The sequence below is a fragment of the Vanellus vanellus genome (assembly GCF_965231255.1).
Source record: "Vanellus vanellus genome assembly, chromosome: 5".
NCBI lineage: Eukaryota > Metazoa > Chordata > Aves > Charadriiformes > Charadriidae > Vanellus > Vanellus vanellus.
In genome coordinates, this window is record NC_138910.1 from 71,907,210 (window position 1) to 71,976,015 (window position 68,806).

Genomic DNA, 68,806 nt, shown 5'->3' on the forward strand with positions numbered 1-68,806 from the left:
TTGGCCAAGTTTAAATTAGTAACAGTCACATTGTACTTACCAAATATAGATTCAGCAGAGCTTTGAAAATGCTAATTCACTGTTGTTTAGTTGCGGCATGGAGGGAAGCCCCAAGGTTTTCCTGAATTCAGACAGGAAATTTAGGCTTGAATGATAATCTGGAATTCTCAGCATCCTTACTGTCCAGAGCAATGGGGCGGGAGTTGTCTTTGGGCTTTGTGCAGCAGTAAGCACATGAGGCAAGCTGACAAACCGTTATCCTCTCTCCTAAGGTTTGTATCCTGCCCATCTATTTCAGGCAGTGTGTTAAGCTGCCGGTGGTCTCCTCAGTGGTGGTGGCTTCCTTGTGGAAAACTAGAAATTAGGTCAGGAGGGAGGTCTAGGGGTCACCTCCACCCAAAGCAGAAACCCAGCTGAAAGGTGTCTTACTTGCTCTTAAAAACTGCAAGAGCAGAATGCCATCCCTGTCCAGACAGGATTATTTTTCCCTTTGGCACAGTTTTCCTTAATTTCTAACCTATACCCTCTTGGGCTGCAACTGAAGCCTGCCACTTCCTTTCCTACCTGTTGTGATCACAGAGAAGACTCCCTTCTTCACAAGGACTTTTTGCAGATTTGCAGATTGCTCTCATATTTCCCTTTTCTGAGACTGAAACAACCACAGTCAGTCTTTTTCAGTCTCCTTCTCTCTCCTCGAGGGCTCTGATAATGCTGGTCACTCTTCTCACTTCCCGACACATTGAGACTGCGTACCCAAAACTGAGGACGGTGTTGCAGCTGTGTAGAGAGGAGGGATGTCTTGATGCATCCCACGGCTTATGCCTGATGATGCACCCCAGGATGGGATGTGGCAGAGCTCTTTAGCAGCTGCACAGGGGGTGGCTCCAGCAGCTGAGGACTAGAAGAAGCCCTGAGCACAACCTCCTTCCATGCCAGAAATCAACTCCTTGTTGCCACTTGCACACAAGCGCGCTTGAGCATTGCTCAGAGCAAACTGCCGTAAAGCAGAACAACTTATTTGGGAGACAGATGGGCTGAACCGGCGCAGCCCGTTTCCCATGGAGTTATTCCTGGAGGCCGAACTCTGCTTGGACTCCACGGTGCCCAATAAATGAGACATTTCATGCTCTGGTGTGACTGTCGACGAGAGGCATTTAGCGGAGTTTCTCTCTCCTCTCCCCAGCTGCCTGTTTATCCCAGACTTGTCAGAACTGCACGCCTGGTCCCCCTGTGAAAAATTTGGTGAAGGCAGCCAAAGGATTTAAAAGTTATTAGGGAAGAAAAAAAAAAAAAAAAGAGAACAGCAGCATAATTCTGCTTCCTTTGGAAATAAAGCTTAAAAAAGATGAAAGGTATTTTCCTCGACTCTCTGCAGGCTCTGCCTTGGCAGCCAGCTGGAGAGACTTTGGGAAAGCAATTCCAGGAGCCCGGAGCTCTTAGCGTCAGTAAAACCTGCTGCTGGGACAGCCGAGCCGCGTCACTGCAATCCACTCCTCCTCTGCTTCCTGGCAGTTTCAGGGGTCTTTTAGTGGGTTTTGGAGCTGAAAATCCCCTAGTAGCTTGATCCACTTCCCATGCAAGATGGCAAATGATTGCCCACAAATGGCAAGCAAATTCCTTGCCTGGCAGGCCAGGTTGTAGCATTGCAGTTCTTCCTTTTTGTTTTATTGCTGCAGAGATTCATGAATAAGCCCTGTGGCCCCAGAAATGCAATTACTAGCAGACTGAAAGGGGGAGAAAACAAACAAGGATGACAAACCAGGTATCACAGCTTTGGGGTACAGCTTGGAGGCTGCCTTGTGGTGGGGCTGAATGTCTAAGCATGGCTGGTTTGGATGAGGCTGGTTTGGAGAGCACCCGCACTCGATTACTCATGTCCCTACTGAAGGCTGTGGACAGAGCCTGAAGGTTTCAAAAACTTTTTGATGCTCTTTCCCCCGTGACTGTAGATGCCATTGTGTATGCCAGCCCTCCTGGATTTCTTCCATGACAATCCCAGGGCACTGAGGGGCATTAGGACATTTTTTCATCAGGGCACTGAACCTGGAGGCTGAAAACTTGGGTGCAATTTCTTTGTGACTGGGATGAAGGTGCTGGAATGTCCATCTTCAGAGATCTTCAAAGCTCAACCAGACAAGCCCAGAGCAAACTCATTTAATCTTTGAAGTTGGCCCTGCTTGGACCATGGGGTTGGACTGGATAACTCCAGCGGTCCCTCCTCACCTAAATAAGTCTGTGACTGCAGGCATGGTTTGAGATAAGACTCATCTTTCTGGTCCTTAGGTCTCCATCTCTGGGAGAAGGAAAAGTCACCTTCCTAATCCTGCATTATCCCAACAACCAAAATCATAAAGCAGAAAGTCAAAAATAAAATACCCAATCCCTTTTTTCAAGGCTGGGAAGATTGTTGTGCTTGTCAGACATTTCATTTTTTATGACATTTTCACTGAATTTTTTTTCTTGAAAATGTTATTGCTTTTTTGCTTGACTGAAAAGCTTGCTTTCAGAGAGGAGAAATTCTCAATAGCCATCTTGATAACGCTTTCTGGTTTGGGTTTGTTTTTTTTTTTTTTAAAAAAAAAAACCCAACTATTAAAAGCACTCATTACAAATGCTGAAAATCCCTCATGGTCTGTTTTGAACCCTGCAAAATGAGAACAACAGCTATTTCTGTATTTTTCACAAAATAGTTTTTCTCCTTTATTTTTTTAAGTCCTTCAATTCAGGCTGTAAGCTTTTCAGGGCAAAAATTGCCTCTTTAACAATGTCATTTTCCAGCTCCCACTTCACCACGGTTTTCAATTTGGATGGGAGCTCTAAGTCAGATAATCATTCAAGACCACAATGTCTCTGGTTGAAAGCAATGCTGACCATTTTAGGTTACAACTCCAAACTAAGACTTTCAATTTATTAAAGAGCTAAGTTTTTGAAGGTGGTTTATCATTTTTTTCCCCCAGTAGCTGAGTTGGCTGATGCCCTGCTTGTTTTGTAAATTATTATTAAAAAAAAATAATTATTTTTCCAGGAATACGCTGTAAGTTCTCTGCTTTTCATGAATTGCAGCTATCGGAAATGATTATCTTAGTGCCTAAGAGATCTGTCATGTCTGCCCCTTCCCTTAACACTTACAAACATGTATCATGTTGATGAATTTAGATGGTCATTTAAAGGCAAATTGCTTGTCCTACTTTTTGCTTCTTATTGATTGTCATGTAATTAACTGATTCATTTCGTTAATATAATCCAGAGTGTCTGCAACCCACTTAATCAGCAGAGCCTGATCAGAAGACTAGGGTTTAATTAGACTGCGCTAATTGCCCCAATGAAATGATGTTTCTTCTGTCCTGAGCCATTACTTATAGGAGCCAGATTATTATTTTTTTCTGTTGAGATTTAATCAGGTGCAGAGAGAATAACATTTTGCCTCCTGCCAGAGGAAGGTCCTCTCTAAGCAAAGACAAAGTGGTTGGGAAGAGCAGTCACGCACGGTTAGGGGTGACACATCCCTTATTAGCTGAGCAATATGATGGTCTGCCCACCCAGTGAAACCAGGTGTGTTTAAGGTTGTATGGTCCATGCTGTGAGCTTGCAAGCTGGCCCTGGAGCTCACTAGAGCCATACAGGACCTGGGGAAACTTGGTACCATAGTGGGCAGGTCTAGGAAGGACCGTGTGTTCCTGCAAAAATAGGTTTAAAACCCTGTTGCCTGTGTGTTATACTCAACCTCTGCCAGCCCCCCTTTAAATAGAGGAGCTGGTGTATTTGGGGACCGTGCACACTTCAGAAGATGTCTTCCAAGGGATGCACCTCCGCCACCCATCAAGACGGTTTCCTCAAACCCAGATGTCAGTATAGAGAGCACCTTGGCAGCCAGCCAGCCTCACTCCTACCCCTTGGAGGCTGTATAAATCACAAAAATCATATGCAGGGGCCAAGTAATTCTCCCAAGGGAGCCAGCGCTTGGTCTCTGCAGAGCTCAGACAGGAGGGAGGGAAGCAATTCCTCCTGCCCTGGAAAAAAAAAAAAAAAAACATTAGCAAAAAAGTCTTTCTTGGTCATGCAAGCTGATAAACAAAAATTTTTAAATATGGTGGAGGGTGTTTGGTAGATTAACTGCTTAGAAAGTCAGTGTGTGTGTATATATATTCATGTATATTCTGTCTTTCAGCTTTCATATCCAAAGTGACTATGGTGGGTGTCTCTCTGTAGATCATAAAAGTAACATGATGGAGGTAGCTGTTATGGGAAGATGGTTGCAATCCTATATATTTCAGTCCTGGTCCTGCAACTGAATTTGCATAAAGGCGTATTTGTACCCATGAGCAGCACCCCTGAATGCAGCCCCAAAGAATTCTGGTGGCAGTGCTGGGTGAGTGGTGAGGACACAGCAGGATCAAGGGCTGTCCCTGGTCCATGAGGCTGAGATTTGCCCTTGGATTTGTTCTGCAGCTCTGAGTGTGCTGTACATGTCTGAGCTTGGCAAGGAAAATTGCAACTGATTGTAAATTTCTTGCAAAAGTGGACCTTCAGCAGGGCTAAAACAATTTGCAAAATCAAGCTGAATTTGGGAAGTCATTTCGGCCTGCCCTCCTCCCCTTAAGAAATGAGGGATGTGTTTTTGGAAGTGCCAACACAGCTTGACTCTGACATTTCCTAAAACCAGGCTTTTTAATGTTTGCAGGCTGTGTTGTTGGCTTGCCTGTGCTTATAAAGGTGAGGGAGATAAAACTGGTTAATTAGCTTGTAAAAAAAATAGAACATTTTGAGTTGCATCAAATGAAATATTTTGGGTTGCTAAGTCAGACTCATGCATGTTTAAAAACATTTTGGCAAAAAAAATTAAATTAGAAGCAAAGGTAGCACAGGGGAAAATATCCTGTGGGGACAGCCTTCCTCTTGAATGGAGGGCTGGCTCTTGAAAGCAGTCCCACAGAGTGGGAACCAGCTGAAGCACTCCAGTTGCTGATGGTTTTCTCAGAACAGGGGGAATATGCCTTTGTAGGGGAGCGATGCCAAAGCCAGACTGGTGGGTGAGCCTCTGCTTCCAGATACTCTCTAGCCAGTGCCATGAGCCTGAAAAGGAATCAGCAGCTTAATGTCAAATTAGGAACAGAGAGACTGTGATTAGTACTGGATGCAGCAACAACTTTGAAGGAAAAAGCCCAGGGCGTAGTCCTGGAGGCAATTGTTGCATTACCTGGAGGCCACCCATCTTTCTGCTTCCCTGCCCATCCCACATCCTCCTCCTGTCTCTGTGCCACCGGTCCCTTCTCCACCTCACGGCTTTTAAGCCATGGCTCGTGGCTCAGCATGGTGCAGAGGTCTCTGGCTTCGAGGGGAAGTCATCTTGATTTCCAACACAGGGGCAAGGAGGTATTTGGAGAGGGAAGCACCAAACCTATGAGGAAGCAGGCGGGTGTGCAGCATTTCTGGGTCTCAAAACTCCCTGAAGTAGCAGCTGTGGAGATTTTTCACTGCTCCTTTTGCCTTTGCTGCTTTAAGGAAATAGGATTTTGTGGGTCTTTTTTTGTAAATAAACAAGATTAGCAAAGATTTATTTTTTCTCTCCCAACAGTAATAAGGATTAGGTACCACTGGGGCCAAAGGGACAGCAGTCATAAATGAATCAAAAGAAACTGTAAAATCTAATATGTAATGCATAATGGTGAAGAGCTCCAAGACCAAAGTGGGCAGCAGTTGCCCTGCTGTGCTACCCTGCTATGGGACACGAGAGCTGTGCTTTTGGGTGTGCTCACCACACGACGGGGTTCAGGCTGAAGTGGGTGCTGCATGGCTGCGATGGAGGGTACTGCAGGGATGGCCGGGTGGGATGTGGGACAGCCCCGTAGCCACAGCCCTTTGCCACTGTACACAGCTGTAAGAGTTTGAGCGCTGTAGCAGCTCAGCAGCCAGGCAGCTGGGGGTAAGAAGCATGTCAGCCACCCGACGCGAATCAGTCTGGGCTCATGACTCAGTTCTCTTTTGGGTGATATTCATGCAAACGTGGTGAAAGCAGCGGCAGTGCTGGGATCCTTGCTGCTGAAGCTCTGCCTCTGTCCAGTGTGCAGCCCGGCTGTCCCTTGGATGGCACCTGATGTCCAGAAAGGAAAAAGATTTTTCTCCCTTTAGTTAATATTTTTAAAGCACTTAATGTTTCCTCTCTCAATAAGTGGCTTTGGTGGAAGGGCAGTTGAGCTGTCTCTGGCAGTGATGAAATGGGATCACAATTCCAGCTGATAGCAACTTGATCATTCTCAGTTTCCCTCTCATGGTTTGCAAAGGAATTAACTGGAAGGATATTTAACTAATTACTTTCCCAGCTGAATATGGCCAAGCTATACTGGTGTGTGTGGGTCTTCATCCTGCAGTCCTGGTCCCTTCAGAGCTTCACCTGAGAAGATCCAGGTGGCACCGCCGAATTTTGTTAAAGCTGTAGCTCTGCCCTTCTGTGATTACAGATTTTCATCTCCACTTTTCATTGCAGAATGGCTGAAGCTGTTAGTCAAGGTCTGAGCTGTCCTTCCATCAGGAGACATTTTCTGGCATTATCTCTCCCTCATGCTGTTTTCTGCCTGCTACAAAGGTCACAAGCTCTCTTGGGCAGGACTTGTCCTTATTCCTGCCTGCGAAGAGCTGGATGTGAGGCCCCAATTCCTGCAATGCATTTCTTAAAAGTTTCTGTGGGGAACTGAGAAGGGTCTGCGCTCCACAGCAAAAGGAAGGAGCCTCAAAAAACCAAAAAGGGGTTGTAAAAGAACGGAGATCCCACAAATCAGGGAGGTCATTGGAGAGCCACTGCATCCACCAAGGTGTGGGTGCAATAGTGGTTCTACTGAGATGCGATGGTGGTTGACACTGAGGGAGTGCCACAAGTTCATACCATGGTGGTGACTGGAAGACAGGCTGTTTGATGATTTTTAATTGTTCTTTTTTTTTTTTACTTTTTTTTTGGCCTAATCCTGCAGAGTCCCTGAGGAAGATGTTTGGCATCCTCCCCTCTCCTTGCTGGTACTAGAGGGACTCTGCATCCTGCAGAGACAGCAAGGGAAATCACGGGATTATTCCCCATGGTGATTATCCTGTGATCTCTCAGGGCTGTATAAATGGGAGCTGATTACAGCTAGAAAAGGAGTAAATTGTGCAATTAGAAAGAGGGAAGAGGGGAGGACTTAACCTCTGCCTGAAGGTGCCAGTTTGAAGAGAAAAAAGAAAAGAGAACACCAAGCCAAGCGGCATCTGCACTGCGACCCACAGCACTGGAAAGGGCCATTGCTGACCTTGTCCCTGGCCGTTCCTGTGGCCTTGAGCAAGCCTTTCAGTCGTCCCCTCTGGCGAATGGACAAAATGCTTCTTTCTGCTGTATCTCTTACCCAGTTTCTTTGGGAAGAAAGGGGATCTCTCTCATTGCATGTCCACCTTGCCCCAGGCTTGCAATGTGGTTGGCTTACGAGCGGGTGGGCTGGCCACACTCAGGTGTTAGCATCACCCCAAATTTCCCTCTAGGACTTGTCATGAATGGTTAGAAGAGAAAAGCTGTTGCAGGATGGAGTCCTCAGCGGTTCTGTGTTGGGTGTAAGATGCCTAAGATCTTTCTTGTCGCTCTACACAGAGCAGGAAAGAGCATTTTGCCTCCCCTTCCTCTTATTATTGACCCAGCCTTGCCTGGCCAGAAAATGTGTCTGTTCCCATCGCAGGCAAAAAGCACACAGCAGAATTGCTCTCAAAGCCATGGTGAGGGACGCTATTAATGTGAATATTATTCATGCCAAGAAAAATAGCCAATTACCTTCCTACAGAACCACTCTCTGCCCAGTGAGCCAGTAATTGCAACATCTAACAGTCGTCACTGAGCTCTGAAGCACTTTGGGAATAAAATACTGACAAATGGATTTGGACTTAAAGGACAGGAAAAAAATAAAGTTAACGTACTAGATATTCAGGAGGTGTAAATGGCTGTAGGGAATCTATGCCCGCTTACACCTCACATCCTACAGATGCAAGAATCTGGCTTTGTCTTATACCTACTCTATTTGATGGTCCATGCTTTAAAGGTGCATAACGTATTAACATAGATGCTTAATAAACTGAACAGAAAAATAGTATGTAACTTGAGGGGGGATACTGCCAAAGGGGCTTTGTGTGTTTATAGATGTTTAAGAAGGTCAGCTGTGCAACTGGAAGTGACTGAAGTAAGTGTTTGCATTTATTTCCCAGATTTACCAGTGAAACAACCAACAAAAGGGGAAATCCATCCTTCCCTTTCTCCTTTTCCTCCTTGGAGGAGGAAGGAAAGACAAAGTCCTTTTAAGAGCTGCAGGGCATTGCACATTGACTTGTTTGCTCTCCTGGACTGCACTGAAGGCCACATTTCCCTCCCTGCCTGTCCCCAGGTGCTCCACGGATGGTATCTGGAGATTTAATGAGTTTTCCAAGATCTATTAATGCTGTCAGCCGCTGAGGACTCTGGAAACCCACAGAGGGTTCACAGAGGATGTGTTCTGAGGCCTGCGAGAGGCACATCCTGTATCACAAGGTATGTGGGAAACTCATCCTGAGGGTCCCTTCCCTGCCTGCTGAAGATGGAAGAGTTAACAGCATGGATCAGAAGACTTGGCTTATTTCACGGAGTTGTTTGGAGTTTCCCCTGTGGAGAATTTAGCTGGGTGTCTCCAAAATGCTGTGGTTTTGCAGTCTGTAAAAAGTCTGTCCTTTAAATTGCTTGGTGAGCACCAGTCCTCATTTATCATGTCAGTTGTGATCCATGGAAGAGGAACAGCCTCGCTCTTTCCTGAGAACTAGCCCGCCCGCCCTTCACTTTCAAGGAAAACAAATCTACACTCAAATTGCTGCTGCTCAGAGTTTGCTTTTCTCCCAGAACCCCCTCAAATACCCTTCAGGATGTACCAATGGGATCGTCTTTTTGATCTGTGAGTGCACAAACAGATGCTGGTCCACAATCAGGGCTTTAGGGGTCGGCCGTTCTCTGTAAGTATATAAAATAACATAAAATTGTGCAAAACCGTCAGTCTGTTTTGGAACACAATTGTGATGGGAAGGCACCTCCCTCTCCACAGCGCTCTCCCCTCAGCGCGAAGGGTCACCCGCCTGCTTTTGTCACCACACACCCCAAGTCCACGGGGCTCTGCCTTCAGAACCACCCGCACTTGCTTCATTTTAAAGCTCAAGCTCTCTTCCTCACACTTTTACGGCGCAGACGGCGCCCATCCTTCTGCCAGTGACAGAGCGTGAGCAGGGCCTGAGGGCCGCCGCCGGCCCCGGTAGCGGGGAGCTGTAGGGAGGCCTCTGCCCGCGGCCTGGCGGCTGCTCCGATGAAAACCCCGTCGGGTCACGACCCCTCTCCCCCGTCCCTCAGGGGAGCCCCGAGCGGGTCGATACGGGCTCGGCGCTCGCTTGGCCACGCCTGTTGCCTTGGAGAAGAGGCGGGGCGGAGCCCGCCCAGCGCGTTTCCCGCCTCCGGCCCGGCGCGCGACAGCGGCTTGGCGCGCGGGACGTTACCGGTGGTTCCCCCCCTCCCTCCCCGGTCCCTTTCCCCGTGAGGCGATGGTGAGTGCGGGGGGCGCCGGGCCGCGGGGCTGCGCCGCACCCTCCGGCCCCGCCGCCCCCTCAGAGCGTGTCCTGTGCCCCTCTTCCAGAGGAGGAGCCTGGCCCCCAGCCAGCTGGCCAAGAGGAAGGCGGGCGAGGAGGAGGAGGAGGAGGAGGAGGAAGAGGCCCGGCACCCCCCGACGGTGAGTGAGGGGGGTCCGGGATGTGGCGGGCTCGGCCCGGTGGGAGGCCCAGAGCCTCTCCAGCCATGGGCGGGGGGATGCCGTGCCTGGTCGGTGTCTGGGACCCGGTGGGAGGTTGTTACCACCCCCTTACTCCCCCCCGTGTGTGTGCTGGGGATTGAGGATCAGGCCCCAGGTTTATGCGGTTTTCACCAGTTGGGAGAAAAGTTGTGTCTGGGTATGCTGTTGGTACAAGAACTTTGTTGTGTACAGGTGATGCTTGGTGGTTATGGAAAAAGTATCCCTGGGAGGGCTTCCAAGTGTCCTGTGAGAGGGCTGCTCGCTAGGAATGGATGGATATTTAAGCCAAAACAGAGCGTTATGATGCTATGTTATATGCCATACAGAGAGTCAAGGAGTCTCGCATTGTGCTTTCTGTGTCAAATCCCTTTTTCTATGCCAGTAGGTGGTTAAAACCATACCTCAATCTGAAGAGGACAGTGTTAAATCAGGAAACAGGTCAATGACTTGCTTATTGTCATGCTTTGCCAAGTGTCTGAAATTTAGGTTTCAGTGTGAGGCCTTTCACCTGCATAGCAGTCCTCTGGGGACTTTCATGTAGTTTGTTCCATGCTGTTGACCCTTCCTTTTTCTTTTTTGGGGGGGTGCAAATCTTTAATAAGACAAGCCTGCACTTTTACAGGTTGGAAGGCAGTAGCTATTTTTGTAATTAGAAGAGTAAATTAAATTAGCCCTCATGCAGGTTAAACTTGAGGGCATGGTGACCTTGGTGGTGTTGTTGGCTCTGTCCTTTGGCAGTGGAGGTTGAATAACAATTTGGTCTGTTTAGAGATGCTGAGCTGGCTGGCTGGATTGTCTGTGTGGTTAGGTGCTTACTGAGTGTGACAGCGATGCATCTGTCTTCTGGTCTCACCAGATGCCTCCGAGTTGTTTTGTTTTGATTCTGTTTTTCAGGCTCGGAAGAGACAGAAGCCAGTTAACGAGACAGAGAGCAGAGAATGCTACAGGTCGCCTTTCCGGAAACCCTTGGCTCAGTTGACCAACAGACCTCACTGCCTTGATAGCAGTCAGCATGTAAGTGGGTGTCATTGCTGGCACAGCATAGCAGGGGGGTTACGTATGGAGCTCATTCATCAAGGGAGTCCAAATGCTTCCATGGACCCATTTAATCAGAGGTGTTATGGAAGTGCTGCACACACAGAGTCTTTAGGAGACACCTTTTGCTAGCTCCAGCCATTTAATGTTGAAGGAGGTGTGGTGGGGGAATTTTCTGTAATGGAAATCCTGAAGTTCTGTGGAGCCTTGGTGAAGGATGGTGCCCAAAGATGTGAGTAGCTTTCTGCACAGATGGCTCAAGTGTTGTCTGTTTGCCCAGTTCTCTCTGGGCTCCCACTGCTGGACTGTCTGGGAGCTCGCTGATCCGGCACGGGTGTTCCCACAATGGTAACTGAGCTCCTTTACAGGAAGTGAATTGCCTGACTGAATTACTGAAGCAAGGAGAAGCAATAGCATTTAAAGAAGTGAATAATGCCAGTGGATTTAGGGAGATGGGCGTTATGAAAAATCAATTTCACGCATTAGAAAACCCAAAGGAAAATAGTTTTGAAAAACAGAGTTGGTGGGGGGGAATAGTGCTGGTTTGTTACTTTCTTCCTTTTGGATATTCTTGAAAATAGTTGGAGTTGAAGCTTGAATAGATTGAATAGAGGGAGTCTGAGCACTTGGCAAAATTGAGTTCTCAAAAAAAATGTCTGGGGCTTGCCTTATTGAGCAATCTCCAATTTCAGACTTAAGTGTGTTTTCTTTCTGAATTCCTAGGAGGCTTTTATCCGCAGCATTTTGTCCAAACCCTTCAAAGTCCCCATTCCAAATTATAAAGGTAAGATGAGAAGGTTTAAGAATTGTCTGTGTTGACTGACTTGGGTAAAACAGATGATGCTCAGGCCTGTCAAATATATCTGTGGGGATTATTGTTATTTTTGCAGTGATGCATATGCTCCAGAAATCCTGACTTAATTCCGAAAGAAAAATACTGGCACATTAGCAAAGTCTTCATATTTCTTACTAGTGTTTAGTTTGGATAATCCTACACTTCAGAATTGGATTTTGTATTCTTACTGCTATGTATTTGATGTAGTGCCAGAAGATTTTGCACCATATCACAAATGCAAAAGCGAGATGAATTCCAAGCGATGAAGGTTTACCATCTAAATAATACCTTAATGGTACTAACAGACAGAAGGCTCTAGGTGAAAAAGACAGTATGTGCCAGTTTTCTTTCTGCTTGGCTTGGCGTGTTGAGTCTCAAGGTGATCTTCAAAGCAAGGTAGTTTTGAAGTTCAAAGCCTCAGCTGGTTTGAATCAGTGAAACACAAAGATCTCAGAAACAAATGGGCCTGTTCTTGTCCCCTTCTTCCCCTTCACCCTCCAGCTGAAAAATTCAAATGCAAGTCAGCCGGTTTCACTCAAACTTTAGTTATAAATCTGTTATCTGTAGGCAGATACTGACTATGAAATGACAAGCCCCAAAAGAGTTTGACAAAGTTAACTCATGGAAAAGCAGATTTGTCAGGAGGCTGAAACTGAACTGTAGCTGGCGAAGCTGCTTTCTGTGGCTGTTATCTTCCCCCTTTAATTGGGAGATGGGGCTGTTTCATCTGCTCTTTTCTTGGTGTGCATACACTGTTGCCTCAGTCTGTGATACACTGTCGTTTTGCAAGGCGCTTTAGCAAACAGTGGGCAAATTGACCCTCCTTGAATCCTTCCCAAGGAAAATCAATCCTGGGAGCACAGTTGCCCGAGTTTTCATGGGAAAAGGAATTTCTATGCAGGTTCTTTTTATATCCATCTCCATTCTAAAACTGTGATATCAAAATATAATACTAGGAAAAGGGGCTCATCCTTGGTTTCTGCTTTTCACAGAAATTGACTCCAAGGCCAAACATCTGCTATTGCTCAGCAGAGAAAAAAATAATACCCTGGAGTAGATAATGGCAGCATGGTGCTAACTATGATACTGTAAAACTTCATCAGTGTTAAAGATCACTTCCAGATTTTGCATAAAAGATACAACTCTGGCTAAGTCTGTTTTAGGTGATCCAAAAGAAGGATTTGACACAGTTAATACTATGTATGTGGGATTATATTTATTGAGCTGCTGAGGCATACATCCTAGAATCCTGCTTGTCTTTCCGAAAATGAGAACAACCACCTTTGGGTACTAGGAGTAGCTCCGATGCCTAGAGATAGCTGAGGGAGACATTGTGGCTGTTTATGGTTGAATGCCAGTGGCACAGGTCTGGGATGAAACAATCACCTTGCAAGACAGCTTATGCTGTTGTGGGACAGCATATATGGTATCTACTGCACCCAGTTGTGCCCATTTTGGTGCACCCAATGTGGTGGGCAGTGCCATTGCTTCATCTTTGCCTCTGCTCCTTCACCGTATTCTTTCTTTGCTGCAGAGCTACCCACTCTGTGCTGGCAGAGTGCTGCCAAACAACCGCCCCGTGCGGGTTTGCTGTCTGCACCAGCTGTGCCTGCATCTCCACTCCAGCACCCAATTAATTCACTGTTCCTAAATGTAACCAGACTCTTCTGCAAGGCTCTGCTTTCTTCCAGGAAGAAGTTGTTCTTTGAGTTGTGCCTTTGTTTGTTTTCAGGGCCACTGGGCTTGCGTGCGCTGGGTATCAAACGGGCAGGGCTGAGGAGTCCGCTCCATGACCCTTTTGAGGAGGGAGCTCTGGTTCTGTATGAGCCCCCGCTGCTGAGTGCCCACGACCAGCTGAAAATAGACAAGTGAGTCATCACCTGGCACAAATGCTTCAGCTCTGACCTCCTTGTACGTGTAGGTTTGTGTGCTTTCTTCCCAAATGTGTCTAAGTTGGGGTCTGAACATCATGGGAAGTTTGGTTCCAAGTATTCTGCCTCTGAATTGTTTCAGGTATGGTAGCAATCAAAGAAGGAATGTACCCATGCTGGATTGTTTGTGTTCTTCTACAGGCTGTTTCATCTCCCACTCATCAGTAACTTAAACCTGTTGCAGGGAATGAGGATGCACACATGGAGAAGCTGCTTAGAAATCTTATGGCTTAGTCATTAGTCAGGAAACATCAGCATCTAGGGTCAAGTAAAAGGAGATGACTGACAGTCAAATGTTAGGCTGCCTAATAGTTTTTATTCTGAAGTAATTCTTTTTGTGCTGTTGTTATAACTTAAAAGGGCTGTCAGCTGGATCTTCATGGGCAGAGAAGTGGGTTCCTCTCTCCAGTAATGCAGTTACAACACTGTTACTGAAACAAGGAAAATAATAATGACTTTTTAACTGTCTACGAACCATGTTCTGCCCTTGTTTTAACCACAGCCTGAATATGTGGTTTCACTGATGTTTTAGATTGTAGATCAGGCCCCTGTAACTTCATTCGCAAAACTGAATTAATCCATTTTTCACTTTCTTGTTGGCAGTTGCTTCCCTCATGCCACTGGGGAGTCCTCAGTATAGCGGTGAGACTTTAAAAAAACTAAACATATGCTGTGCCGAGTTCATTAATCACACTGTCTTCTTCCTTGACTGCCTCCTGCAGGGACAAAGCACCTGTCCATGTTGTGGTGGATCCTGTCCTCAGCCGTGTTTTACGGCCCCATCAGAGAGAAGTAAGTTTTCCATTGGGACCTGCGAGTGTGGCTGGAGGACTAGCAGCATTTCAAAAAGCTACAGTTCCTCTGCTGGAATTGTTACCCACCAGCTGTGAGGTCTACACAGACCTCACAGACTTAACAGTCTGTAACAGTCTAACAGACTCTAGTCCATTGCAAATGCAAAGTGAAACATTTGTGTTAATCATCCTCTTAGAGGCCTGAATGCTGCAAATATTCTCTGTCCCATGTTAAGCAAGAGGACATGCTGGGAGTATTACAACAGTCCTGTTTGTCCTTAAAAATGTGGAAATTTACTGCTTTCTTCTGAGTAAGAACTTTCTCTTCTCTTGCCTCTGATCTAGTAGGGTCAGAGCACTCACAGCCTAAACATGGTGCTGTCTAACACACAGGTGTGTTCTCTGCATTTGTAGGTCAGGTCAGCTGATAGTGGAAACTGGGGAGTTCTTGTGACCATTGTGGACTGGTTGCACAGGTCTAGGAAAGCACATTGGCTGACTTTTGTGTCACCAGTGATACCTTAGGAAAAGAGCAGATTCTGCAGGGAGATGGGACCTTGCAGAGTCAGGGCTGAAAGTCCAGCCTTTTCTTATCCTGAAGTCTGGAGATGTAGCTCTGCTGAATGGAACTCAGTGTGGAAGATGATGGTGTATAGTTTCAATAAATTACGTTGCAGCTGGTCATCAGAATTAATTTGATCTGAAGTCTTTGAGCCAGGCAACACTGAAGCTTTTCTTTCTGGTACCATGGTTCCCAACACAGTGTGGAGTAGATTCTTGCTTCATTTTGTTTTATTTGGAGGCTACCGTTTGTAGGTGTGAGCTGTCCATGACCTACGTAGACTTGGACTTTGCCAGTGGAGAGTGCTGAAAAACATTTCGTGTCATAAATATGTGCAACATCATAGTATTGAAACAGTGTGTACTAATGTCCAAAAATCTAACATATCTGGACAATTTGGGGTTCATCACAGATGCACTATATTATCATTTAAGGCTAGAGACAACACAGATAGAAGCTGTGATTGCTGGTCTTGCAGGCTAAGCAGGTCAAGCTGGATGTGTTCCTGCATGGGAGATCTTCAGATGGCTCTAAGAGTGCCACGGGCTGCTCATAGCTTGTACTTTTATCTCAGAGTTGGTGATGAACCTGTAACCCAGTGTAATGCTTGTCTCTGGCTACATAGCTGGAGGCACTCTGTTTTCGGGTAAGATACTGCCTGCTGGTGCTTTTGTCAAGTAATGATAGTTATGTTGGTGTCCTAGGCACACTGTGTGTTTTTTGACAGCTAGATATCTCTGATAAAGCAGTCTCTGTTCTAGTCTAACTAATAAGTCTTTGCCTGCAAAGGGTCCTGCGCTGCTTTATTCAGGTGATGCTCCCAGACTGTTGTACAGCTTCGCTCTGTCTGTTTTGTCTTTTTTGCCCAGTTACCCAACTGGATCCCCAGCCAAATGCACTCTTTTAGTCAGTAATGTATTTCATAATTGTTGAACTGGCTTAAATAAACTTGATTAACCTGTTGTTAAAGGCCTAAGAAAGAAAGAATAGTACTTGAAAGTGCAAGTGAAGGTGCTCCGTCTTCCAGTCCTAAATAGCGGAGAACAGAGGGTTGAATCTGTCCAGGCGTGTTTAGGTTGTGTCCGTCACTCCCTGCTCTGTTGACACAATGCAGGGACCTTGTACGTTCCCAGCACAATGGCCTGGTTTTCTCTGACTCTCTATCATCACATGATAGAGGAACATTTTGCAAAGCCTGTCTCTTTTTTTTTTTTTTTTTTCTTTTCCTTTTATCTGTCTTCATGGTGTGTCAAAGCCTAATGCAGGGCTGAGCTCTTCTCCCACCATGTGACGTGGGCTATAACCTCAGCCCTGTGTCTTCTCTGAAGCTAAATCTGCTTTGGACCTTGGGTCCCCAGGTGAGTCATTGCGCTTCTACACAGAAGTGATGAGGGCTCCTGAGGGTATTCTGGGAGTTAATCAGGCAGCAGGAATAATTCTTCTCGCTATATGATTCTGTGTTTTTTAAAACTACCTAATTGGGTGTTGTTAAGATGATTAACCTGTTTGCAGCGATTGATGCAGGTTAGCTGATGGCCTGGGCCTATCTAATGCAGCCAAGGGTAGAAATTTGTGGGAATTCATGTCAGGAAGCTAGTTAGAATTGTACAGTTAAAGCGTAGTAAGATTTCGTGCATGTTATGAGGTATGGGTTGGCACCAGTAATGTTCCAAACCAGATGTGGCTGCATTTTAGCTGTGTCTTGGGTGATTTCCCTCTGTCTCATTAGAACACTGCATGTCCCCAGGGATGTGCTACACAGTTTGTTGTACTATCAGTCCTGTGCATTGCAGTAATGAAAATGTAATGAAGTTGTCATTCTGCTGATGTCCCCATCCTGCTCTGAGAGAACAATTTTTTGGCAGGGAGTGAAATTCCTCTGGGACTGTGTGACAAGCCGGCGGATCCCCGGGAGTCATGGCTGTATCATGGCAGATGAAATGGGGCTGGGCAAAACCCTGCAGTGCATCACACTGATGTGGACACTTCTCCGGCAAAGTCCAGACTGCAAGCCTGAAATAGAGAAAGCCATGGTGGTGTCACCCTCCAGCCTAGTGAGAAACTGGTACAATGAAGTAGAGAAATGGCTCGGGGGAAGGATCCAGCCATTGGCCATTGATGGAGGCTCCAAAGAAGAGATTGACCGTAAACTAGGTACGGAAGTGTTTGCAAATGGTGCGGTTGGCTGGCTTAGGTCAAAATCTTGTATTGGAAGAAGCCTACAGCAGCTGATGTGAACATCTGAGCTGTCATTAGAGTTCTGGAGACTGATGAAAGTCTCTCCACTAACATGTTTAGATCAGGCCCTTGCATGTTTGGTAATAGTTGATCTTTTCGAATAATCCAAGTCCAGTCATGTGCTTAAGTCAGGGCAGTCCCTGTGCCTCTTCTTTGCTCCAGCCAGATGCCAGGGAAGGAGTGGGTGGAGATGGGAGGGGGATGGAAATGGGGACAGTTGTGGGGAAGGGAGTGTGTGTATACGTGGGTGGAAGGGATGCTACAGAACAGTTGAAACAGATAGGTTTTCCTAGATTTTTTTAAGGTAGAAGTTTTGACTACAGAGCTTGAACCCTTTTCTATTGGTTTCCCTTATCCCTCTTTTTACCTTTCCCCCCTTTCCATCTGCAGTTGGCTTTATGAACCAGCGTGGCCTGCGAGTGCCTTCACCCATCCTGATCATCTCCTATGAGACCTTCCGACTCCATGCTGAGGCGTTACAGAAGGGCAGTGTTGGGCTGGTCATATGTGATGAGGTATGGGAGAATCTTTAAGGAGAATCTGTTCCTGATGTTTTCTTGAGATCTGGGCAAAACTGGCTTTGCTTTCTTAAAAGAGGGGAGGGCAGTGGGGAACACATTTTAGCTGTAAACAGCACACTTTCTGGTGTTTAAGAGGCTCTAGGTAACTGGCTTATCTTTACCAGGTGAGCCTGAACAAGAGGGTTGTGTTTGTGTTTTTTTTGGTTTTTTTTTTTTTTTTTTTTTTTTTGTCAGGAGCTGAAATATGAAGAAAATCCAGGTGGTGGTAACTGGCCACCTTGTAGGTCCCTGGCAGGGTTGGGGGCACCTGCTAGGGTCCTCTCAATGTCAAATATGTAGCAGAAAGGAAGTCCACTGCCTGTCTCTGCCTCTGAAAGAGGCCCCACTCTGTTGGGGTGGTAGTGCCCTGGCTCACTGATCTGGTTTTCATTTGTTGGTGTCTGTCTTTGCTAATGTGAGAAGTAACTTTCTGTTTGGCCTGGCCTTATGTTCTGCCCAGTAATTTTTAAATTGGCTCTGTTCTGAGCAAGAGATTGGACTGGAGAGTCCTGAGGTCTCTTCCAACCTAAATGATTCTGTGGTTCAGCCTGCTCTTGTGTGTAGTGTTGGCTGCTGTCAGCCGTTTTATCTGGTCATCATATTCTGTGCTTGTGGCGGGGTTTGAAGGGCACTCCCATGGCAGGACCCTCTTCCCTTCTCTGTAGCCTCCTGCTTGGGGCAGAAGTAGGACAGCTGGGTGAGGAGTTGCCTCATGTGCCGCTTGTTCAAGAAGAGACAGACTTGGCTTGACTCACTGCTTACTTACTGCTGGATCTAGCTTGGCCAAGCCTGGGTTGTCAAGCTCTGCTTTCACATGGCTGAAATTGAGTTGTTTTTTCATTTATTGTTCCGTATTTGTGGTTATAGTTAGTAAGAGCCAGAGATGCTCTGAAGGACAAAAAACAAATGCTTTCTGCTTCCCTGAAACAATTAAGCTGGGGGCCTCAGCCATTGTTGAGGTGTCCTTTGCTGCCAGTTAGAGGGGATTTATTAAATAGTGGTGCCACCCAGTGGTTTCGTTTTGTATTTGCTAGAGCAGTGCTGAGAGGAACTTAAAAAGAGCAAGCTTCCTCACAAATATAACTCCCATCCACCTTTTATCTACTGAGTCTGTGACTGCCCACACCTCTCAGTGCCCCTGGGATGGGTCCAGCTGCTGGGCATGCAGGTCCTTGGCCTTATGTCTTCCAGTATGTTCCAAATAAATACTCAGCTCTGCAGTGGTTTGGCACTTGTAGAAATCATCTTATCACTTATGCTTTGTCCTACAGCATAGCACTCAGATGCTAATAAAATTGTTTTTCCTAGGCATGGGAAATGGGGCCTGTATTCAGATTACCCCTGTAAGAGGTGCAGAACCTCTTTTTGTTAGTGTGCAAAGGCCTGGTAATCCTGGATATGGGTGGTATGAATAGCTTGTGATCTTGACCGTAGGAGAAGCAATGCTACTACTGGTCCATAGTTCAGTGCCTAGTGTTGGTGGCTGAAAATATCCCCGTCTTTGAACAGGAAACCATTCTTATAGTTAGACCATGTGGTAGTTGTTATTTTTCATGGTAGGACCTCTTGCCTGGGTGTGACTCAGATGTTCCTGGTCTGAGAAGCTTGTAGCTTCGTGTTTCCTCACGTAATGGCTTCAGGTTTCCCACCAGATTCTTGCCTTTGAAAGAAGTGTGTCACACCAGTTGAATACACATACAACAGTTAGTCCACTATCAGGAATGGAAAAAGTGGTGAGATGCCTTGTGGGAGATACAGCATGTCAGTGTTGATGAGGATCTCTAAGCTGCTTCCCATCAAGACCCCTGGATTTATCAGCGTCATTCCTTTTTTTTTTTTTCTTTTTTCAAAGGGCCATAGACTGAAGAACTCTGAAAACCAAACATACCAGGCGCTCAACAGCTTAAATACACCTCGAAGAGTCCTTATCTCTGGCACCCCCATTCAGAATGACCTGCTTGAATATTTCAGCCTGGTGCACTTTGTCAATTCAGGCATCCTAGGTAAGATGTGAATGTGAGAGACACGAGGGAGGGGGACTTTGCTGGCAAGGCCTCGCCTAGCTACTAGTGCCAGTGAAAGCAGCAGTGAAGACATTAATGAGAGAAAAGATCAGGTGCAGGCTGGAGGCTTATTCTTGTTCGGTTTGTATCCAGAAAGTCGAGATCCGGGTCCGCTGTTCTAGAAGCTGTATATCATCAGAGTGTTGTTTCCAGAAGATTGTAATTTAAAGTACACCAATCTAACAAGTATTTTGGAAGAGGAATTAATTATTAAGGTAAAATGAATATTTAATCCTGAGAGCTACATGGCTGATCTTGTGTACCTATAATGGTCAGCCAAAATGTTCACCTAGGCTAGGAGCTTCTCTGACAATAAGCCCTTGGAGATACTGCAGGAGTTGCTGGGCAGGAAGAGCCAGCTCACAATGGTACTTTCCACAACACTCTCTGGCAATAGCAAAATCAGAAGTCTGAGCCAGGATTGATGTCTTTGTATAGACGCTCTGTGGAGAGGAGGATTTGACATTACATGCTCTCTGTGTTGAGTACAGAGGCAGCCTGGGAGACAGCTTTGCTCTGTCTCTCGTATCCATCTAGCACAGGAGGTTGAAGTGACTGGTGCAAGGCGGAATGTTGTACCTTGTGGCAGAGTTAGGCAACAAAGCCTGAATTTTTGGCGGTCTGCCATCCCACTTTCAGATAATCTGAGAGAACGCTGAGGGGTGATGTCTAGCATTTGGAGTTAAGACTGCTCTTGTTTTTTAAGGCAAGGGAGGCCTGTGAATATAGAGTTAACTTCATTTGAAATAGAAAGAAAAGAGTCTGGAGGAGAGATACTGATTAGTGTGAGTTTTCAGGATCAAACACCTTCTACAATTGCTGGTGTAGCAGCCTGAAATATTCTCTCTCTTGCTTCTATGCTCTGCTTATGTCTGCAGGCTCTGCTTTTATGTTAAATGCAAAGTAGTCTTTGCATCCTCTCCTGCATCACTGGGTTAGGAGCAGGTCTACCGCTTTCCAGTGCGGACCAGCTTGTCTTTGTCAAGAGAGGTCATTTTTTTCTGTCAAGGAGTGAAAATAAACCAATCTGTAATTCATTTCCTTCTTGCTGTAACTTGTCTCCTGTGTTTGTCTGATTGTTGGACATCCAGTCCAAGAGGCTTATCATTAATTCTAGTGCACACACAACTCTAGTTAAAACACCATTCATCAGATTCTTAGTCTTACACGCTTACAAGCATCATTTGTGCTGTATCTTTTTCTGTTTAACTGTTCTGCCCCCCAGGATTTCTCAAGGAAAGGATGGGATGGGGTGGTAGATGTTCTACATCTGCTTTTTCCATGTGCTTCAATTTTGGGTAGTTATTACAGGGAGCTGATGTGATTTCCTCTGTCCCCTTGACCTGTACTTTGGGCAAGACTAGTCTCGCTGTACTTCCAGTTTGTTCTCTCTGAGATGAGGTTAATACTGTAACTACTGCCAACAAAGCTACATGCATGCAGTAGTCATTTTTCCCACTTTCAGCCTGTGACCGGTAATAAGCAACTGATTACAGATAATTTTGGAACAGGCACACATAATTCCTGTGCTGTTGTTCGTAAGGACAAAATCTGGGAGTAAAAGCATAGCTGGAATGCAAGCACGTCTGCAGTACATGTCTGACTGGACTCGGGTTTAACTAAAATTGTGTGGTTTTTGGCAGTGCATTGCTGTTGGAGTACAAAATGATTTTCTGTTGTATAGATTTGCCTGCCTTGTTTGAATCTTTCCTGGCTAGATAGGAAAACAAATTATACCAACGGGGCAAGAGTGTTTTATCTGCTGGCTCCGTGCTTGTGGTATGATAACTGGGGTTGTGGGGTACCGATCAAAGGGTATTTGGTAGTAGTTGCCACCTTTTCACTTCTGTTTTGTACAGGTACTGCACAGGAATTTAAAAGACATTTTGAAATTCCCATCTTGAAAGGCAGAGATGCGGATGCAAGTGAAGCTGAGCGACACAAAGGAGAAGAGAGGCTTAAAGAGCTGATCAGCATTGTGAACAGGTGAACTTCATCCCTCTTCTGTTTGCGGAGCTTTTACATAAACCCCTGGTGTACACTGGTATCTTTCCAAATTACATTTGTAGCTGTAATGAATTCTTTTGACAGTTATGCCTATTCAGCAAGTGATTGTGCAAGTATTTATTGCCTAAGAAATCTACATAGCATGGAGCTTTAGTCTGAAAAATAGTACATTGACATGACACAGTTAGCTGCAGTCACCTCCAAGCAAGTGTACTCGGATACTGAATCATGATTTGACTCTTACGTTTCTGTTTTCTCGTGGCATCTCAATAGTCAGGCATCATCCTTTTAATTGTGTTAACGTAACTACAGTGTAGACTGGGTCAAACTTGAGATCCATCCAGCCCAGATGTTTGAGTGGCAGACAGGAGTATAAGGAATATTGTTTAGTTCTGCTGTTCATTGCCCAAGTCACAAAAGAGTCCAGCTCATGCTTTCATAGCTGTATTGGCTCTGCAGGGATAATAGGATTAGACTACTAGTGTCAGAGATGTGACTTTTGATACTAAGAAGCACTTCTGACGTAAAATGCTGTTTTATTTCTCTTTGGCTGATTTTTGGTATTTATTTAAACCTAGTTTCTTTTCTATTTGTGAATACAAACACAATTTATTCACATCTGCTGGCAATCGCTTGTTTCTCTAGAGGAACTCTTACTAGATACTCTTTTGAATTCTCAGCATTGCTGGTGTCTTCGTTTCTTTTTCCTAATCTGAACTTTTGCAACCATCACAAATACAGTCCTGCCATTCATAGTCATGGTAAATTGAATTTCACGCTGAGTACAGCCTGTCTATAGAGAGAGCCCGGACCTTGGCTCAGGTCAGCTTGCAGAAGCCTAATAGAAAGGAAAGGTTGGCAGGAGAAGAGCTTATTCCTTCTTGAGTTGCATTTATTTCTTTTTATAGTTGATGAAAAAGGGGTGTAAAAATGTGTTCAGGAATGCTTGTGCCTGGCTGTGTTGAGGTCTGTGTCCTTTATTGTGCAACAGTCATGATACATAAATAGGGGAGATAAAGCACATAAGTAGTAACAGGTGAATTGGTTGAATTTGGTAGGAATTACAAATGATGCACAGATGCATAGGTATTTGGAATCATAGGTATACGGCTGGAAGGGCCCTGGAGAAGGTGTCTAATTCATCTTGCTGTCCCGAGGTAGGTGTTAGACCTAAATCATCCCGTACTGAAGCCCTGCTCAGCCCTGAAAACCTTTCAAATTCCCCAGGACACCTTTTCCAGGGCATCACTGTCTTTGCAGTTAGAAAATGCTCTTAATGTGTAACATAAATCTTGCTTACTGCAGTTTAAGACTGTTACTTTTCATCCTGTTGCTTATGGGTTTGGGGACCAGATTATTCCTTTCTTTAACAGCTTTTAACAGATTTTGGGGCTGTCATATATCGCTGCTGTCTTCTATAGGTTTTGTAACACTGTATTTTCAATGTTTCCTGGTGGAACTGGGTTTCTGCACCTCTTTTTTTTTTTTATTCTGGTTGCTCAGTTCAGCACTTTTTCAAGTCCATCCCTTCTTTTCTAAAGTGTGGTAGAACCGCTCCATGGGGCATTTCTAGAGACCCAAAGGATATATGCCCTTGGCTGAAATCTTGGGCTGGACAATGGACCTGTTAGAGCAGGGCCACGAAGATGATTGGAGGGGTGGAGCACCTCTCCTATGAGGACAGGCTGAGAGAGTTGCAGTTGTTCAGCCTGGAGAAGAGAAGGCTCCAGGGAGATCTTATAGCAGCCTTCCAGTATCTGAAAGGGGCCTACAAGAAAGCTGGAAAGGGACTTTTTGCAAGAGGCATGTAGTGATAGGTTGAGGGGTAATGGCTTTAAACTAGAAGAAGGTGGATTTAGATTAGATATCAGGAAGAAATTTTTCACTCTGAGGATGGTGAGGCACTGGAACAGGTTGCCCAAAGAAGTTGTGGAGGCCCCATCCCTAGAGGTGTTCAAAGCAAGGCTGGATGGGACTTTGAGCAACCTGGTCTAGCATGAGGTGTCCCTGTGTGTGGCAGGGAGGTTGGAACTAGATGATCTTCAAGGTCCCTTCCAACCTAAACCATTCTATGACCTTGGCTGAGGATGGATACTAAGTTATTACTTGGGGAGCTGCTTGCTTGCCCTTTGGGTTATGTCCACAGTGTGTGGTGGTTAAATCCTGTCTTTGTCTGCTGTCCGTGCCACTGGTCTGTTGTGGCTAAAGTTGCAAATGCCATTGGTAGTCTGAGGAAAAACCTGAGTTTCTCTTGTAAGGGACTAGGCTCTGTTTGATGGGATCAGGCATGATATCTTCAGATCTCATGACCCAAATTTGGAAGCCTTGTAAAGACAGGGGGTTGTATGGGGCTCTGTAGCATGGGCTGATGCTCTTTGCATGGCTTAGTGTGGATGGTGGGCGCCTGGCCTTTGCCATGTGTTGGACTGTCACAGACTTTTGGAGATTTAAATATCAAAGGGATTTGCGTTGAGATTGTGAAGAATAATAGTGATAAAACAGGGTTTTTATGTCATTCAAGCATCTGATCTTCATTTCCATCCCTGCAGGTGTTTAATTCGAAGAACTTCAGACATCCTCTCCAAATACCTCCCGGTGAAGATTGAGCAGGTGGTCTGCTGCAGGTACCAAAAAGCTTGTATTGTGCCTAGGAAAAGGGAGGAGCAACAGGAAGGACTAAAAGGTTGCAAGAATCCCTTCAGTACATATGGTGACTGCTTCCCTCTAGGAAAGAGACTATAGCCTTTGGCAATATGTTGTTTCTCCTCCTGAAGCAGGGATGGACAATCCACAACTGGTGGTTCTGCCAGGCAGCTGGTGTGCTCTGGGTGGCTGTGTGCAGCAGAGCCCTGGGCTGTGCAGAGTATCCACAAGCTTGTCTTCTTCCAGCTCAGGGCTGAAATATCTATGCTCTACCATCAGCCTTGGAGGCAGTTCTAGGCTGTCTGTGCTGTAGCTGAAAAATTGAGCACTGGAGATAAAAGAAATGCACTGTGTAGATGGAGGAGGAAGGATGGGGTTGGTTTGGGGGCAGGCTGAGACTGCAGAGCTCTTGATCTGTTTCAGGCTTACACCTCTGCAGGCTGAGCTGTATAAGAACTTCCTGAAGCAAGCCAAGCCAGTGGAGGAGCTGAAGGAGGGCAAAATAAGTGTGTCATCTCTCTCTTCCATCACTTCCCTGAAGAAGCTTTGCAATCGTGAGTTGTTCCGCTCATGCAATGTGTTTGGTTTCTGCACTGTTGGTGGGTTGTTTTGGTTTTTTTTTTTGCCTCTTGTGCACTCCACAGTCTGAGCTCTGTTTATTCTCCAGACCCTGCCCTTATCCATGATAAGTGTGTGGAAGAGGAAGAAGGTTTTATGGGAGCCCTGGACTTGTTCCCTGCTGGCTACAGCACCAAATCTGTGGAGCCCCAGCTTTCAGGTACTGTGAAACTTGACAGTACAAATGTGCTGCCTAAGACAGGCAACCATGAGACTGTATTTAGCATCTTTTCAAGTGCCCCTCCAGGGTCTGGAATTCGGGAACTTCTGCTCTAGCTTTCTTCTTTCTTTCATTTTTATCCAGGGAAGATGCTGGTTTTGGACTACATCCTTGCTGTTACAAAAAGCACCAGTAATGACAAGGTGGTTTTAGTGTCTAACTACACTCAGACGCTGGACCTATTTGAAAAGCTGTGCAGGAACAGAAGGTTTGTCTTTGGGCTTCATTTGTTTAATCCTGCAAGACTGTACTTGCAGCCTGCACTGTAAAAGAAACTGGCTATTTTTAAAGTTTCTATCAGCAGGAACTTGTCATCTGTCTCTTACCTCAGATGTTCCTGAATTGGAACTAGTGTGGCTTGTGCTTTGGCTACTGTGGTCACTCAGCAGAAAAGCTCTGGCCCTCTGCAAAAGCTCCTAAAGCCCAGGCCCTTGTTACAAGGCTGTTTGTGAAAGATTTTCCTCTTTCAAGTAGGAAGCTCTAAAGGTCGCAGGAGTCTGACTGTACTAAATGCTGTATGTTTTAGGTATTTATATGTACGGCTGGACGGCACCATGTCCATTAAAAAGAGAGCAAAGGTGGTGGAACGATTCAACAGCCCCTCGGTAAGTAGAACCTGCAAGATGTGAGAAGCTCTCCAGTCAGTTCTGAATGCTGTGAGTAAAAGTATGGCTGCCTCTGTAGTTTAATCCAAGCCTGACTTTTTCCACAGAGCCCTGAATTTATCTTCATGTTAAGCAGCAAAGCAGGTGGCTGCGGTTTGAATTTGATCGGGGCTAACAGACTGGTTATGTTTGACCCAGACTGGAATCCAGCTAATGATGAGCAGGCCATGGCTCGTGTGTGGCGGGATGGCCAGAAGAAGACATGCTACATCTATCGACTGCTTTCAGTGAGTCTTATTCCTTTTGCCTCCGCAACAGGGAGTTCTTGGTGCCAGCCCAGACTGCAGCTGCTGTGATTGGGACCAGAAGGGGAATTTCCTTTTGTGTCGGTGACCAGATGGTCGTTACTGAAAGCCTTGTTTTCTAATGGTCACTGGCTTCTGAGAAATAGTAATAACTGTGGCTTTCCAGATAAGATACTCCTTTAAAGTCATTTAAGCATCTGACTTCTTTAATTTTGTGGGGTGTCTGATGCCAAAGTTGCTGTTTTTCTGTCTGGCTGCAGCCTGTTTTGGTTGGATGTATGTGTACTTAAACAGCAAGTACATTCCCAGAATTACAGCAGCTCTTGGAATGGGTCTATCAGTTAGCCAGTGGGGTAGCTGCTCTGTAAAGGAAAAGCACGAAGGAGACTAGTCTTTTCAAACTACTGCAACACTTTGCACAGCAGTGCCGGTAGCGTTTACTGCTCAGAAATGTCCCTTCTCTGCCCTTGCTCACCTTCACCTCTCATTAGTTCAGACTGTGGGTGTTTTGGTTTTTTTTTTGTTTTGTTTTGTGTGTTTATTTGTTGGTTTTTTTTGTTGTTTTTTTTTTTTTGTAAGTTTGTGTTCCTTGATCAATTATTTTACTTGGACAAAACAGATGTTCTTTTCCCATCTCTTCCTTATGGTGTTCCACTCTCTCTGATCTGGCTGCACCCAGAAGCCAGGAGGTCCTTGGTTTTTAGAGCAAGCAAACCAGTCTGCAAATCGTGACTAATCACCCCACTCCTTTGTTTTGCAAACAAATCTAATACAGACATTTTGCTGTTAGATTTTTGCCTTAAAAATGTAGCCTACTGGGCTTTCTGCACATCTGCTCTAGAAGCAGTCATCTCCCTTGAGACAACGGGTGTGATTGATCTGTGTGGGTGAACCAGCAAATACTGCTGATGCTCGTGTCACCCAGGGCTAGCCCTTGTTGCTGTTTTTTTGGGGAAGGTTGTGTTCGTTTGGGGTTTTTTTGACAGGGAGTGGCTATAGCTGCTCAGCTCCTTTCCCTTCCTGCCTGTCAGTGCAACCTCGCATGGTGTGTGAGCTCCAGCCACAAGTGGCAGCTCCACCTCCTCCTCATCCATATCTCTGTTGGATCCACTCCTGTACCCAGGGTGAAAGACAAAAGAAGCAGAGTTGGGTTAGATCAGCAACCAGACAGGACATGGTTGGAGTGCAGCTAGTAAAACTTGCCTGTCATCTTTATTGGTCTGGCAAGGCACTAAATGGTCCTGACAGCTTACTGCCACTTATTCATATCTGTGAGCCTTTCCTAGTGTGTAGTGCTCCTTTAACACCAGTGTCCTGACTGTGCTTCATCTCTGATTCTCTCCTGTAGACAGGGACCATAGAGGAGAAGATATTTCAACGCCAGACCCACAAGAAGGCCCTCAGCAGCTGCGTGGTGGATGAAGAACAGGATGTAGAAAGGCACTTCTCACTTGGGGAGCTGAAGGAGCTCTTCACACTGAATGAGACCACCACGAGTGACACCCATGACAAGTGAGTATACTGAATGATTAATGGATGGGGTCAGCAAAAAAAACCCTCCACAGTTTGGCCTACTGATTCAGGGGTTCCTCAGGCAGCAGGAGGAAGCTCAGAGAGAGAGGGCTTCAAGTGTCTCTGCTTCTGAAGCAGTTAACCATCTGGAGATGAGCGCTTCCTTGCTGTCCTCCCCTTTTGGTGTCTTGGAAAAGCTGTGCTGGCTGGACAAGTGAGCAAATTATCTTGTTGCTGCCTGTGTTTGGAGGCTGTGAAATATTGCAGCTAATGTAGAGAGAAATTGGTCAGAGCTATTCAAATTGGTGGAGCCCAACTTGGTCCTTCCTTGCTGCTCTGTTCTGGTGGTTTGTGATCTCCAAATGCTGAGCTGCTTCTACCGCCAGGGCTACTATATCTGCTAAGAATTCATGAGGCCAACCCAAGTGCTGTTCTGGAGACTAAAAGAATCCTCTTCTCCCCACCCCTGAGACCTGTGGTATTGTAGCCACCAGAAAGAGAACAGGGAGTGCAGGAGAACGCCTCACTGTGAAAGTTAAGACTCTTAGTTCAGGCAAGAAGTGAAGAGGATTAATTTTAAGCTGACTCAAAGCTTAGCTTTCTGCAGGTATCTTGTCTGCATGGCAACAAGCTTTGCTGGCAGGGCTGCTGCTGCTCTTTGTCTCCTTACCTGGCAGCTCAGCAGGGCATCTCCAAAAAAGCCTGAGCACAACCTGCTGGCCGTGGTGGGAGCCAGGATGGAGCGGTTTGGAGCATGGTGTGCTCTCTTGAACTCGGGAAGCCTGACGCAGTGCTAAGAATGAGTGAACACCCCCACTGCTAACACAAGATCTGCTCTAAGCAACATCCCTCACTTTCAGGGGAAACTCCTTCTCAACTTCCTCTGGGTCCTGCTGGACCGCTCTTACATGGCTAAACATGGACGGGGAGTGCCATTAGAAACAGAACCTTGGGGTTTCCAAAATGTGAGAGTCATTCCTTACGTTGCATGTGCCAGAAGGTGGTTGTATGTTTAAATGAAATGTGGTAGTAATTAATCCTATCTGAAGATCCAGTTGCCAGTGTTACAGCTGAAGGGGAGTTAATCCAAATGTTACTGGGCTGGATTTTTAAAGAACCTGTATGCTAAAGAAGTGGAGGAACCTTGCACTGATCTTGCACTGACTCTGTTCCAGGATCAAGTGTCGTCGCTGTGTGAATGGCCACCAGGTACGGCTCCCTCCTGAAGGGTCCGACTGCACCTCTGACCTCTCCCAGTGGAACCACTGTGCCGATAAGCGGGGGCTGCAGGACTCCGTGCTGAAGGCTGCATGGGATGCTGCCATCACCTTCACTTTTCATCACCACTCCCATGAGGAGCAGCGAGGGATTCCCTAACGGGTTATGGTCCCCTGTGGGGGCATAGACAAACTGCCATGGCAGTCCACCCCACTTTAATCCCCTTCAAGGAAAGGGGCAGTAGGTAGCAGTGGGTTGTTGTGTGGCTGTGGAATAGCAGAACAGCGTGGTTCCTGAGAGGCTAGAAGGCCCTAAGCCTCGGTCAGTCTACTGCAACAGCAAGGAGTCAATGGCTTTTTCTCTGCTGTTGCATTGTGTGCCTGAAAAACAGCCCTTTGGGAACTGGAAATAACTGGACCTTGTGTACTTGATCAGATTCAGCACTGGTTCTCATGCTGTTGGTGTCTGTGCCTTCTACTCAGCCAAGTTTTGTCTCCAGGTTTAAGTTAAGTCTGCAGTTTTATAGCACTTGATGTGCAGTCATGTTTTTTTCGTTGACAGCTACGGCTTACAGCTGCTGATCACAAACTTGCAGGATCCATTTCTGTTGTGAAATGTGAACCTTGCTGATTGATTACTCAGAAACAAGAGGATTTGTAAAAGTGAAAAAATTTTCAGCTTTTATGTTGAACATCTGGCCTGAAAGATAATGGATGCAGCAGGAAATCAGGTGCTATTAAAGTAACTCCACTTCTAAAACCACTTGCTTTGTTATGGGCAGGATCCCCTGATCTAGCAGTGTTTTAATTAGATCATATTACAAGCCAGTAATAAAATTCACACTTTAATACATTATGGGTCTCAATTATATTTTTATTATAAAAGTGTTACAAAAGAACAAACTATTCAAAAACTCTGTAAAATGACTGCAGACATTGGAGAGGGGTGATAAGAATTGTTGTCCCAAACACCTGGATAAATGATTGCAAATAAATAGCAGGCTACTTGGTACATACAGGAATTTCTTTTGTATCAAGTAAAATTTTCCAAATATAGAAGTCAAGACTGAGGGCTTTTTAGCTTGTTCTCTACTCCCTTTAAGTGGAGGGAGGAGTTGTTTCACAGAATGGTTGAAGTTGGAAGGGACCTCAAGGTCATGTTGTCTAACACTCCTGCTCAAAAGCAAGGTCACCTAGAGCTGGCTGCCAAGGTCCACAGATGACTTTTGAGTCTCCCCAATGATGGAGATAATTACTGATGAGATATTGACTGAAACAACACAAAACTTGTAACAACACCCAGTGAAATAAATAACTGCTTCTCCAGAGATCTGCAGGAAGTCACAGAAGCTCATTTGATATCTGTCCCACTTAAAATATTCCAACTGAGAAGATGGTAGAGTTAGATCACCTGGAAATACAACTGTTGACCCACACGGTTTTGTATGTCAGTTCACTGTGGTACCCCTTCTTCAAATAAGCAGAAAAGTGACAAGAACTACCGTATGCTCCTTGAACCAGGGGAAGAAAACCCCAAATGTGCTGTCTTATTGGCCAGAGACTGAACTGTTTCGTTCCCGCTGATTGGTTTTCTCCTGCTCCTGCATCCATCACATGACACTGATGTAGTCAGCAAAGGCCTGGGAGGAGTCCCACGAGTCGTTGACCACGCTGCACACAGCTTTGAGACGCCGAAGAGCTTCTTGAGCTGTTTCGGCATCCTGGTCCAGCCAATTTTGGAAGAGGCGGAGGTGTGTGAATTGAATCTGTCCCCCTCTCTGCTGGATGTGGCCTTCCAACTTCTTAGTGAACTCCAGGAGCCCATCAGGTTTGATGCAATTTGAGCTTTCCAGGGAAAGGAGGATAAAAAAAAAAAAAGTCATTAAGAGTCAAGGTTATAATTTGAGCAGTTTAAATTACTGTTCCTTCTAGTAGCTGCCTGGGCAGGTAGTTGAGCATGTTTCAATGTAAAGTACAACTTCCTTCAGCAATACAAAGCGGGAGCAGTCTGTTTTGATGAAAAACAAAACTGAAGCAGCGTAGTATGGAAGGCTGGAAGCTTTTTAAAACTATGATGGTAACCACTGACAAGTTAAACTCGCTCTTATGGCGTCCTTACTAGTGACTTGAGTAGACCTAGATATGGCCCTAAAATGATGTTGCACCCAAGCTACTGGTTAAGCAGTGCCAGGTGCACTTTGGTCTCATGGCAGCCATCAACTGCCTGGCCCAAGCAGTAAGTGACCATTTACCTTTTTCTTCTACAAAAAGCTGGGGAGCGTGTGTCAGGCCCCAGTGTTTCTAGGAGATTAAGAGGTCATTTCCCCTGCATAGATGTGTAAATAAATACAAAGTTGCATGCCGGACTTAATCTTGTGAGAGGCGCAGTAACAGTCGGGTGCAGATACAGATTCAGGATTCAAGGCTGCTGAAGGAGTGGCTGAGGCTAAATGAATTGTCAAGCCAGTGTACTCGGCAACCTGAGCCATTAGGATGTAAAGAAGAGGGGGAAGAAAAAAAATCAAGCAAACCAGTCATTGGTACTGCAGAAATATCACCCTCCACGTGCTTCATGAGGGTTACTGCCTTGTCTCTATGGCTATTCAGGCTCAAGAAGAAAGCAGCAGTTCGGGTTGAAGACCAGAGATGATGAAAGGAATGCAGAGGAGTATTCACAGGACCTGACAGAGGCAATGAGAGCATTCTCTCCCTGTTGCAGGGATGTGGGAACAGAGCTATTTATGCTGATGCCTAAGAATAAATGTATGTAGGGATGTTAGTTCTAACCTACAGCGCAGAAAGGACTTGCAGCAGCCTCCCATGGGAGCAACAAACCGAAGCTTCTTTTAAGACAGAGCTTGACTCCTTTGTAAAAGGGACAATGGAATGCCTCAGAGATGCTGGAAGTCCCTGAGGTTGCATGTGCCCCTTGCAGCATTTGCTAAGCTTTTCTTGGACACGCGTTCCCTTGAGGAAGGAACAAAACCATGCTCAGGCTTCTCCTGCTGTCTGAGCCCAGTTCAGCTCTGGCCCTCCCAAACCAAGAAATTTAGTGTGTTTAGAGCAGCGGAATACCTGACGTCCAGCTGGCAAAGAGAAGAGGAGGAATCTTCAGAGAAAATGTCTGCAAGGGCAACCAGCCTGTGATTCCCTAAGAGGGGAGAAACGCAAATGTTAGATGCAAACTGGGTACTGTCTTAAATTAAATGGCCACAGGGCTGGGATAACAGCACAGAAAAGAGGCTGTAAGTATATGCCTGCAGCAAAAGGGCACATCTCTGCAGCCTCAGTCTGTCCCCCTCAGTGGCCTAGAGTGAGCTCACCCCCCTGAGCATAGTGTTCAAGGCAATGGAAACATACGCTGATAGGGCAGTTTGTTTCACTAGAGAAATCCTGGTTTTGTTTGAGCAGTCAATATGCAGCTTTGTTTTAAAAATGGCCAAAACCACAGGGTTAAACACAAACCTTAGAAATTAATTATATTTCAGGTGATCCCAAGCTTTCCTGTTTCATTTCATTAAAAGAACAGAAACCAATATTCTGGATTTAACTGAAATTCATTTCTCAAACATTTCTACTTGGCCTGTGATCCAAAAAGACTATCGTTTCTGTAAATTCAGTTCCACTTGTTTGCCACAAACATTTCCTTTACTTGTTCTCATCCTTCCAGTGGCTGCCAACAGCTTTTAAGGCACAAAATGCCTGAACTTGGGCAAAACCCGCGCCTTTGAATGAGAAATAGTGCATCTGCTGCTGGATCTGTTCCTGTTAAAGGGTCTGAAGCAGATCAGTGTTCAGTCAAATCTCAAGTCCTGCTGATAATTGCTTTTGCTGCAGAGAAAAGCAACTGTAATGCCCGCGTAGCACCTGGGTTCTTGGTACATTTGCTGAACACAACAGAAATTCTGCCTTTAAAAAATGAACTCGGTGCTCTTTATTTTGTGAGCTAAATCCACTCTGTTCATGCATGTATTAAGTTCAGCATGGAGCTCACCAGCTAGCAGTGGTCCAACTCCAACCCTGAAGTTACCTCCAAAAGAGCTGGTCTAAGGACAGTGTCCCATAGCAAGATTCACAGTACGCACCAAGGCGATTCCCAGGCAGTTTGAGGCTCTTTAGAGATGAATTTCTTTTCACTGTATTGATTATTTCTGACAAAAACTCAGTAGTAGAGCTTTCAAACAGACGGCAGAAGGAAAACGTGATTTCTATGGAAGAAATGGATTGACAGTACACATTAGTACTCCCTGCGTGCTTCATTATTCCATAATTACATCCTGCAGACAGCTCCAGCCCCTAATCCGTACGCAAGAACAAAGCTCCCTCAGCAGTGGATTGCACACAACAGCACCACTGCTCTCTCACAGGAAGACAGCAGAGATCACACCCAGGGAAGTGGCTTTGCCAGCTGACCCAGTTAAAGGCTGATGTGCTCTGCAGGTTAAAAATCTTTGGTTTATAGCCAAGACTATGGACTGTTCTCTGCAGCATACACCAGCTCTGCAGCATACACCAGCTCTGCAGCTGCTCCTCTCTCTGCCCTGCTGGCACAAAGAACCAGACACGTTCCCACTCTGCCAACAGCTACAGATCTGCTCCAGGGACAGTGACATTTGGCTAAACCTTACACATCTGAAGATCACCTCTTAAACAACAGCCAGCCAAAAGCAGCCACCTGCAGCACCTCTCCAAGAACAGCACCCAGGTGTCTGCTGTACCTTGCAGGATGGGATCCTGAAGCAAAAGCAGAACTTCTTTCTGGTGCTCAGCCAAGTTCATATCATGAAAGCTCAGTTTCTTCAAATTTGGATTACACTCTAAAAGCAAAACAAGTTCTCAGATGAAGTACTGTACAGCCTTGGGATAAAAGATCCTGACCCAACTGCCAGCTAATGCCCAGAAACTGAGTTGGACTGTGGATAATTTGTCCTGGATTGTGGGTAATTAAAAAGGAACCAACCTGCTGTGCAGGATCATTCACATGCTCAGCACAGAAAGTGGGATGGCTGCCACCCATTTCCTTTTCTTGGGAGATTTCAGGGATGTCCACACTGAAGAAATGGACCCACCTGAGCTGGCTTCATGCTAAGGGATGGAAGATCACAGCAAGGAAGCTACTCTGTATGTCACAGTGATGCTACCTGCAAGTTAGCAGAGTACCTTTGAGCGCCTCCAAAAGGAGCCCAAGCTCCTGAGAACAAGGGAGTGTGGCGCTGTCAAGGGACAACTGCTGGAGGGACTTTGATGCCTTGAGCACTGGCAGCAGAAACGTGGTGTGCAGAGGTTCCCTGGGGAATCGGATCTCCAGCTGCTCCAGGCAGCTCTCTAAGGGACGAAAAACAAACAACAATGAAAGAGATTGGTCTGGAGCTAGGTCCTAGAGCAAGTAAGAAGTCCACGTGCCTGACGTGACTATCATTTAGGTTGGTAGAAAGTACCTATGTGACATGCCCTGCCTCGTAGAGCTCTATGGCAACTCAGACCTATGGTAATGTAAATCACTTAAGGCTCATTTCAGGACTCTTACCAGATTGCAGGGCCAACAACTTCCACTATGTTCTGGGAGTGAAACGACGTTTGAGAAAAGATCACCCGTTACGCACAAACCAGTCAGCATCTTCCCAGAGCACAGCTCTTCACTGACCCCGCTCCATTCTCACTCAAGCTTTGGTTACTGCTTTTCTGGTCATCCAAGGACTAATAAGGGCAATGAGACCTGTGAGCTGAGAACATGCTGCTATAGCTCCCAGACTGTAATCCAGAGGCTTGGGCAGTGCTTTGCCATCATGTGTGGTATTGTGATTATCAAGAGATGGTTTCCCTCTGCTTAAAGGTCCATCTAAGGCTTAGAGCCTCACAGTCAATAGGATGGACAAAGCAGAAGCTCCCAACCAATTTACAGATCTGGTGAATACGCTCCCTGTGGGCTGTGTGGACAGTCAGTGCAGGTTATGACTGGCCCTGTACAAAGCTGATGTTGCAGCAGGTTGGCATACAGCAGTAAAATGCTTTGTCCAAAATGCAGGCTCCACAGAACATGTCACAAACTACAAATGACAAACTGTAACACCATCTAAATCAGAAAGGTGAGGCTGTAATTGCTTAATTACACACCACTGTAACAGTGCAGAGTTCAAATCTGCTTGCAAAGCTTTTATGGCTTTATCTGCCTGCTACATCCTGGTCATCGCTCAGAATGATGATTCCTACCTGGAATTTCTGCCTCACTGCAGCTTGGATTCGCCTCTGGCCTGTTCCCTTCCAGCTGGTTTTTGAGGTCGAAGCTGACTGAGACCGTGTGGAGCTGAGGAAAGGCACTCAGGATGCAGCAAACAAGCTCCATGCAAGGCATGTGGGAGAAGACGTCGCTCACGCGCACCACGCGGAGGTGGCAGTCCAAGTGACGGGAGAGGGCCCGGAGCCCAGAGAGGATGCAGAAGATGTTAGCACCCAGCCCTGGAACAGCATTTGTACAGAAAGGTGTTAGATGTGCCTGTACAGACACCAATGCACACGCAGCTGGAGCTGCACCAACGGCCAAGCAACCTAAGTCAAAGGCTAAACTCACAGACTGCTTTATCCACACGTTCTTAAGCTACAGCACTGACGGTGTATACAGGAGATAGAGATCTAGCTCTCCCTTCATCCTCTCTGGATGGTTAAGCACAAGGCCAGGAGCTGTTCCGGGGCAGGAGGGCCCCATTCTCTCCTTTAAACAAGTCCTCACACCCATTAACCATCTCTACTGATGCCATTCTCAAGATCAGGTATGGATACCCTTACAATGCCCACTCCAGTCAGAATAAAATCAGGGTAAACCCGAGCAATAAGTCAGACCATTAGACTAAGGCTGGAAGGAAGCATCCTGTTCATACCACTAACCGTTGTAAGACAGAACCAAGTTCTCTAAAGACACCCAGGAGCTCAGTAGGTTACTCAGTGTTCGACATGTCTCCCCAGTCAAAGGAATAGAGAACAATTCCAGCGTGGACACACTTCGGAAACGGTGAGCAGCTTTCAGAGAAAAGATCCCAGCAGATCCTCTTTTCTTACAGCCAGCATGGCTAGTGCATGGAGATCCTGGGGAGGAACTAGTGCAGTTCTCAGCGTTTTCTCCCTCTGTGGTGCTGTTTTTGTCAAGTAACCCTGAATTTTCCTCTCTAGCAACAGTAAAAACAAAATCATACAGGTCTTCTGGGTCACCATATGGTCCCCTGCTTCGTCTGAGGCAGCGACGTTTCTTCCCTACCGCAGATTTCAGCGTTCTGCGTGTCTTTCGAAGAACGGCGTGACAGGACAGCTGGTCTGAGATGCAATGAGAAGACCCTCCCTGAAGGCTGGTGTGGTCACAGGGCACCTTGCTGCTTGCCTCCTCACATGCTTGGTTTTGCAGAGGACTTCTTGGTCTGGAGAGGACAGAGTTCAGGCAAGCATCAGCCCTGTATCCCTTCACTTCCGCATCAGCCTCCTCCAGGGCCCTGGGGAATCCCTTCTGGTTCTCACCATTGCTCCACTCCCTCTCATCGCAATGGCCCGTCTCTGCTAGCTCTTGTGCTGACTCCTGGCTTTGGGCTTTGTCCTCCTCTCTGCAAAGGCCACATGGGCTGCTGTGATACGAGAGGGCATTTCCCGAGCGCCAAAACCCAGCACTCATGCTCAAAATAAGAATGAGAAGAACTGTGTCTGGAACAGGCCAGGAATACACGGAGACTTGGCTGACAGAGCCATGGTGAACCAGCCGGTGAAGAAGTAAAACCAGCGAACGCCTGATGGACTGGTCGGAGGAGAGGAGGTGCTGGAACTTCAGGATCCGCAGGGAGCCAGCCAGGTTTTCAAGCACTTTCTGGTTGTGCGCAGCAGTGAGCTCCACCGCGTCCTGCAGCATGTTGCAGAGGGTAAGCTGGGAGACGTGCGGGGAGCTGTGGAGCAGTGGCGAAAAGTGATGGTCATTGAGACGCCAGTCAGAGGAAACATCCAAGACACCGTGAAGAACGTTTGAGAAGAATGTTTCAAGGAACTTCTTCCTCCAACAGGTTATATTCTGCAATTAAATTACCTTAGAGTCAACCAGGGTAAACCCTATTCAACAGGACCACATTAATAAAAAGTCAGCTACAATTTTTCTCGTTCTTTTTAAGTTAAATTATTGCTACCTGCTGAGCTGGTAAACATGGTGTCCAAAAAAACCCTACTGCTAGCGCAACTGAGACTACCTTCCTAATTCTCAACATCCTTCCTTATTATATTTGTTGAAAAACTGAGTTACTCATCACTATCTCTTCATCCTGCTTTTGGCCTAATTAAAACATACTCAGTGGTCTGAAGCTCACCTATGTTTTTGCCTATTAAAAACCACATCATCAGGAGTTTTCTTCCCACGTGTCTATTCATAGGCTGTGCTTAAGCTGGCTGTTACCTATTCTTTTGTGATGCTGAATCAATGGAGCTGCTTCCATTTTCCTATGTAAACCCGTTCTTCCAAACTCACTGTCTTCTGTAAGTATTTTTCTAGTGCTTTCTAAGACATCAGCACATTTTTTTGCCAGTGTAGGTGTGAGCATGACATAAGATACTGTTTTTATCCTCTGTTTCCCTAAGAGTTACATCTCGAAAGAGAGGATTTATTCTCTCGGCAAACTGACTGTTATGAGACAAAGGGTGTGGCTGTACACTACAGTTCTCTTCAGGAACCCCGTTTCCCAAAATTATTGTAATTCCAGGGTCATGCCTTGGTCGAGAGCTCCACGAACACTTATAAACAAGTGCCAGCAATCGCTCAGAGGTGGCCAGCAGCACCAGCAGGCTTCAAAATGAAACCTCGCGGAAGAAACCCACGTTGTGCCCCTTCTCCTGCCGTCAGTGTTTCCTCACCTCCGAGTTGGGTGGCCTGGTTTTCATCACATCATCCCACAGCTTGCGCCAGATGGGCTGTGTTGAGAGGCCTGGGAAAGAAAAATAATCAACTGGGCACTTTCACCCCTCCTCCCTATCCGAGCGCCCTGCCCTGGAGCTCACAGGGGCGCTGGGCAGACGAGGGGCAGCTCTGGGGGACGCAGACCTGGACCCCCACGGCAAAAAGATGGTGCTTTGGAGGGGAAGACCACCATCTTTTAAGGGATGTGGGTTCAAAAATGACATGTTTTGTTGGTCCTTGAAAGGAGCCGAGTTACAGCAGGGCCCGCACTGCTGCATGAACCCTGCCTGGGTACGGGATGGGGCTCAACGTTTTGGATGTGGGGAGGTGGCCAGGCCACGTCTGATGGCAGGGTCTGCGCTCCGGGGCTGTCCCCCTCTTGGAAGAGGGGTTTGTCCCTCCGGCCTGGAGCTCCCATTTCCAGCCTGGAGGGATTCATCCCTCCCGAGCGGGTTCCTCTCCAGCTGGGGGTCCCTCCGGTGTGGGGCTCACTTCTCCAGGTCGGGGGCATCCCCCCAGTGTGTGTGTGGGGGGGGAGCTGTCCACCCTCGTCAGTTTTTGCGGGGCTCCTCCCTCCCCCCTAAGGGTTTGTCGCCGTCCCCGTCGGTGTCACCTGCTCTCCGCGCGGCGTCCTCGGCCCGCTCGAGGCGGAAGACAGTGAGAAGCGGCAGGAGACCCCGCAGGAGGTGTCCGGGCAGCGCTGCGGAGAGCCAGAGGGAGACGGCGGCAGGATGCGGGCAGGCCTCAGGCCCCGCGCCCCGCCGCCCCGCGCCGCCCGCGCCTTACCCCAGACGTCCCGCTCCAGGGCCCCCATGCTGCGGCTCACCGCCGCCGCGCTCAGCGCGAACAGGCTACGCGGACCCTCCGCCGCCATCTTGGGAAGAGACACGCCCCATTCCCCCACCCCCACCCCGTCCGCGCGCCGCCGCTGCCGCCATCTTGGGAGGAGGAGGGAGCGGGCGGCCATATTGGGGAGGTCGCATCAAGCGGGGCCGGACAAGTCGGCAGCGGCAGCCAGGCCGAGCCAGCCTCCAAAGTTGCGATCCTCAGAAAAAAGAGCGAAAAGAAGGCCGGGAACGGCGCGGTGGCCGTCTTGAGACCATTACAGGCGCAGCCGCCGTCGGCTGCCATGTTTGGAAGGGAAGCGCTCAGGTCTGAAGCCCCACCCGCTGCTGGCGGCGGTCCCAGCGCCCTGCGGGAGGGCGCTTCCGCTTCCGGGGCGGACAGCGGCACTTCCGGTGGGTGACCGTGGCGAGTCCTTCTGGGCGGCGGGAGCGGAGCCATGGGGCTGCGGGATACTGTTGTTCATGCCGGCGAGCCTGAGGTGAGACGGGACGGGACGGGACGGGACGGGACGGGGCGGCGGGGGCCGCGACGGAGCCCCGAGGTCTGTCGGTAACAGCTGTGCTTTCTTTTTTTTTTTCCCCAGGAGGAGGAGGAGGAAGAGCTGGTGGTAAGACGCGGAGTGGGGCTAGGGGGGGCCTGGGCCGCCCCTGCCCGGGGAGCTGGCAGGCCTCGGCGGCGGCGGTGGAGGCCCGTAGCCTCTGCAGGGACTCGTTGCTCCTAGGGGAAGACGTATAGGATATACGGCTCCCTGCTAAAGCGAGAGCCTCGGGGGAGAAACGGCGTTTTGAGGTCTCCTTGTTCTCACGGCAGTCCCGTCTCTGCAGGATCCCTTAACCACCATCCGTGAGCACTGCGAGCAGATGGAGAAATGTGCGAAGGCGCGGGAGCGGCTGGAGCTGTGCGATGCGCGGGTCTCCTCCAGGTCCCAGACAGAAGAGCAGTGCACAGAGGAGCTCTTTGACTTCCTGCACGCCAGGGACCACTGTGTAAGTGCAGCACCCGTGGATGCCACGGCCCTGCTGGTGCTGGGAGCAGAGCTGCCTTTAGCCATGCTTCTGAGAGTGCAAACAGTTCAAGTGTGAGATGTGGTAGCTGTTCAGTCACAGTGAGCTCTGAAGAATTGTGAGCCGTGATGCTTTTTCTTGTTAAATGCTTGGTTTCTCCATGTTACAACAGTTCCAGCTGGGATTTGGTAGGTTATGAAACAAATAAGTCAAACACAGTGTTTCTGCCCTGGAAATGACACTTCGCTATTTCAGTGTTGTTTGCTATTTTAAAGTTAAACCTTTTTAACCTGAGGTGAAACTTTGTAAGAAATCTCAGCTTGTCAGTTTTCTTGAATGACTTGTTGCAAAACAACGAGAAGAGGGTAAGACCCTGCTGATTTCCAGCCCTAAAGTATGAGTTACCCAGTGCTTTGTCTCTTTTCAGGTTGCCCACAAACTCTTTAAGAGCCTGAAGTGAAGGCGAGTGTTATTGTCCATCTGCTTCCCCAGCTGGTGGCAGCAGTTCCTGGATCCACAGTATGGTTTGCCGCCCATTCATTGTCCATGCCAAGTGTAAATGAAACGGCTTCCTGGCAGCGACTGAGCGTCAGCGTGTCACTGCGTCTCTTCTCGTGGAAGATGCACAGTGGCGCAAAAAAAACATGTTGATGTTCTGTAATTTTCCATATTAAACATTCAAAGTTCCCATGGAATTACTCTCCATTTATTTCCTGGTTCTTATGCTTCTGCCTTGTACTGGGTTAACATGAAATTAGCGGGGGTCAGAGGCCAGTTTTTGGGGGGAGACTTTTTCCTCACTTGTGGGAATGTCCTTTTTGTGCAGCCGTGATGCGCAGCGGCTGGAGGGCGATACCACAGGGGTGAATTTGTCTGTTGGAGCCACAAAGATTATTTCCAAGCTCTGCGAGACCAATATTGGTCACACAGTGAGTTCTGACTAAGTTAAACTAAAAGGAATAACCCTTTTCTAGGAGAAGTTTCTGTGCTTTGTGGGAAAACTGTCAGCTCTCCCTCACTGTCACCTACTGCTGCCAGCGGCTGGAAGAGCCTCCTGGCTGCGGTTGGCTTTGGGTTCTTGCTCTGAGTGACTGACCATATGGCTGCAGATGGGCATGGTGGTGGTTTCCACCTGCTCGAACCCTGAGCAGAGCGTGAAGGGTCACCTGGGGCAATCAAAGCCCTTCTGTGTGAGTCACCAACCCCTTCTGCTGACCAGGGACTGTCCTGCAGAAGGGTCAAGTTCATGCTCTGCCTGTTTTTCTTGAGTAGGATGTTTAATAGCAGGAAAACTGATGTTTCACAGGCCAGCGAGTCCTATTCTTCAAGGTGAAAAAAAAACACCTTTAAATCTGGCTGTTCTTTATCAATGTGGCAGTCTCTAAACCTTTTGCTGGTGGATTTTGAGTCTAACCCTTAGTGGATTGAAACGAAGCAATTGGATGAAGTGTAGCATGTTAATATTAGGAGTTTTGGGTTTTTTTTTTTTTGTTGCACAGGGTCCGGAAAGAAGGTGCCGGGCTGTGTGCTCTTCTCCCGCCGCAGAGCCCCGTTTGTTGCCGGATCTTTTTCAGCAGCCGATGCCCCGACCCGGTTCCTCCGTCCCCGGTGCGGGGAGAAGGTGGGGACGGGGGATCCCAGGCGGGGCCTGTCCGCTCGGGGGCGGTGCCGGTGCCGGTGCCGGTCCCGCCCCGGAAGGTGCGGCGGCGGCGCCGGGGGGTGATGGCGGCGGCGCTGGGCGGGCGGGCGGCGGTGGGGATGGTGCTGCTGCTGCTGCGGCGGGGGCCGCCGCCGCCGGGGCTGGGGCCGGTACCGCGCCGGCACCGGTACAAGGAGAAGTGGGTGAGCGGGTCCCCACTGCATTCCCCTTCCTATCCCCTTTCTCCCCCATCCCGCCTTCCTTACGCCGCCGCTTGCCCACCCCGCTTTGCACCCCCTCTGCCTCCCCGTTTTACCCCGGTTATGTTGCTCATTTCACCCCCCTCACCCACTGCACCCCCATTACACCACTCCGAACACAGCCCTTCCCCTCCTCCTGTGCCCACCTTGTGCCCACAGCCCCATTCAACCATTCCTGGTCCTTAACCTCCCCCCCCCCCCAAGGGACCACCAACCGATGGGTTTCGGGGGTACAGTCACTTTCTGGGGCTGCAGAAAGTCCCCAGGGACTTTTGGCAGCACAGAACCCCGTGCTGGATTCTCCCAGAAAACCATTGAGACTGGGGGAGGGAGTGGGGGTGGACACACACTGGGATGTCGAGGTATTTTGCCTTTTAACATATTAACATAACCTCTGATATTTTTGTCCTTTCCCCCCCCAAGGCTGCCACGGCCCCCCGCATCCCACCCACGCGGTTGGCCCTGCACCACTTCGACGTGACCTACAGCCTGCAGCTGAAGGACCTGTGGCCCTCCGTCCGCGCCGGCCTGCTCTGCGAGCAGAAGTACGGCGCCCTCCTCAACAGCTTCTCCGCTGTCGACCACGTCGCCCAAGAGCTGGAGCTGCTGAACGCCACCGATTTTGTTGCCGAAGCCCCCAAAAAGGCGCAGCAACGGCAGCGGGGTGCAGCTGCGGAGGAAGCGGGGAGGGGGGAAAGCATGTCTGGCGAGGGCAGGACGGTGATGCAGGCAGAGATGTCACCGCCAAATCGTGCCTCCATCGGCTCCAACATCAAGTGCTACACCTTCCCCAGGGGCGACATCACCCGCTTTCGCCCTGCACGGTGAGACAGACCGCCCGCTGTCGCTGCCAGCCTTGGGGGGGGTGAGCACCCGCTGCTTCTGTATGTCCCCATCGTCACCTCCAACTGCTCTTCTCTTTTCCCCTCACATGTTTGTTTGTTTGTTTGTTTGTTTGTTTTACGCAAACTGGTGATTTCCAGGCCGGATGCTCTGGGGCTCCTCGACTATTATCTCATGGACGCAGCATCTCTCCTGCCCGTCCTGGCACTCAATGTGCAGCCGGATGACTTTGTCCTCGACCTCTGTGCGGCTCCGGGCGGCAAGACCCTGGCTCTGCTGCAGACGGGGCTTTGTGGTAAGTGGCGGTGGGCGTTCCGTGTCCCCGTGTGAAAAACAGGGCTGGGAGAGCGTGCTGTGCCCATTAACGTCTGACCGTTAATCGTCTCTGCTTACAAGAGTTGGGAATCAGGTGTGGGTTTGCAAGAGTCACATTCCCAGTGTGCCTGTTTGGTCCTCTCAGGGCATCTGGCAGCTAACGACATCTCCGTTTCCCGGACAAAGAGGCTGTACCAGATTCTCCATAGCTACCTTCCCAGAGAAATCAGGGAAACCGTGAGTGTCACGTCCTACGATGGAAGAGACTGGGAGCAGCTGGAAGGTGGCACTTTCCATAAGGTAGGTGATAGGGAACTGGTGAAGATAAACCCGTCTAGTTCGCTTTCCTCCTGTTTCAGAGGAAGACAGCAGCTTATCCTACAGTATAAATGTATAGCTTTCCATAATCTTAAACGCAGAGAAAGAGAGAAGACTAAGCCACATACGGAGCAATATTTCCTCCTGCTGTACCCTTCCTGCAGGATCTGGCGCATATGGACATCCGGAGCTGTACCTTTATTTACCTGTGTAATACCCCTTAAAAATCCCGTTCATCACCTGGAAGGGGTTAAATGTGAAGATTAGATAATTCTTGGTTCTCAGCCGTGTCCAGCCACGGGAGCTGGGTTCGTTACCCCGGGAGGTGTCCCTGCAGGAGCTCCGGCTGCGCGGGGTTTCAGCCGTAGGTGCTGCCCTAATGCCTGCCAGGAAGACGCGCGGAGTCGAAACGTTAAACGAGGATGCGCGGTGATGTTATCTGCCGTTTGCGTGCCTGTTTGCACATCCCCAAAACGCAAAAGCAGCCAAACGAGTTGCAGTTCAGCGTGGGTGCACACCTGCGCTCGGGCAGCATCAGCCGGGCAAGGTACCGAGAGCTGCCCGGTGGCGTGGCAGGGCTGGGGGGCGTTGGGCAAGGGACAGGTGGCACTGGGAGACTCGCTGGTCCTGGCCTGGGCTGAGGACTGATGCAGGACCTCTGCTGCTGCAGGTCCTGGTGGATGTGCCCTGCACGACGGACAGGCACTCTGTCATGGAGCAGGACAACAACATCTTCCACAGGAGAAGAACCAAGGAGCGTCAGATGTTGCCCATGCTGCAGCTGCAGCTGCTGATGTGAGTGAGCTCGAGGCTGCTGTTTTGGTGCTATTCGTGTCACGGTAACAGCTCTCCATGGCCAGCGCTGAAACCTCCTCTGAATTTATGTGTCCCCAACTGGGAAATGTGGATACTGTGTGTATTTTTCTGGAATGGCAATAGTTGAACACATGAAATCATACGAAGTGTAAGAAGGTGCAGATGTTCTCGGTTCGATCAAGTGTCCTTTCTGTCCCCAGCAGTAGCTGTAGGAGGTGGGGAGGAGGGTCTCAGGAATAGGATGGGGATAGGGTTGTGTTTTCGTGTGATTATCTCCCAGGTCCCAGCAGTCAGCCTCAGGGCATTCCTGAGTGTCCGCATCTCCCGGCACATGGGAGGACGTGGGGACGCTTCATCACCCCATTTCTCTGGGAAGGCTGGATGGGCTGACTGCGGGCTGGGGCAATCAGGAAACAGATTAGAGAGTCCCATGGCAGCGCTTGAACTGCGAGAACCTCTTCCCCTGTTCGTGCTTTTATGCCATTCCTTCGGAGGTGAGCGCAGGATTACTCCTTCCAGCTGCTCTCCGGTAGCGTCTCTCCCATGTTAAGTACTTTATCCATCTAAACATCTATTTGACCCATATTGCCCAGGTCTAAAACAGTCCTCAACTTGCAGTGACACAGTGAGGCTGCTGAGCCTGTGGAGGTCAAGGAGGTTTGTCTCGCCTCCTATGAGTTACGTGCTGGCTTCCCAGTTTCGGTGGGTGGGAATGCTGGTGTCCCACACAGTCCTCTTCTTCCCCTGAGTGTGTGCGTGTGTTCATCTTGCCTGCAGGGCCGGGATCCTCGCTACCAAGCCGGGAGGAGAGGTGGTGTATTCGACGTGCTCCCTCTCCTCGCTGCAGAACGAGTACGTGATCGAGAGAGCGGTAGAAGTTGCAGAAACCCAGTATAACATCAGCATCCGCGTCGAGGACTTGAGCCACTTCAGGACGCTCTTCCAGGACACGTTTTCCTTCTTCTCGGATTGCCGGCTGGGGGAGCTTGTTCTGCCTCACCTCACAGCCAACTTTGGACCTATGTATTTCTGCAAATTACGTCGGATGTAGAAGGGGTGTCAGGCCATACCTGCTGGCTAGCAGGAGATACCCCAAATTTCCAGGGAAAGCCAAACTCCTTTATATTTATTTTTCTTTTTAAAATGTCCCAAAGGAAGCCTGCTTTTTTATTACAGATGTAGAGAATAAATGAGAGAGACTTGCTGTGAGTCTCCTGAATATTTATCTGAGACTGAGGTGTTTAATCTAGGGAAGAGAGAGAGGTCTTTTCAGAGGGAGCCATTTGTCCATCCGTCTCAGGACGGGGTAAATGGCCCTGTGTGGATGCTGCTCTCTCCCTCCTGTCTGACTGCTTTGATCCTACAGGTTTGTAGGCTCAAAGGGTTTATGTAGGTTTGGGTTAATAAACACCATCTGGGAATCTCAGCCTTTCTGTCCCAGATCTCACCATCTGCGTAATTGAGTTGCATCTGTCTCTGCTTATCTCTTACCTTCGGAAAGAGCAGCCTGAGGTCCTGAAATAAGAGGTTCCTAAGAATACCCCCTGCTGTGAGCTTGGAAATGTGCTTGGGATGCTCCAGATCTGGTGGTGGAACGAGCTTGGTGCTGTGGAAAAGCCAGTGACTGTTCCCGTCCCTCACGGACAGGAAAGTTGTGGCTGAGAGGGAAGATGTGAACACTGCCATGGTAGATGCCATTTAATGTCCAGTGGGAAGGTGTTTGTATGATTTTGAGTAATAACTGTGTATTCGTGTAGTCATGGCCATCAGTGAAGGATTACTGGAGTTTATGATAAGGGTTGCTTAATAGCTACATTTTTATTTTTGTGAGCAAAATACGGAGATGGGGAGGGTAGACGTGTCCTTACAGGGCAGCCCATTGTTGCATCCATACGAATTCACTCCAGTGCCAGCAAGAAAATACTGTAATCCTTTTCTCTCAGCATCATTCTGCTTCTGTGCGAAGCAGCATACGTGAAAATGAGGGTGAAACCCCATCCGTGTCCATCCTTGCAGGAAGGTGCAGTTCATAGATTTACCATCATTTGAACGCAGCTTAAGCCAGTCCTGCCCTCTGCGCGGCACCTGGGTTCCTTACAGGTTCTGTGCTTATTGGCGAGGAGGAGGGTTGGGAAATGGCTTTTCCTTCCTCCTTCCCTCCTCACTGTAATCTTTGTGCTTCCGATTGCAAAAGAGGAGTCGTGCAGCGCTCTGCCTTTCGCCTCGCCCCTGGCCCTGCCGGCGTGGGACCGTGGAGGAGCTACGCCGCTCTCTTCTCACGGCTGAGGGTCTCCACCTCCTTCATGAACCGGAGGCACAGCTCCTCCTGCCACGGCAAGGCCACGCACTGCACGGCCACGGGCAGCCCCACGGCTCCTGCCACAGCCTGCAGCGGGGGCACAAGCGGTGAGGGGTTACCCAGAGGGTTCAGACCTCCAATGGCTTCTGGAAACTTGATTTGGGCAGGTGGCTCGTCCCAGAGGGTTGGGGAGGTTGGAGGCTGAGCCCTGCCATTCAAGCAGCGTTAGCGTGCTGGGGCAGAGAGATGCTGTTCTCGTGATAGAAACGGTTGCCAAATCTTGGGCAGCGCGTTTAAGACACCCCCCACCCTCCATCGACCAGCTCTGCTTTGAGCTGTCTTGCAGCCGGATCCCTTTTCCTTCAGCATCCTCATTCCCAATCCGTGCTCCGCTGACGGCCTGGGCCTGGTGAAGGTGTCACGGAGCAGGGGGAAAGTGCAGCACAGTGCTGTGGGCTGCGGCTGTCACAAGGACCTCCTCGAGGAAGCCTCGCTGCGTGGCTCCTTTCTGCTTTCAGCCTATAATAATCCAGCCTGAGGGTGCTCCCCCGGTCCCCCCAAAGCTTAGTGACTTGGGACTTGGGAGAAAAGGGATTTGCAAGGGGTATATAAAGAAGAGGTGATTTTTTTTTTTTTCACCGTGCCCATATTGATAGAGATATTTAGGAGTCCCCGATTTCAGTGAAACTATTACTTGAACATCCATCAGCAGTCTCCGCTCCACCACTTTCTTTGTCATGTACATACCTGTTTCAGCGTCCGGTCCCAGGGGTCATCACAGCATCCTTGGTAAAGCTTTAGCTCTTCCTCATCAGCTTCTGTCACCGTGCTGACGGGCACAACCCCAGCGGGGAAGTTCAAGACATTGTAGAGCATGGTGGAGGAGATGGCAGCTGAGAGATGCAGAAGAGAGAATGTAGGTAGTCACACCCTCCTTCACGCTTATACATTACATGTAAGCCCCTGAGAAGCCGCTGCTGCTGGGAGGAGAGATTGCACAGGGCTGATCATCTGCAGGTCCAAGTTCTACCGCAAGAAACAACTGCCATCAGATCTCTTTATCCCTGTGTCTGTCTCCATCTGCTCAGATAGCTTTATGGTAGTTATTTTGCCTTCCCAAAGCCCATAAAATGCTTAGGTGGGTGGTGAAGCTCCACAGTAGCAGGTGTTTCTGTCCAATCTCGACCACTGTGGTCCTCTGCCCTCCCAGGAAGGTCCCAAACTCACTTACTGAGGAGTTTCCCGGGGTACCCTGTGGTGAAGGCAGGCCCCAGGACAGGGCACAGCATGACGTCCAGCTGGAGTTCCCTCCACCGGGCAATGAACTCGGTGCGATATGCCTTGGGGAAGAGAGGGGAGATGACATGGAGGCCATGTTCATGCCTGGAGCATCTTGACTTCTCTGGGGTATGCACCAGGCTCTGGCATGGCCAAGGAGGCAGCAGCAGGCAGCTGTGCTCATGGAAAGAGGCAGGAGAACGTGTAAGTGTCTTCCTCCACACCACGTGGCCAGACTGTGGCTGGGAACTGGAAAAGTCCCTCTTTTGCCATCCCCACTTCCAGGACAGACTTCATTGTGCTGGGGCTGTCGAGCGTGGGCATTTGGACACGAGCACTGTGGGCAATCCTGGCTGGGTTGACCCAAAAGCCCATCTGCCCCATTCCTCGCTCTCTTTTGTGCCTTTTCCTCCGTCTTCTCTCGTCCCCAGCACCCCTCTGCATGATCCCTTTCCTAACTGATGACCCTCCAACCTGGCACTTGCCATAAGGTCTCAGCTCGTAGCATGCTGCTGGACAGGAAAGTCCTCCAAACTCACCTCTATTTCATGGTGATGATTCCACATCTCCTTCACTGACCTGCAAGTGGAAATCGTAGCAACATTTTTAAGCTTTAAGAGGAGGAGGAATGGCTTAAATAATCCCCCAGGTTGATAAACACCAGTGATTTTAGCAATCATTTAAAATGACACTTCTTCCCAATTTCTCTAAAGTTTCCTTTGGCATTTGGCCAAGCAGTTAAGCACCAAATGTCTGGAAGTGGTAGAGAGAAGGTGTCTCTTGTGAGCCTGGATTTAGTACTCATCTCTGCCACAGGCTGCCTGTATGACCTTATCCATCCAAGTCCCTCAATCCTTTCAGGATAACACTAGGGGCAGCACAACACTGGGGAGATGTGTTCCTAAAGGCTGAAGCAGTATCCAGGATGGAGGGACAGCCCCTGCAGAGATCAAGTCAGAGCCTGTCGTGAATCCAGTCCCCCTCAACCCCACCATGGACACTTGGAGAAGGTACCGTTCATTTTCATAGACATCCCTGGGGATGATGCCATCGTACCTCATTCCAGCCAAGGCGCTGAGATAGTCAGCCAGGCGGGGAAACTGGAAAGGCAAGAGGGACTGTGAGGGACATGACAGGGGGGTACAGTAACTTGTGCCATCCCAGGAAAACTCCGGTCCCATTCTGCCTCCGTCCCTGGGGATGCTGCACTGAGCATGAATGATGACAATTAAAAATGCTCCTCATGGTTCTGAGTTTACTTTGCTTCCAAATTCTGGTTCTTGGTTCCAAATTTGTTTCTTAGAGCCCAATATTTCCTGCTCACGGAGGAATGCACTGACCTTAACCAAGTCACCTTTAATTATTTTTGATAAATCAAACACATTTTTTTTTAGCTTGGTATCTCACAGAACCATGTGTGCTCTGCAAGCATTTCGATTGTCTCCCACTTACTGCTACTTTTTTGATCCTGTCAGCTGAGAACACACCAACTGGACAGAGAGGCAAAGAAAACAGAGGATGGAAGAGAGAAGCGCTACGAAATGATGCTCAGCTGGTGAAAGAGCTACTGTATGGACCAGTCCTTATTCATCACCAGGAGTCCTCATTAAGGGGTGATCTTTGGGAGGCCTCCAACACAGGAACAGACCTTCAACCTGGAGTCCCTCCAATGCAGTGATCCCAATCCATGAACCTGTAGGAAACTGGGCCCTGCTAGGTGTAGCATTTGAAGAACCACCTGCTGTGGACTCCATGTTAATCTTTTACAGCTCTTGGCTGGTCCTTCTCTCATTTCCCTTTGCATGGGATAAATCCCAGCAGAGGTCTACAAAAGACCTTCCAAACTGACAACATGTGCCTTGACCTGAGATCCCAGGGTTTCTAGTTAAAGGTGTCTCTCAGTACCATCACGCTTTCAGGCATCTCAAGGCCCTGCTGACACCACTCTGCTTTGAGCCTGAGGCCAGGGACTCACCAGAGGCTTCAGAATCAGAGCCAGCAGCTTCTTCCCCAGCCTCGGGATCTTGCAGCTATTCACCTGTGATTTCAGTCTTGGATCTACAATATCTCCTGTGCTGAGAGACGACAAGAGGAGGGGATCATGCCAGAGAAGCTGTTTGCCCTTTCTCAGAAATGTGAGTATCTCCTGTTTGGGGTGGGAGAGATGGGCTCAGTTTGCCCATGCATTGTGCTCAGGGGTGTGGGGATGGAGGTGTTTCACAGCACTGCTGCCAGAGGGCTCCTACTTACAACACGTCCAACCAAGCACGGCCGCCATCAGCAAAAAACGTCTTCAAAAACAGTTCAGTCATGACATAGTCGATCCGAGGTGGAGAAAAGGGGACCAGCTGCACCAAAACACAAGATTATTTGGCTGCCTGGGGATAGGAATAATTTCCAAGGCCCAGCTGTGGATATACTTCAAAGGCAGAGCAGCACATCCCTGGGCTCCACATGCCAATGGAGGCCCTGGTTCAACCCTTTACCAGCCCAGACATCTCTCTGTGGGATTATTCCTCCCTAACGGCTGTTTGGCTCAGCTCTGAGATCTCTCCAGAGCTGTTTCCTTCTCCATTCTGCTCCAGGCAGTCACTGAGCCAGAAACTGCACCGGTTTCCCGCCTGTCCCAGCAGAGTCGACATCTCCCAGACGTGGACTCACTTGTGTGTTTCCACTGGTAGGTCTAGATGGAGGGAAAGGTATTTCCCATCTCGTGCCCCAGGGGCCTTTTCCCTCAGTGGCCCAGGAAGGACAGAGGTCTCCATGGGCATTGGGATGGAATGAGAGAAACACCTCTCAGATGCTCTCCGCTGGGAGAGGACAGACCTAGAACATGCTGGGGCAACCTTCTAGGGTCAAATGCAGCACTTTATGGATGCTGCTGTCTGGTGTGGACTACAGTCCCCAGGAGAGCAGAGATGGATTCGTTACACCCCCGGTCCCTTGCAGGTACAAGTTTGCTAATTGCTAGTGCTCTTTCCCCATGAGATGCGCTGCTGCCCCGGGTAGGTGTGTGTCCACGTTGTGTTACGCGGCTGTAATAACTTAATCTCATACTCCTGGTAGGCCATTTATCCCACAGCTGAGCTTGGGGGCTATGTCTGGTTGCCGAAGGGTGATTTCAGCAGCGAGGAGTAAAGCTGGGGACACCTGGTGGGGTGGTTGTGCTCACCTGGTGCCCGGCTGCCTGCAGAGCCCCCCGGGTTTCCCGCACCGCGCGCCGCATGCAAGGGGGCAGCGGGAAGTAGCCGTCTGTGTCGTAGTACCCGATCCGCAGAGGAGCAGAGCTGGAATACACCTGGAGCAAAGAGCCACCAGTCAAACATTTCCAACCCTGCTGGGGGTAGGACTGCCCCCGTGCTGAAGCCCACAGTGGAAGGGGACAAAAGCTCCAGATGTAATGGAGTAACTAATTTTGTGATGTGCTGCTTATAGTTTCCATAGGTTACCCTTTCCACATGTCCACCACTGCCTTTTTCTCCAGCCTCCCCTTCATCCCTCTCTTCAGATTGAGCACAGCCACTCAAGACCAGCAGATTCAATCATTGCTACAAAGGATGGAGGTGGAAAAACCTCCTGAAATTCGCCTGCTGCAGAGGGAAAGGAAATGTCCTCAGCCAAGAGATTTGCTGCTGCAGGAGTTCCAAATCTTGTCTTGTCTTCCCCTCAAAATCTCCAGCTTTTTACTCCTGGTGCTGCCTCCCTCCCCGCTCTTTTATGGGGTCTCTCAATCTGATAACCTACATGCCAAGCGAGAAGGCAGAAAGGATAACTACTTATTAACCTATTTTTTTATAATAATTATGCATTTTGCCCTCAAAGAGCGCTTACAAGTTACTGGAAACCAGTACTGTAAAGACAACTGAACCCTTAAAGAATGCATCCGTTGAGCGTGCAGCACCCTCAAAAGAACTGGGGCTTGCTTATTTAAGGACTCACCTCCTCATCAAAGGGGATGGGGGGCACGGTGGGGTCCAGCTGGAACATCTCCTGGCAGAGCAGCGCCTTCATGCACAGGGCCAGGCTGTCCACGTCCTTCGCCATCGGCCCCAGCGCACAAGGAACTGGAGTGGGATGAGAGCACATGTCTACATTAAGCAAATGGGTGCACCAAACACTGGTCCAGCCCTCTGCGTGGCCGCGTTGGCTGCAAGGGATGATCAGGCAATGAAATGGGATGTTTCAGGCGGACTCTGGACAAATCTTGGTTGTCGCAGGCTTTCCTCAGGCCTAGACAAGGACATAGGACTCTTCACAGCATATAGGGAAAAGCAATTAAAAATTCATGTACCTGCCAGGATCCCACTGACGGGTCCAGTCACTCCAGACAGGCTGTGGGAAAAGAAAAAGAAGTATATCGTCATTTCAGTAATGGTGAGATATTCCCAATACATTTGAATAGCATAGTGGGGTCTTCAGTTCAGGACCCAAACCTGAAGGAAATTATTAAAAGTATTCAATTTAAGTCATATGAAACAGAAAATTTTGATCAAAATGAAAAAAAAAAACCCGAAACACTAAACTCCAACAAATCATAGCTTTGGTTTAACCAACAATGTTCCATTTTGGCATTGTTTAACTACTTTAGCCCCTTTTTCCTTTTAACTACAGGCCAGATCTACAATGAAAACATGGCTATTTCCCCACAAAACCTAACGATGCTGCCTCTTGGGAGATGTTTTGAGCAAAGCGAGCCAGCCTTTAAGAAACTCTCCTCTCTTTTCCCGCCACGTACTCACTGAATACCTTACCCCTTCTGCTGAGTTTGACAATTAGCAGGCTCCTTGCAAGGGTGGGAAGGGTCAGACCCCAACACCTACCTGAGCCTTTTGGCCGTAGGTTTGAGCCCGCAGAGCCCGCAGAAGCTGGACGGCAGGCGGATGCTGCCGCCAATGTCCGAGCCGATGCCCAGGATGGAGCCTCCCCCCGCGATCAGAGCTCCCTCCCCTCCCGAGGAGCCCCCAGGGCTTTTCTGGTGGTTGAAGGGGTTCAAGGTCTGGCCGAAGATGGGATTGCTGCAGTCATAGCTGGGGAGAAGAACCGGGCTGTTAGAAACAGCCTAATGCCTTGAGGTTTTTTGGCTCTCCCTCGCAGTGTTATGTGGCATAACCAACCCCATCCTTCCATCCCGTAAATCCCTCGGGACACAGCTCATTCCCGTGAGCCTTCACTCTCCCTCCCATGCACAAGTACACTTGATTTCTTTTATGTCATGGTAGGGTTTTTTTCCTCTTAATCTTATCTGAAAGCTACTTTCAGTTGAACTAAGATTGTTGGCAGCGGATGGAAGAGGGCCTCATCCAGGAAACATCTCAGGAGACAGGAAGGAGCCTGTCCCGGGACCTACAGGCTGGCTTTTGGCTTCAGCGGCACAACCAGAGGAAAGATTTCTAATGATGTATGTTACTTGAAGAGGGATTGCGGCACGTTGGTCATTGCAAATGGGATGGCGCCCTGTCTCTTCAAAACTTTGACTATGACGCTGTCCTCCTGCACCACAGTCCCCAGGCATTGCACAAGCCCACAAGTCGACAGATGTCCCTGCAGAGAGGAGAAGTGACAATGAACACGGTCAGTGCAGTTCCCTGCAGTTTTTGGAAGGATGACCTGGTGTCCCCTTTGGGGGGGTGGGAGGGGAGCAGGTACTCCACTCGCTTGCAAGCCATTGCATGAAAAGTCAAGGACTCCCGCTCCTTCCATCCTCAGCAGAGGACTGCCAAGCACTTACTCCTGAAGCTGTCCTTGCTCTTTTCCATGCTATTTCTCTTCCCTGACTCAGATGCAACTCCATAGGTGCACTGGCTCGGGAGCAAACCCAGTGTCCTGCTGTTCAAGTGAAGCCACCAGTGGATGTTCAGGGAGGGAATATACATCCCAGGCAAACACAGTGTCATCCTTTTTCAGTTAGTCTTGGTGTTTGGGGCTTGCTTTGGACTTAGACCCCTCTTAACTGTATTGGTAAGTCAACATGGAGGAGACTGCCTACCAAATTCAGCTCAGGAGCATGTGGTCAGTCCTCATCAGGGCTTGTCTGTGAGGGGGTCCCTGGTGCATCTCAAGCACAGGCTTTTTGCTAAGGGGCTGAGTGGTCAGGCTACAGCACAACAGGGATTCGAGGTTAATGGTTCCTGCTACTAATGACTTTCTAGGAGCTGAGCCATGTTCTTATCCCTGATGCTGCAAACCTCTGAGTAGAAGTCTAAGTTATCACCCAAACAACCCTATAGCCCACACTATTCACCCCTTGTTTTTTTGCTGATGAATTCTAACTGCCAGGATTGCAGCTGCGATGAGATGTGGGGCCACAGCCTCGGACCCAGCCAGGCTTCCTGTGGTGTAAGCAGGGAGGGATCAGGCCCCTTCCCCATTCTCTGTGTCCCACCACTTCACCACCCAGCCCAGCTCATGATGGGACACTTTACAGGCACAAAGGGAAGCACCTTGTGGCCGATGTGTTCCTTGATGCTGACAGGAATGCCATAGAGCAGCCCTTTCTCCTTCTGCCGTTGTATTTCCTGGAGCTGCTCTTCACACTCTGGGATAAAATGTCGCAAGCAGTTTGTCTGCTGGGTCACTTCCAGGGCCTTTCTTGAGCACACAGAGGAACAGGTGTTAGTTAAGAGCAGCATCGTTACACAGCTGCATGCAGTAGCTGCCTGGGTCTTCAAAACAAGGGCTAGTAGCTTGGCATGAACGGTAACCCCCTCCCCAGAGCATCCCAGCTCCAGCCATCTCAAAGGATTGTGCACTGATGGGTCTGACCCAGGAGACTGTATTGGGTTTGCATGGCAAGGTTTTGGTAGCTGGGAGGCTACAGGGGTGGCTTCTGTGAGAAGCTGCTAGAAGCTTCCCCCATATCCGATAAAGCCAATGCCAGCTGGCTCCAAGATGGATGCACCAATGGTCAAGGCTGAGCCCATCAGCAATGGTGGCAGCACCTCTGGGATAACATAGTTAAGAGGGGGAATACATTCCTGCACAACAGCAACTGCAGCCAGAGAAAGGAGTGAGAATATGAGAGAAAACTCTGCAGATGTCAAGGTCAGTGAAGGAGGAGGGAGAGGAGGGGCTCCAGGTGCTGGAGCAGAGATTCCCCTGCAGCCTGGTGAAGACCATGGTGAGGCAGGTTGTCCCCCTGCAGCCCATGGAGGCCCACGGTGGAGCAGATATCCATCTGCAGCCTGTGGAGGACCCCATGCCAGAGCAGATGGATGCCCGAAGGAAGCTGTGACCCCCTGGGAAGCCTGTGCTGGAACAGGTTTGCTGGCAGGACTTGTGATCCCATGGGGAACCCATGCTGGAGCAGTCTGTTCCTGAAGGACTGCACCCCATGGAAGGGACCCACTCTGGAGCAGTTTGTGAAGAACTGCAGCCTGTGGGAAGGACTCATGTTGGAGAAGTTTGTGGAGGACTGTCTCCCATGGGAGGGACACCACACTGAAGCAGGGGAAGAGTGTGAGGAGTCCTCCCCCTGAGGAGGAAGGAGTGGCAGAGACAACATGTGAGGAACTGACCACAACCCCCATTCCCCATCCCCCTGCACTGCTGGAGCAGAGGAGGTAGAGAAATCGTGAAAAAGTTTAAGGCCGGGAAGAAGGGAGGGGTGGAGGAAGGTGTTTTAAGATTTGTTTTCATTTCTCATTACCCTACTCTGACTTGATTGGTAATAAATTAAACTAATTTTCCCAAGTTGAGTCTGGTTTGCCTGTGACAGTAATCGGTGAATGATCTCGCCCTGTCCTTAACCCATGAGCCTTTCATTGTATTTTCCCTCCTCTGTCCGGCTTTGGTGGGCACCTGGTGTCCAGCCAGGATCAACCCACCATGGAGACAGAGAGATCCCTGCTTTTCCACATCTTTGTCCTGATATCTGCTATATTAAAGATTTGTCATAATCACCAGCTTCAACAAGTCTACTCAGCTACCAGCCCATACACCATGGCATGGAGAACATAAGTGATTTGCCCATCACACTATGGATAGGCACTGACCTTCTCCAAGTAGGTGTAGAGGACAGTCCTGGGGGACAGAGACCCTTCCCGCAGTCTCCCAGCGAGTTGCAGCAGGGGCAGGGACAGGATGGCATCTGTCTGGACACTGGGGACCTGCAAGGGGAAGATGAAGAGGATGCCAGGACAGCAGCTCCAGTTACCCTTTGGTTCAAAGGGGATAAATCTCTTAAGTTTTGCCAATGTTATCAACGGAGCTTGCTGGAAAGTTGGACCCTGCATGTGGGGCTTAGACCTTGAGCTGCTGAGTGTTTCATCCTGAGTTTGGATGTCGTGAACGTGGTGAGCACAGGAGTCCGGCTGTCTCTGAAGGTGTAGAAGAGCTTCATGAATCCACTGCAGCAAGGGACAAGGCAATGCCTCACATCAGAGCCTTCCTCATGGCACTGCGGGGGCTTACCCACTGACCAAGGGGTGATCTGCTGAGCAAGCACCCGTCTGGGCAGAAGGTACCAAAGTCCTTGCGCACAAGTTTCAGGCTGGCCCTTCACCCATCAGAATGGGTACAGGCAGCGTGGGTTAGCCTGGTCCGAGGGCCAACATCTAACAGCTCAAGCCCAGCAAATTGCAAAGAAGTCAGTAGGGACTCACAGGTGGGTGAGGTCTACTCGGGTGAAGATGACTGGCAGTTCTCAGCTCCACCAGATTTTTTTTTAAGGTTTTATATCATATTTATAGAGAGATATATAGCTATATATCTATTTATATATGTATTCTCTTTGTTCTTAATTGGGGAAATTTATGAAGGACTCCGAACAATTTATGTCATATTTATAGGTATATATTTCAGAAAAAAAGGTTGTAAAGGTATGTATCACTTGTAGCTGTTATGCTTTATCTCTAGGTACGTTACCTGTGTAAACATGAGCTGGTTTAACCAGTACCTACTCAGAAGTGAATGGAGGAGGAGGGAAAGGCGGTTAGAAATCATTGTTGTAGCAGGACTTCAGGGCCACATCCACGCTGGCTGGGTGCCTGTCTTGTTCATCCCCATGTTATGTTCTGGTTGCTCCCAGGGGACACTGAATGCCCTGTGCTTCATTAGTGCTAAATTAGGCCAAGCTTCTTCTGGGCAGCCTGCTTGGCTGGGAGGTCTCAATTGCTGGGAACCCTAGTGAAAGCTCTTTTGAAGACTCTCCAAGAGCTATCAAGAAACCAGGTTTTAGAGACAAAGATGTAGGGCTGCGGACAGCTGTGTAAACCTGGAGTTCGGAAGAGGAAAAAGCTTTCTTGCTTCTACTCATAGAGGCAAGAGACATTTCTAGATCCTGAAAGAACTGGGGTTTGGAGCAATGAAGGTCCAGTGCTTCATCACCTGTGGTGTTTGAAAGCTCTTCCCAGTGAGTAATTCACATCTCCCTGGTTGTAGACTCCCACCTCATCTCATGCAGCTTGAGGAGAGCAGTGATCTCCTTTCCTCCCAAGGCAGCCTTTCCTCTTGTTGAGGGCTGCTGGCACATCTCCCCTGGACTCCTCATTAGAAAATCTATGGAAGCATGAGCTGGAAGGAGGAGCTGAAGAACAGTATCAGCAGACACCCCAGTGGGACTCAGACCCCCCAGAAGGTCGGGTTACCTGCTCCCTGAACTGCTGGACAGCCTTTGCCATTTTCTTCACACCTTCATCCCGGGTCCTGCGAGCCTCTTCCATTTTCTTCTGGACCTGCCTTTTGCCCAGCCATTTCCAGACCACCACAGCTGCCGCCGAGCCGCCGAGCAGGGCGAGGGCAGCAGAAGGATCCACCTCCCTCTCTGGCAGGAGCTGTCTCAGCTGTTGCTGGATCATAACGTGGCCTTCTGGTCTCCAGGGATGGAGTGAGAAAGAAAAGCAAGGCAGAAGCAGATCTTCCCTGCCTCCCCAGACCTGTCACTCCTCCCAGCACCACTGTCTCGGGTCAGCAAATAGTTTTTAAGTCCAAAGCTGACCTCTGCAAAGCTGCCTTCAGTGGAGCGTGCAGTGAAGAATGATTAAACAGGAAATGGAAATGGTGAAGTTTGGCCGGTGAACCTTGGGGCATTGGGTTTATAGGGACTTTCTGGACTGCGGGAAGTTTTCCGCTGGGGAGGAAGGGCTGTGGGATCAGCTGAACAAAAGAAGCAAGGAAATAGCTGCTCTTCTATTTCCTGTGTAGCCTGAGAGGACAATGGGAGAAGGGGAAAAAACAGCTTGAAATCACAAGACTTTCCTGCATGGGGATGGGGATGGGGAATGGTATGACGAGAGGATGCATAGCTGTGAGGTACTGACTCGCTCACCAAATCCCTTAGCCGATGCTTCTCCCACGGTGGCCAGAGGCTGTTTCAGGAGGCCGCGATGTCTGCATGCACCAGAAGGAGAGGCATGACCACCTCATGACAGAGCACGCTGGTATTGCCTTAGGAGTGGAAAATCCCACAGGGTTGCAGGCCAGAAGCAAACTGTTTCCAACAGATGCTGAAACGGCTAATGCCTGAGGTCTTTCCAGCACAGATGCCTCTCGCTACGAGCACACCAGACCCATGCGCTGAGCTGAAGGCAACAACCCAGCCATCAGCCCCAAAACGAATGCTGCGGTCCATTTGTGATTTTCTCTGCTGGTTCTGGATGATGGGTCCTCCTATAGATCCTACCTTGAAAAAGGTTTTTGGGCAGCTAGATCGTGCATTGCAAAACTTTGCAAGGTTGCACTTGACGGCCAGAGGCCCAGTACCTGATCCTGCTCCAGGAGTGTGGAACTGGATATGGAAAGGAAGGTGAAGAGCCTTCCCCCATCAGAGCTAGGTAGTCCGCTAATGCTTGATTTTTCATCCATTGTCATGTCCATTCTTAGCAGTTATAAGAATTCACTGTTGTTTTTTGTAACAAATTGTGTCAGTAGGGAACGTTCTTCTCTTTGTTATTAATTGGGGAAATTTATGAAGGACTCCGAACATAATTGGCTTTGGCATCCTCTGAGAAACAGTCTGGAGCAGATAGCAATTAGCTACGTGGTAACGAATTAAGCCGGCCTTTTACTGTGTTCGCTCTCAGTGGCACCCTTTACTCAGAGGATGCCTCCTCAGCTAAGGCACTGCTGGTCTTTCGATAGCAGAGGCATGGGGAGATGTCTGCAGCCCATCCAGCTCCTGCTCCTGCCCCACGGCGCTGGCTTCAGCAGGTGCCTGCAAAAGGCACGGGTGAACATGGTCAGCATGCAGCAATTCCCAGCCCTCTCCCAGCCTCCGGGAATCCGTGCAAGGGCTTCCCAAGGCAGAGGTGGGCTCTTTGCCTATGTGACACCAACATAACCTCTATGATGGGCTGAGCAAATGTGAGAGGCTTTTTCCTCCGTGCTGGGAAGTGTCAGGGCATTGGCTTCCCACATCCACTTTTGCACTGGGACCTGTGCTCCGATCCTGCCCTTTAGACGCTCGACAAATGTTTAACGGAGACAGAGCCAGCTGTGTCTGGAATAACTTGGCCTTTCAAAGCGCAGATTTATCAGCAGGCGCAGCTGCGTTTCCAGGTGGCCGGATGCTTCTGAGGAAGCTCCTTTTCCTATCAACATGCGAGCATCTCCACCTCCTTCATGAACAGGAGGTATGGCTCCTCCTGCTACTGCAAGGCCATGCACAGCATGGGCTGCATAGGGAAGAGTGTGGCCAGTAGGTCGAAGGAGGTCATTCTCCCCCTCTACTCTGCACTGGTGAGGCCACAACTGGAATACTGTGTCCAGTTCTGGGATCTCCAATTCAAGAGGGACAGGGAAATACTGGAGAGAATCCAGCAAAGGGCAACTAAGATGATTGAGGGATTAGAGCATCTCCCTTATGAGGAAAGGCTGAGAGAGATGGGACGCTTTAGCCTGGAGAAGAGAAGGCTGAGGGGACACCTTATTATGGCATACAAGTATCTAAAGGGTGGGTTGAAGGAGGATGGAGCCAGGCTCTTTTCAATGGTTCCCAGTAACAGTACGAGGGGCAATGGGCACAAGTTAGAACATAGGAAGTTCCGTTCAAATACACGGAAAAACTTCTTTACGGTTCAGGTGACAGAGCACTGGCACAGGCTGCCCAGGGAGGCTGTGGAGTCCCCTTCTCTGGAGATTTTCAAGCCCCACCTGGATGCAGTCCTGAGTAATGTGCTCTGGGCAATCCTGCTTTAGCAGGGGAGTTGGACTAGATGATCTCTAGAGGTCCCTTCCAACTCTGAAATTCCGTGATTCTGTGAGGGGAGCAGCTACATGGAGGTGGATGGGCTGGGTCAGAGTGGGTGGCTTTGTGTGGACCCACATCTAGGCAAAGGGGAGCAAGGGGTGCTTGGGAGAAAAGTCTGCTGAGAAGGAGACCACTGTCCCCATGGGGAAACTGAGGCAGGGAAGCAAAGGGATGTCACAAGTCAAATCTCAGGTCCATAGCAGAGGAGACAACCCTGCCTGACTCACAGGGCAGTGTTCGCTCCTCCACACTGCACTGGTGTGCACTGAACAACCAACACCAAGTGCAATGTTTTTGCAATATTTTTCTCACCAGAATTGATCCAGGTCCAAAGTGAAACTCACTAGTGGAGTTAAGGTGAAAGCCAAGACCCTTATCACAAGAAGAGTCAGCCTGTAGCAGCTGGTCTAAGATTTCACTGTGGCATCCACAACATCTCCTTTGCTTTGGACCACCACAGAAAAAAGGCAGTTACACCAACACAGACAGTCCACGCCTGTCCCCAGCAAGAGCTGCACCATCTTTGCAAAAGCCAAACTGCACTGATGTACTCTCATTGCACTCCATCCAACACCATCAGCTCTCAAGCAGGCTGGGTTTTGACGGAAATATTCCATTTCTAAGACTAAAGTGTCTTCCCTTTGAATCAGTGATCATTATTTTTAAGCCAGCTTTGACTCCAGTTTGATTAAAATAACAAAGAATAAAAACTGACAGTTGTATCTCATGTTCATGTTTTTGGAACCAAACACTGAGGCGCTTTTTCAAAACAATTTACAAAATGAGATATGTTAACTACGCTGCTCTGAAAGAATTTTAAAGACATTTCACAAAATGCTGAAATGGGCTGGTCCCCTTTGGAGAATTTTTTCCAGTTGGTGAAGAGGGCTAAATAAATGTTTTCTGGGAACTCTCCAGTTTCTGACTCATTTCAGCCTGGAATATCCACTGAAAGCATGAGACTTTCCTCGATTCCAGGCCAAGTCCACCAACACTCACAGAACATAACAGCTGGTAAGAAACTTGCTGCTACTTCGTTATTCTGTACCTTTCCAACAACCAAGAACATCAGCTGAGAGGTGAGGGTCTGTTTCTATCAATGCTTTTTCGCATTGCTCAGCCAGGACCCTGTTGGCGCTCCCTGAATAAACTGCAATAGGATGGGGAGAGAAACCTCCCGTACCTCTGACACCCATACCCCACACCTCTGACAGCAGGGGCTGCTTTCTCTCCTGAACATCCCTCCATCTTTTCCACTTTTTTGGGTATTGCACTGTTTTCCTTGGGCCTTTCCATAGTCAAGTGGGTTGTATGGATCCTACTTACACCTTCTCCAGCAAGGTAGAGACACCATCACCAAAGATGCTGCAGAGAGCAGTTGGTTCTTCGCCAGAACTCCAGGAGCATTCCTACTTCTTCCATCATGCCTGGTGTCTTGCACAGGTCTGTCCCCACCGAGTGACAGCAGAGATTTCAGCACGCTGACGGCGAAGGACTGGGATGCTCCCAGCTGCTCTGTGGGTGGGCATAAAGCTTACAGCGGGAAGTTTGGCTTTTCACTGGTCTCACCATGGGCAAGCAGGGCAGGGGGGGAGCCAGGTGATTTGAGTGGGAAGTAGAACAGTAGCAGAAAAAAAAAAAAAGAAAAAAAGAAAGAAAAAAAGAAAAAATAAAAGAGCAGATTGAGACTGTGGTTGGAGAGATGAAGATTTGTGCAGCTAACGGCTGTTTCAGAGTGAAAGAGGTACCAAACCTAATTCTTGCATTTTTGTGTTTCAAGGCTGGAGTGATGGGCTGTCAAGGTATTTCATTTCACCCATTTTTAAACATTTGCTTCAACTACCTCCTCCCTTGAAACTTGCTTGAAACGAATATCTGGGATCTTGGTAACGCCGGTGTCTCTAATGCCCTCTGCCACTTTCTGTGACACCAGAGCTCTGTTCAATTTGGATACTGTGAGGCCAACTGACCTGTCCCAACAACTCATGTTCTGCTGATAGCAGTTCTGCTAGAGAGTTTCATTTGCTCCTGATGTCGTGACTACACAAAGCCTAACGTGCAAACTAAAGAAAAAAAAAAAACCTGCAAAATAAAGTAAACCCAAATAAAACAGCTGGATTGTCTGATGACTCAACCTCGCTCAACTCAACTTATCTGACCCCAGAATGAAACACAGGTTGAGGAGAACAGATTTAAATTCTTATTGAAATCAGGAGGAAGGAGGAAAAAAAAAAGATCAAACCAAAGACTGCAGCCAGGATATTGTGCTGGAGGTGAGAGAAACAAGTGGAAACAAAGCCCCCTTGGCCCAAGCAGCATTCCTACCTAATTCTCTGAGACAGGCCACAGCCTGGACTTTGGTCAGTGCCAGGCAGCTGGACGAGCACTCTGTAAATACACGGTGCAGGTTTCCAAGGGCTGCACAGCCTGAGCCAACAGCTTATGGTGAAGGGGCCACGGAAGGGTTTGAAAGACAGCGGCACTGCGCCGGTGGGTGTGAAAAGGAGCTGACATCTCCTCACCAGGCCCAGTGAGGTCTAGAGGAAGAACTCTCCTGCAAACTTAAAGTAATAATGCCAGCCAAAATGCCTTTCCCTCCTTGAATTTCAGCGCCTGAACTCACCAGACTGCTCTGAGCATCACCCTCTCCACTTTTCCCCCATATTCTTGCAGCAGTGCTGACTGACATCATGGACAACCTCTTGAGAAGGACCTCGAGTTTTACTCAGGAAGGTGCTCTGCTCTCTGCCAAGCTGAAGCACTTATCTGCTCTTTAAATTCCTAAACAGATGCCTACATCTGGTCCAAACCTGTATCTTGTCTCCCTGACACCTCTTCCATCTTTTTCTGAACCTGTCTCTACTTCATTCTCTTCAGTGCCAAGAAAGTTCTGGCTGAGCTGCAAACCAGGGCTGAGAGCACCCATGCACTCTGCTTCAGTGTCCGTTGGATCGTAGCGAGGACTTCCCTTCGGGTGCTGGGAGCTAATGCTGCGGGCTCCTGAGATCTGATGACTGGCTGGAGACAGGAGAGGGGAGAGTGGGTGGAAGAGTAAATCCCTTCCAGAGCCACCCACAAAGAGCAGGTGGAATGCAGAGCGCAAGTATGTATGGGGAAATTCCTTTCAGAAATAGGACCCTTTCACTTCGTTCAGCCTGGCAAAGATATGGGGTGGGCACACAAACGAAGGAAACTGTCCTTCCCTGACAAAACAAAGTCTGTGCATGCTCAGATCTAGCCAGAAACACTTCCTGGCCGGGTTACCTGTTTAATGGTGAGTTCCCGTCTTCCCTTTGAGAGGACACCTATAAATCCTTTGCTCCTGGCCTGAGATGGTCACGGTCATTCGGCAGCCTCCCACGAGGCAGGAGCTCCGTGGCTGGTGCCGCCCAGCAGCAGGCCGGCAGAGGCAGGGCATCTTCTGGGAGCAGGGCTGTGCCGTGGATCTTCTCCCTGCTCTGTGCTGAAGGGAGGATGGTGAGTCAGGCTGAGGAGCCAGGACTCACCGTGTGACTCAGACCTGCTTGTGACCATTCGAGGCTGCTGGATGACTCCAGCATTCCTGTGCAGCCCCGTGGAGGCAGATAAATAACGGGAGCGGAATCACTTCTTAGCCCTGTGGTTCTCTTCTCCTCTTGGGGAAATACTGCCTCCAGCCCTGGTGCCTGGAGAGATATGTGGGCTTGGAGAAGGCACACATCATCACTAACGTTAGTGCCTTGTTTCAAGGCACGCTTGCTTATTCAAAGCATTTCCGTCTCCTCCATCACTCCCCCTTCCCTTCCAGCCACATCCTCTGCCTTGAGAGTGAAGGACGGGTTGAGAAGCAGCACGCAACTGTCACAGTGAGGTAGAAGCACCAAACAGTGCGAATGGTCTAAATGTAGCCATAGAAATGCTTAAACTCGGGTTTCCCTCAAGTGCTTATCATAGAATCATAGAATGGTTTAGGTTGGAAAGGACCTTGAAGATCATCGAGTTCCAACCCCCCTGCCATAGGCAGGGACACCTCCCACCAGACCAGGCTGCCCAAGGCCACGTCCAGCCTGGCCTTGAACACCTCCAGGGATGGGGCCTCAGCAACCTCTCTGGGCAACCTGTGCCAGTGCCTCATCACCCTCAGAGTGAAAAACTTCTTCCTAATGTTTAACCTGAACCTGCCCTCTTCCAGTTTAAAGCCATTCCCCCTCGTCCTGTTGCTACATGCCCTAGTAAAAAGTCCTTCCCCAGCTCTCCTGTAGGCCCCCTTTAGGTACTGGAAGGCTCTGATAATATCTCCCTGGAGCCTTCTCTTCTCCAGGCTGAACAGCCCCAACTCCTTCAGCCTCTCCTCATAGGAGAGGTGCTCCAGCCCTCGGATCATCCTCGTGACTCTTACAGGCAATAAAAAATCCTCAACCTTCTTTTCCCATTGCTTAACTGGAAGAAACAATGAGGAACAGGAGTGAAGAACAGACCAGCTACCATTTCTCACAGCTTATGCTTAGACAAAGAAAATTAAGCTTTCCACAACTCACTGCACAGCTAAACTTCAGAGCCCACTGCCATCGGATGGTGTGGACATCAAGAGAGTAAATGAGTTCAGAAAGGGGCCCAACAAGTTCATGAAGGAGAGCTTTCTTGGCAGCTATTAAAAATGATGGGCTGAATGCAAGCCTTTGCCAAAAAAGTCTCTTAGCCAACCTATGGCACAGCCGGAGAGGGAATCCTGCACTTACCAGGTTATGCTCTCCCTCAAATATCTGCTCCTGCCCACTGTTGGAAGTAAAATATTGGGATAAACAGCTCTTTGGTCTCATATCATGCAACAGATATGGTTATACTGTAGTTATTGGACTCCTTTGGTCCAGCATTAATTCTCATTCCTTTCTTTTGGTTTTTTTTGACTCAGTTTAGCTCTAACAAAGAAGGAAATTTGGACAGAGATGAGATTTTTGCTGACTATTTTAAAACAGCATTTATTGCCAGTTTATTGAAATCGTGGTTCAGAGTCTGCAGGTCGCTATCTACTTTGCTTTGTGCATCAGATAGAAGGTGGTTGGAGTGAAGGGCAAGGAATGAAAAGCCATCATAGTGAAGGCACGTTCCCAGAAATCACACATTTCTCTTCGTGCCATGGGCGAGTGTCTCCACCTCCTTCATGAAGCGAAGGCACAGCTCCTCCTGCCATGGCAGAGCCACGCATTGCACGGCCACCGGCAGCCCCACGGCTCCTTCCACAGCCTGCAAAAATTAAGCATGGTGCTGAGTTAGAGCACCAGAGCACCTGGGGAGGCACAAGAGGGAACGCTGTCGTTTGACATTATAGGAAGAGAAGACAACAGAAGACATGCAAGGGGACAGTTGTCAGGCTGATGTACAACCAGCCCAGCGGCACCGCATGGAAGGTAGTAACGTGGTGTGTGCAAACTGCATTACTAAAGAAGCTCCTGCTCTCATCCAGAGATGCAGACAAGCCCTGGGACAATGTGCCAGAGGTGTCACTGTGCCAGTCATAACCTTCTGCTAAGACTTAAGCTCGTTCCCCGCTGACCTCTTTCAGCCTCTGATCCCAAGGGTCTCCGTAGTGCCCTCGGTAATGCTTCAGTTCTTCTTCGTCGGCTCTTGTGACCGTGCTGACTGGCACCACCCCAGCAGGGAAGTTTAAGACATTGTATAAATTGGTGTAGGAGGTCGCAGCTGGAAAAGATCACACAGAGCATGCAAAATGGCAACATTTAGTGTGCTGGGCCAGCAACGACTTTCAGATGATAACTTGGGTTGCAGGAATTGTAACCTGGAGTTGCTGGACCTGAAGAGACCATGAAAATGGGCTGCAAAGGGACTTTTGATGGCAAGGTTAGAAGGCCACATGGCTGATGAGACCAGAGAGAAACACGTGCCTTCACCTGTCAGTCGGGTGGAAGTTAGATTTGCTCTCGGAGAGACAGATATGAGTATTCAGAATCTGCATCTGTCTCCCATACCTCAGGGAAAAATCCCAGCTAGCTTCCCAAGATAATCCAGATGTCCAGTTCTGTAACACCATCTTGGGGATTTTGGATCCCAAAGGACTGTTGTTAGACAGATGTAGGACCCTGACTGTTTGCTGTAAGCTATAAAAAACGGCCTTCTGCAAGTCATGGGAACGAACCCTTCTACTATTTGCAAAGTCTTGGTAAATGCAAAATGGCCATGTTCAGAAAAGCCTGGCCTTGTACTAAGGTCTACCACCCTTCTGACAACTATCCTCACAGCCAGTCTCTGCTGCAGGAATAGCTCTTGGGCTTTCTACAGGACAGACGATGCAGGAGGAACTCACCCATGAATGACTGGGACAGATGTGCCACTAATTGCTGCCCCCTAATAATCCAAACACTTGCAGCTCAGATGAGGTGGGGGCATGAGAAGACCCACCCAGAGGAGACCTCTCCTTTGCTTTCTTCCCCAGAGGGAAGACCAAGGACCGCACATGATTTGGGGAATGTCCAAGAAACCAAAATATTTTGCTCCAGCTCTGCCCACAAACACCACCATGGTTGCATCCAGAGACACCTCAATGGAGATTACCGAATAGCTTCCCAGCGTAGCCGTGGTTAAAGGCTGGCCCCAGCGCGGGACAAAGAATCACATCCAGCCTTAGCTTCCTCCATTTAGCAATGAATTCAGTGCGGTAAACCTAGAAGGAAAGACAGGAGATGACAAACAACGTCTGTTGATCAGCAGTGGCAGATCAATGCCTACAGGAAAAGGAGGAAAAAAACCTTCCTGGATACAACTGAAAAATCAAATAAAATCTGAGCTGTGCTTTGAAAGAGCCAATGGATTTTGGCTCTTCCACCCTTAGGTTTCCTGTCAGAATACCATGTGCTGCCCCAACCTAGACATTAATGCTAGGTGCGCATTTCAGGGTTGATTTCTTCAAATATTAACCAAATCCTTCCTATGAACAGTGTTGTCTTTGAATTTTACTGAATGTAGATCAACAAGAGTTTGAAGAATTATGTCTAGCTGACTAAAAAGTCAAATTTCCTAAAAGCTTTGGTTATTTTGGTAGAAGAATCTAGAAGACATTAATTCAAAATATTTTCACAAAACCTTCTTTCCTTCTGCATCAGGGTAAAAGTAAGAAAAAGAAGCAGCAAGAGACAGCTAGGCAAGCCCGAGGTCTTCCCCCCGCACCGATGCAGGAGGCACAGCTTCAGGATGGTGCTGTAGATCCGCGAGATCTCGGTTTGTAGTCTGGATTACCACAGCTTTGCTGAACATCAGGCAACGAATGAATCCATCCTCAAAGAGCTGTTCCACTTTGTCTTAGTAAATAGACATGGACGGACCACAGCACGGCTGCTTCTGCAGCCGTATTCTGGTTACAGGGACACGTTTGTCCCATGGTCCAGCCCCTGTTCTGCACAACTCTCTCACTCCAAGTTTTCTGTACAACGGTCTTCTGCATCTCTCTCAAAAGCCCCAGTCTGACCTCAGTTTCCATCTGCAGTCTGAGATCCTTCCTGCTGAAAGTTCAACAAATGAGATGGGTTTTCAGGAAAAACAGTCAGTGTAGCTAACCTGATTTTTTTTTTTTTTTTTTTTCCTGAGAGAACAGCTGGTTGCTAGCCAAAAGTTTTCAATCAGCTCTTGTTTGCAGTAGATGAAAAAAACTGAATATGGTTTCACTGAAGAAAAACAATCCAAAATATCTCTGAGGCTGACAAACCTTTTTGACAGTTTCCTTTTTAGTTGTTTTTTTTTTGGTTGGTTGGCTGGTTTGGATTTAGGGTTTTTTTGTGTCGTGGGGTTTTTTTTTGGTTTGGTTTTTTGGGAGTTTTGTTTTGTTGTGTTGTGGTTTGTTTTTTTTGGTTTTTTTTGTTTTTTTTTTTTTTTTTTTTCGGGGGAAGAGGAATCTGTTTACATCTAAACAAAACCCCAAACCCATTTCCTTCCAAACACTCCCATCAACCCAGCGGCCGGGCAGGTTTGTAGGAGTTTTTCCTCTGCCCTATGATCTGCCGGACCTGCTGCAAGCGAGCCTGCACGCCCATCGAGCGACTGGCGCCGATGGGGGCTGCGTGGCGCAGGCTGGGGACGTGTTTCTTCTCGGGGAGGGTTGCGAGGGTGTCCCAGGGAACACGGATCCTGCCTCGTGGGAGGACACCAAAACAGCTCAGCTTCTTCGGCCTTGCAAAACACCAGCTGAAAGGGGATACAACTGCTCTCTATAAATAGATCAAGGATGAGGGAGGCAGTGGAAAATACCAGAGAGGAGAGGTGCTATTTAAGCTCAAGGACAGGAATAAACTGAGGATAAACTGGAAGTGAATAAACAGCACGGGAAATATGAAGGTTTCCAACCGTCAGAGTGCAGAGGAGAGGAGCCGGCCAATAAAAACTAACGCAAGCATAAAACTTAACTGATTTTAAAAAGGAACCTGACCAGTTTGTGGGCAGCACTGGACTGAGTTGTCCAGGATAATGCTTCCTGTCCTATGTTTCTGATCCCAAATGAGTTCATACGAAATCCACCTAAGCCAAAGAGTTCACAACCACAATTTTTGACTTCTAAGGTCTCTGCTTGGTAGTTCAAGCATGGTTTTAGCTCGTGAAAATAGCACCTAATGTCTGAAATTAAGGATTTGCACCAAGAGACAGAAAGAAGAAAAAATGAAGCCTCATCTTCCGTGGCTGTTCTTATACTATTTCTGCTTAGGAAACGCGGGGCAAAGGATAATCTTTCTTCCCCATCCTCCAGTAAGTAAAGACCTCCACAAGAACATTAGAGCCTTGGGCTCTTATACCTTCTTGCAAAGCTTAACTTTCAAATAAAAGCCCAACTGCTTTATTTCCAGATCATCCACTTCCAACTCTGAATCCATCACAGAGCTCAAACTAATTGCTTAGAAACTTTAGGGATCTCTCGCTGTATTTAGGAAGGAAAAAGAAAAAAAAAAAATCAATCACATTACCTCCACTGCTGCATGCTGATCCCAGAGGTTTTTGGCAGACCTGGAAAAATGGCAGAATTAATCAGCTTTGGGACTGTGGCAACAGAAAACAATGAACAGAATGCACAGACAAACCATTGTTATGGAGACCGCCCGACCCTTCTGGGAACAAGCTGTGGGCTCACCCAGACGATTCCACTGGGTTCACACACGCTTAC

General features: G+C 48.5%; 6 protein-coding genes across 6 annotated transcripts in view; 3 read left to right on the forward strand and 3 right to left on the reverse strand.

The window, feature by feature from the left end:
• Positions 1 to 16,891: 16,891 nt before the first annotated feature.
• On the forward strand, positions 16,892 to 29,111 carry RAD54L (RAD54 like; the record flags this gene model as incomplete). The annotated part of the gene is made up of 12 exons (XM_082483541.1): positions 16,892 to 17,117; positions 17,592 to 17,716; positions 19,614 to 19,764; positions 21,684 to 21,810; positions 24,381 to 24,455; positions 24,898 to 25,028; positions 25,142 to 25,252; positions 25,397 to 25,520; positions 25,839 to 25,917; positions 26,025 to 26,204; positions 27,571 to 27,734; positions 28,910 to 29,111. 12 exons carry the CDS (start codon positions 16,892 to 16,894, stop codon positions 29,109 to 29,111), a joined length of 1,695 nt encoding a protein of 564 aa, XP_082339667.1.
• A 699-nt stretch (positions 29,112 to 29,810) lies between these two features.
• Positions 29,811 to 38,739, reverse strand: LRRC41 (leucine rich repeat containing 41; the record flags this gene model as incomplete). Its single annotated transcript, XM_082483528.1, is given in 12 exon segments — positions 29,811 to 30,796; positions 32,027 to 32,102; positions 33,037 to 33,159; positions 33,670 to 33,768; positions 34,112 to 34,276; positions 35,162 to 35,407; positions 35,834 to 36,992; positions 37,823 to 37,906; positions 37,909 to 37,938; positions 38,358 to 38,437; positions 38,440 to 38,565; positions 38,652 to 38,739. Coding segments are annotated over 12 exon segments (2,511 nt in total). The 3' UTR covers positions 29,811 to 30,561.
• A 341-nt stretch (positions 38,740 to 39,080) lies between these two features.
• On the forward strand, positions 39,081 to 40,402 carry UQCRH (ubiquinol-cytochrome c reductase hinge protein). The gene is made up of 4 exons (XM_082484294.1): positions 39,081 to 39,189; positions 39,295 to 39,318; positions 39,536 to 39,697; positions 40,143 to 40,402. Exons 1-4 carry the CDS (start codon positions 39,148 to 39,150, stop codon positions 40,173 to 40,175), a joined length of 261 nt encoding a protein of 86 aa, XP_082340420.1. The 5' UTR covers positions 39,081 to 39,147; the 3' UTR covers positions 40,176 to 40,402.
• A 122-nt stretch (positions 40,403 to 40,524) lies between these two features.
• NSUN4 (NOP2/Sun RNA methyltransferase 4) lies at positions 40,525 to 45,131 on the forward strand (the record flags this gene model as incomplete). Its single annotated transcript, XM_082484063.1, has 8 exons — positions 40,525 to 40,644; positions 40,825 to 40,905; positions 41,261 to 41,557; positions 42,038 to 42,438; positions 42,598 to 42,752; positions 42,918 to 43,072; positions 43,761 to 43,885; positions 44,684 to 45,131. 8 exons carry the CDS (start codon positions 40,525 to 40,527, stop codon positions 44,955 to 44,957), a joined length of 1,608 nt encoding a protein of 535 aa, XP_082340189.1. The 3' UTR covers positions 44,958 to 45,131.
• Positions 45,132 to 46,166: 1,035 nt separating this feature from the next.
• Positions 46,167 to 57,277, reverse strand: LOC309672249 (vitamin D3 hydroxylase-associated protein-like; the record flags this gene model as incomplete). The annotated part of the gene is made up of 15 exons (XM_082483707.1): positions 46,167 to 46,292; positions 46,953 to 47,098; positions 47,437 to 47,545; positions 48,023 to 48,062; positions 48,540 to 48,583; positions 49,459 to 49,558; positions 49,734 to 49,831; positions 50,656 to 50,781; positions 51,423 to 51,547; positions 51,775 to 51,815; positions 52,304 to 52,510; positions 52,891 to 53,024; positions 53,924 to 54,067; positions 55,475 to 55,588; positions 57,068 to 57,277. 15 exons carry the CDS (start codon positions 57,275 to 57,277, stop codon positions 46,167 to 46,169), a joined length of 1,764 nt encoding a protein of 587 aa, XP_082339833.1.
• A 7,359-nt stretch (positions 57,278 to 64,636) lies between these two features.
• Positions 64,637 to 68,806, reverse strand: part of LOC309672248 (vitamin D3 hydroxylase-associated protein) — a 12,033-nt gene continuing 7,863 nt past the window's right edge. Inside the window, exons 12-15 of the mRNA XM_082483706.1 lie at positions 68,610 to 68,649; positions 66,217 to 66,325; positions 65,201 to 65,346; positions 64,637 to 64,890 (exon numbers count right to left, since the gene is read on the reverse strand). Of these exons, the coding sequence (XP_082339832.1) occupies positions 64,762 to 64,890; positions 65,201 to 65,346; positions 66,217 to 66,325; positions 68,610 to 68,649 (424 nt within the window). The 3' untranslated portion in view covers positions 64,637 to 64,761. The remainder of the gene's footprint in view (positions 64,891 to 65,200; positions 65,347 to 66,216; positions 66,326 to 68,609; positions 68,650 to 68,806) is intronic.

What these genes read in the sequence shown, in the direction of transcription:
- UQCRH (XM_082484294.1), top strand. Translation starts at nt 39,148, where the DNA reads ATGGGGCTGCGGGATACTGTTGTTCATGCCGGCGAGCCTGAG. An exon ending in AGGAGGAGGAAGAGCTGGTG is followed by an intron (nt 39,319 to 39,535) that starts GTAAGACGCGGA and finishes CCGTCTCTGCAG; the next exon opens with GATCCCTTAACCACCATCCG. An exon ending in TGCACGCCAGGGACCACTGT is followed by an intron (nt 39,698 to 40,142) that starts GTAAGTGCAGCA and finishes GTCTCTTTTCAG; the next exon opens with GTTGCCCACAAACTCTTTAA.